This window comes from Cryptomeria japonica, chromosome 4, assembly GCF_030272615.1.
Source record: "Cryptomeria japonica chromosome 4, Sugi_1.0, whole genome shotgun sequence".
NCBI classification, from domain to species: domain Eukaryota; kingdom Viridiplantae; phylum Streptophyta; class Pinopsida; order Cupressales; family Cupressaceae; genus Cryptomeria; species Cryptomeria japonica.
Window position 1 is genome coordinate 362,327,594 of NC_081408.1, and position 72,089 is coordinate 362,399,682.

Here is a 72,089-nt window from a genome sequence, read left to right on the forward strand (position 1 = left end):
TAGGGGGCAATGTAGCTTCTTATTGTGTTAACAGTAGGAAGTATCAATATTCGTTTGTTCCAAGAAGGGCATCCATGATGTCGTGAATCTTAGGGTCTTGTAGGCCTTCATCAGTTTGCTCTTAGGTTAAATTTTCTTTGATGTTTTCTATAGATGTATCAAGAGGAGGTTCTAGTGGATGTTCAGGCATGGGACTCAGGTTCCTTCTCTGATGATAGTAATTGGTAGGGTTGATCATTGGATCATATTATGATGGGTGCATCTTGTTCTTCTTGCTTTGGGACCTAGTAACGACATGAATACAAGAGACTCTAAGACTTTAGAGATGAGATGCAATCTATACGAGATCTAAGGCTATGTTTTTGGATTTTGGAAATGTTATGATTGTTTTATTTTTTGGGGAAATTTTCAAATATTTTTGGTATTTTTTAGATTAAGAACATGCAAAAGAAAAAGAAACATAGGATTGTCAAAGGAATGTCTAGACCTTGGATAAAGAAACTTAATAATCATTTGATTAGTCAAACTTACACTAGATTGATGAGTGCAAGCTCAATAGATAGAAGAATAGACTAGACTGACCCAAGATGAAGGCCAAATCAATATGAGAAGGATTCTAGGTCTTGATAACAAATGATTAACCCAAGGTTTTTATTAAACCAAATTGATCTAAATGAAAGGAAATTGTGATTGATTCTAAAGGTGTGATCCTACTAGTCTCAACTAAGTCTGAATTTGAGGTCAATTATGATCAAAGTCTCAAAGTGTTTGAATTGAGTTGTTTCTAAAGCAAGAAAACACTTTACACACATAAGTTCTTTGACTTGAACTAAGATAACTCCTGGATCTAGAGTTTGCAAGAGGGGCATAAAGTAGCCCACAAATTCAATTGACTCTATTAGTATATCATACATCAAATTCAATAGACACTTATAAGAAAACTCTTTTCCTACTTAAGGTGACAAAGGATACTACTTGATAGAGCTCCCGTTGTAATAAAATACCTATCCACAACATATAGATAGAGGTTTAGTCACTAATACATTTGACCTAAAATTCTGACAGAGGTTTCTAACGGAGAAGGTATATTGTAAACAAATTTGAATTTTTTTTGAAAAATTGCCCACATTCTTTGGAATTCCGATGATAATTCAATATATGTTTTCGGCAGAGAAGGAATTGGCAACAACATTTGTGTTTTTTACAAAAAGTGCCCGCATTCGTAGAAATTCTGACGACAACGGGCATTACTTAAAAAAAAACACTAAAGACCAAGACATTTCAAATCGTTTTCGCGGCCTCTTCCCATTCTCACGTTGCTGCCCTAGCAGCGTATTCCCGCCTACAGTTCCACCTCTGTCAAACCCCAACAACTGTATCGAGGTTGTGTCTGCTTAATGCCATGACCGGTTTTTTCTAGGAGGATGGAGCCATAACCTTTCTCGACTGAGCCAAACAATCCAATGAAGTCGGCTACCTCGCATCCTGAAGTGAGTTTTATATCTCGAATTGTTGTTGGAGGATCTGCATACAGAGTGAACAGAGCGAGCTAAAGATAATCTAGTATTGTTGGTCTTGCCTGCTTGTACAGAAGAATTAGGTTATTAAGGGTCAAACCAATACGATTGGAGTTGCAGGATCATAGGCATGGGTCGTTATAAAGGCAACAAAGGTAGTGACACCAGCAAGAGTAGATTGTATTGCACTTCCACACCCGCTTATGAAGAGATACAAGCGAAACCCGGGCTTCTGTTTAGCTCTCTATTTCTCGAGCGAGATAATGAGCTACTCTATTCAGGGGTAGGGCGAAGAGGATTTCCATGGTGTTTTTTGATGAACTAAATTCTCTCCTTGTAAATCAATCACGAATCGAATATCTTCAAGGATGTGCACTGGCAAATGCAATTGGAAACCTTGGCATTACTGATGCATATGCTGCTGCTCCCAACAAGTTTGGTCATGACCTTGAGAATATAGTAGAGCAGGTATAGTTATCTGTTAGTTTTGCGATTTTAGTTTACTTGTATCAGAAAAACATATTATGCATAACTAGAGCATAACGACTTCAAAAGGTAATCATTTTGACATTAATTTGAAAGTGCAACACATATTGTTAACCAAGAATTAACTTTTTTGAGTTTATTGTATATTTTACACATAATTGTTTGTTAAATCTATAAATTCCTTTACCATGGACAAATATCAAACTTTAAATTCCTTCAATTTGAATGTAACTTGTAGATAGGATAGGTCCAATATGTATTTTGAGCAATTATGTAATCTTAAGGTGAATTATTCTTAAGGCTGTCAACACATGTAATCTGATCTCCAACATTTAGTGATCTCTCTCTCTCTCTTGTGCAAAATTTCTCCTCATCCATTGTGTGAAGGTTGGCTATTAGGTGATACTAAGGATAAATATTCAAAACGTATAATAATTTCACTAGTACATATATCACTCTCATGCCTTCCTTAATTTGATATAAGGTCCCTTTATCCCATTAATGCATGATAGCCTCGGTAAGATAAATGATTGAATGAGAGATAAATAAAGTCTCTCATTCAATCATCTATCCTATTGATAAACTATGATGAAGACTTCAAGCTATTGTTCCTTCATTTGATGATCATTCTTAAATTTGTATATATTTAACCATACTTGCAAAGTTCGATCAATGCTTAACTACCGATAATCATCGGTTGTAAATCTCATAGCACATAATACCGATTGGTATCGGTTTACATTAAAACCAATGCACTCCGATTAATATCAGTTAACATATTAACTATGAACAACAATTGTTATTAGGCTTAACCAATGCACTCCGATTAATATCAGTTAATATATTAACTGTGAACATTGATTGTTATCGGGCTTAACTAATACATACCGATTAGTATCAATTGTCTTGCATATGATAGACATGTCGACTAAGTATCGGGTGGTTTGTTAAGTGATATACACCAATTTAGGTTTCTATCCTCCTCCTTTGTTGACATCCCCTCCCCCATTGTCTAATATATCTATGACTTTTCCAACAACTTTTAATATCATAACAAGAGATAATTTTGTATGAGTTTCTTAAAGCCAACTTTCTTACCCTCCCCTTGAAAAATTGAAGAAAAAACCGTAAACAAAATTAGGACAATCCTTTTTTCAAGCATCATCGACTATTCCACTAATGAATGCCATTATTTGGAGATTAAAATTCAACAACTTATTGTAGTTCTAATAACATTTAAATAATAGGTGACAATGAGTTATACACTCATCATATCCCTTCTAAATGACATTTATAACCTATTACGTTTTTATCTTGCTATATGACATTGGTAGCTTAATTACCTATTAGGGGCTCATTGTCATTCATGGTACTACGATTTCATGTGCAATCATGCTTGGGAGGCAACGTAATATCCTAGTTCTTCTTGTCTCTACATTGTGGAGCAAGAATAATAGTTGTCAATTGTTCCTATTTTTTAAGGATCCACTTTACCTTTGTTGATTTTTATCTTTTATAACTTGATATCCTTTCTTGCATAGAATTGTCCTGAATCCAAATTCTCTCCTTGCTTGGACGTGTGTGTTCCTTTATTAGGACCTCTTTCATTGTTTTTTAGGCAAATAAACAAAGACATTGACCTCTCCTCTCCACTTATGCACAAAATGGCTAATTGAAACCACTTCATATACACAAAATGTCTCCTTGCACTGATCGAGCCTCAACACGTTGCCTATCATTCATGATGCCTATCATTCATGATGCCTATCATCATGAGCTCAAGGTGGTTGCTTTCATGCTCAATAAAAATATGATCAAAACTTTTTGTAGTTTCACCACCATCATAATATCATTTTGCTATTGTTAACATCATACATCCTCATGCTACGTTGGCAATTCATCGGGCTCTTCAATTTATTCACTCTTTATATGTTAGTGACTACCTTTAACATCTGAACCTTCAAATAAATCATCATAATGACCCCTTCACTATCTTGTGTTGAATGAAAATCCTTCAACTAGACTGTGTTGTATAAGAATTTGGTGTGGATCTTTCATTCTTTCCTTGATTTACCATTTTTTATTGTTCCACCCTACAATTTTGTATTTAAGGTATGTAAAATAGTTGCTCTATAGATTTTTTTTATCTCTACATTCTTTTGGTTTCCTTCATTTAAATTATGTAACGTTTCCATAATATCTCTTTTACAACTATCTCTTCCTTTCTTTTGCAATTAAGAGATCACTTGAATTGTAGGTAGACCCCTTCAAATGATAGGGTAGGCTTCCTTTTATACCTAATATATGTCTTGAAAGAATTTTAACCTGATGGCATTAAATTAAAGTACTTTCTCTTCTATCTGGTATTGGTGGAGCAGAGGTTGCATTGCATCGACCTAGGATACATATTTCCACAGATTACAACACAAGTTAAATGTATTCCAAGTCGATGCAAAACAACCTCTGCTCCACAGATCACTAGAAAATAGAGAAAGAATTTTAATTTAATGCCATCAGGATAAAAGGAATTCAAGACAGATAAATGGTATGCAACTGTATCTATTTGGAATGCATTACCCAAACAACGCAATCGATCAGTCGCCTTTGAACAGAAAGTGGTATGATGAAATCTTTGGGCATACAATAGATGAAATGCACTCCATACTACTGCTGCACAATATTTTGGTCAATGATATTTTTAAAATAGTAAAGGAAGGTGTATGGAACAACCAAATTCTTATCATTATAAACATTGAATATTTTAAGATCCTTTTATGATGTGTAAGTTGAGAATATTTTATGAAAGGTCCCTAAATGAATACACTTTAAACTGATTTTAGCAATGACTATTAGATGTAGACAAAATGAATGCTTTTTGGATTAGGATGGTACACATAATCTACTATCAAAAGGTTGTCAAAAATTCTTGGGACTAGGAGGTGTGAAATGGCCTACTCTTATGCTTTTCATGTCATCAAAATTTGAGTTTGATTGTCATCATTTACTTTGCCAAATTCTTCACATGTAACTCCTAAATCAATTTCCTACACACAAAATGATGAAAAATAGGTTTTTGATGGGGGATTTCCTAGGTCAAACCTCGGGTTGGGAATTAACCTTGAATTATAATGTTTTCCTTTTGAGGGAAAGGATAGATCTAATCTAAAAATGCTTAAAATTGAGCATGATACCTTGATGAATCTTTCTTGATTCCTCACACAAGGTTTTAGGATGCCATATAGACTGTACTTGATCATGAATGTTGTGATTTAACTTGTGATGCAGAGGAAGGGTGTGATAAATGAACCTTTAATATTTATAAGGGAAATACAAGGTCCAAACCCCTAGGCCTACTAGCACCCAAATGGCTCAAATAGGTCAAATGCAAACCAACACCTTTTCAAATGATTCCAAAGGTATGTAATGTTTGTACTACATCCAAATTAGTTGTTTTAATTGGTTTTGTGGTTATAAGAACTTGTTTAAGGGCAAAGCCCTATTTTTAGCCTTCTAGGCGTAGTTGCCCAATTAGCCCTCCAGTGAGGAAAATGAATTGTTTTCTCTCAAATTTCCCAAACAACTAAACAAAAAATTTGGATATTCAGACACCCATTTGTGTTCTCTTCAACATTAAAGAAGATTGCATATGGTTTCTTTGGAAAGTATATGCTGTCCTGTAACTATGCATTGTTTTTGGACTAAAAAATGACAATTTTACAAAGGAAGTATATAATGTTTTAACTCCCTGACTCCCAAACTCTCAAAAATAATCCAATATGATTCAAAACTAAGGAAAATGCAATTATTTACAAGTTTTAATCTTCTTAGATGCAAAATCCCTTATTTAGCCTCTCACAAACCCTTAAAAGTAGGGTTTCTCATATACCCCTCTTCCAAACACTATACCATCCAAATGATGATGGATTCACATTTCATTTGAAATGTATAAACACTTTCAATCATAAAATTTGCCCCTCCTTAAGGCGGATTTGCTACTACTGCTCCTTAGCAAGCAATTTCTCCACTCTTACATTCGATGTTTTGGTGATCACCCCGATTCTCCACCCAAACTGAACATCAACCTATTAGTAATTTATTTTATATGTTATAGGAGTTCCATCCCATGAATTATAGTCCTTTTAAATACATGGAATGACCATTCTCATTGTAAATCAACCAAATCAAATGCCAAATTGCACAAATCTGTTAGAACAGTCAATGCAACTAGTTTAAAGTCTGAGACAAATGGATTATCAGTGCATCTTCCCTGAAAATAAGATGTTCAAGGTCTCTTCAATGCATTATTAATTTGAATACACACTCAAGAAAAAGTTACCATAAGCCAAAACACCAAAAAAATTCAAGAAAACAAAAATTTATTGTTATTGCTTGTCCCAGTCCGTACACCAACATTATCTGTTGTACAAAGCATTACATCAACCATTTGATCAAAAAATCTTAATTGATGACACACAAGGTCATGAAATGATTTATTGAACTTGCCTAAACTCTTCTAGACTCCCTAAGCCATAAATTCTTATTACATCTTTTTGTTGGTCCTAAGGTCCTTATCAGGCCCTTTAGGACAAATTACAAACTTATTACAATTTTCATCATTAAAGGCAATAATGGACCTTAAGACATCATAATTTATTGGCTCTTCACTCCTCAGACCTTCAAATTTCTTTAATGGCTTCATTGAGTCCTTTGGTCTTCCAAATGCACTTGCACCAACTTGAATTCTCCTTCAATGCTTGATGAATGCTTGATTGCTTGTTCACTTGGAATTGAATTGATTTTATAATTAAGAGATCACTTGAATTGTAGGTAGACCCCTTCAAATGACAGGGTAGGATTCCTTTTATACCTAATATATGTCTTGAAAGCATTTTATCTTGATGACATTGAATTAAAGTACTTTCTCTTCTATCTGTTATTGGTGGAGCAGAGGTTGCATTGCATCGAACTATGATACATATTTCCGCAAATACAACATAATTTAAATGTATCCTAGGTCGATGCAAAGCAACCTCTGCTCCAGAGACCACTAGAAAATAGAGAAAGAACTTTAATTTAATGCCATCAGGATAAAAGGCTTTCAAGACAGATAAAATTTGAGTTTTATTGTCATCATTTACTTTGCCAAATTCTTCACACATAACTCTTGAATCAATTTCCTACACACAAAATGATGAAAATAGGTTTGTTGATGGGGGATTTCCTAGGTCAAATAGGTTTGAATATACCTTGAAGTGTGCAATATGGAAGGTTTGTATTCTTAATCTCTTGCCCATTTCTTAATTTAAAAGATGATATCTTTATTAAATATCTCCTCTATTTTTGGAGGTAGACATCTTTAGGAAAAGATCTCTTCCTCCCTCTTTAAAATGATCCCTTTAGATCTAATTTAAAAATGCTTAAAATTGAACATGATACCTTGATGAATCTTTCTTGAATCCTCACACAAGGTTTTAGGATGTCATGCAGATTGTTGATCATGAATGTTGTGCTTTACTTGAATTCTCCTTCAATGCTTGATTAATACTTGATTGCTTGTTCACTTGGAATTTAATTGATTTTATAATTAAGAGATCACTTGAATTGTAGGTAGACCCCTTCAAATGACAAGGTAGGCTTCCTTTTATACCTAATCATACATAAAGTGTTTGAATTTTTTCTCACACATGAGGCAAGAAATGAGGGGTCATATTTTGGGTCCCAATCACGAGTCTTGTCAATTTAAGATGTGACATGCTAAAGTGGGCATCAATGTCTCAAGATCAGATGGACCTTAAGTGATTGTCTCCCTTGCATATGATTTGTTTGGGTGATAAACTTCACCATTCACCGTTCTACTCACAAGAATTTTATTAAGTCTCAAATATAGGGAAACAAAAGGCTTCAAATAGAAAACTTGTACATGCAACTAAATCCATTGACTAATCAGAAGAACAAAATTAAGAAACGGTTCAATCATTTGAGAGATGTTGTAGACTTGCAGCTCACCAGCTACTTAGTTTTTGTGGGTAAGATTTTTTTTTGTTTTGGTTATGGTTGTGGTGTTTGTAGGGAGACATTTACAAATTTATATCTATTTTCACTATTTAATGGTTTATGGGTTTGTAATGGTAATTTAATGTTCTTTCATATTTTTGTATATATTCTTTATAATAATCTATTATATTGATTTATTCTATTATGGATAATGGTGTGGGTCAGACGGCTTTGCCATCGGTGCATGAAAGCATTGCATGAGTTCTACTTTTAAAAATTACATGAAACATTTTTAATTTATTTGATTCAGTGTTATTTGAAAAAAAGTTTATCAATGATGTTTCCTTTCTCCAAGAATTGGATCTAGGATCTTTCCATCAGATAATATGTAACATCCAATGACTAAATATTTTCTTTACAAATGCTTATTTTATTTAATTATCATCTAAGCGTGAATTAAAATTTATATCTGTATGGAAGCAGAACATACAAGCTGAAGACTCATGTACAAGTAAGTTTCATAAAAGAAAGCAAGCAGGCATTATCTTGAATGACATGGAAACAAGATCATCGATTGCCTAGAAGAGAGCAATTGGAGAAAAGCAGAGGAAAGTGTTAAAGGGTGATAAATACATAGAGAGTGTGCAATACAAACAAAAAATGTCTGGAGTGTGTGATGTGACATCTCTAATTTATGTCCGGAGGGACTAACTAGTTTTGGAGTTCCTGCAAAACCTATTGGGCCACGCTTGGAGGAAATAAATGTGTTCATGCAAGGAGAACCTTTTTTCTATTATGAGAATGATGCTTTTGTACCGAAGGATATTTGGAAGGCAATATCCAAAAATTTCTATAGTGTGGAACTAGAGTTTGCGGACTTGAAGTAATTTTTAGCTTTCAGAAGACCAAGAGGTTATGTACACAATCTCCCAATAGAAGGGTGATTTCAAGCATTACCTCTCCCCCCCGTGACTGTTCAGGAAGCACTTCCTCAGAAAAAGGACTATTGGCCTCCATGGGATCAAAGAAAAAAATTGAAGCATAGACTCTAGACAATGTGGTGGTGTCCTTCATGAAGAACTCTGCACTATAATTGAAAATTCACGAGAGAAACTGCAAGATAGTGAACATAAATACATTCTTGAAAAGTGCAAAGAATGGAACTTGGTTTGGGTGGGGCCAGGTCAGGTGGCTCCTCTAGAGGTTGACGAGATAGAAATCATATTAGGATTTGAAAAAGATCACACTCGTGGAACTTCGTGTGCGACTGATCGATTGCGTTGTTTGGGTAATGCATTTCAAATAGATACAGTTGCATACCATTTATCTGTCTTGATTAAAGCCTTTTATCCTAATGGCATTAAATTAAAATTCTTTTTTTCTATTTTTTGGTAATCTCTGGAGAAGAGGTTGCTTTGCATCGACCTGGGATACATTTAACTTGTGTTGTATCTGCGAAAATATGTATTTTAGGTCGATGCAATGCAACCTCTTCTCCACCAATGCCAGATAGAAGAGAAACTACTTTAATTTAATGTCATTAGGATAAAAGGCTTTAATCAAGACAGATAAATGGTATGCAACTGTATCTATTTGGAATGCATTACCCAAACAACGCAATCGATCAGTCGCACACGAAGTTCCACGAGTGTGATCTTTTTCAAATCCTAATATTATTTCTATCTCGTCAACCTCTAGAGGATCCACCTGACTTGGCCCCACCCAAACCAAGTTCCATTCTTCACACTTTTCAAGAATGTATTTTTGTTCAATATCTTGTAGTTTCCCTTGTGAATTTTCAATTATAGTGCAGAGTTCTTCATGAAGGACACCACCACATCGTCTAGAGTCTGTGCTTCAATTTTTTTCTTTGATCCCATGGAGGCCAATAGTCCTTTGTTTGAGGAAGTGCTTATTGAATATTCATGGGGGGGAGAGGTAATGCTTGAAATCACCCTTCTATTGGGAGATTGTGTACATAACCTCTTGGTCTTCTGAAAGTTGAAAATTACTTCGAGTCTGCCAACTCTGGTTCCACACTATAGAAATTTTCGGATATTGCCTTCCAAATATCGTTCGATGAAAAAGTATCATTCTCATAATAGAAAAAAGGTGCTCCTTGCATGAACACATTGATTTCCTCCAAGCGTGGCCCAGTTGGTTTCATAGGAACTCCAAAACCAGTTAGTCCCTCCGGACATAAATTAGAGACGTCACATCACACACTCTAGACATTGTATGTTTGTATTGCATACTCTCTATGTATTTATCACCCTTTAACACTTTCCTTTGCTTTTCTCCAGTTGCTCTCTTCTCAGCAGCTGATGAGCTTGTTTCCATGTCATTCAAGATAATGCCTGCTTGCTTTCTTTTACGAAATTTACTTGCACATGAGTCTTCAACTTGTATGTTCTGCTTCCGTACAAATATAAATTTTAATTCACGCTTAGATGATAATTAAATAAAATAAGCATTTGTAAATAAAATATTTAGTCATTAGATGTTACATATTATTTGACGGAAAGATTCTAGACAATTCTTGGAGAAAGGAAACATCATTGATAATCCTTTTTTGCAAATAACACTAAATCAAATAAATAATAAATGTTTTATGCAATTTTTAAAAGTAGAACTTGTTCAATGCTTTCATGCATCGACGACAAAGCCATCTGACCCACATCATCCAACACCGTCGGAATTCCGACGATAACTAAATAAATATCCGACAAGGATGCTGTATATCCGACGTCACTTCCATGTCGGACAATTGTCAAGGAGAAAACATAACATCAGTCAAAATTCTGATGGTAATCTGCCAAAATTTTTGGTAGAGGGAGCAAATATAGCCACATTCGGAAGAGTTCATAACGTCGTTGGACGTCCAACGCAAATGGCATCGTTGGGAAGATCGACGATGAGTTTTCGACGATTAAATTGGTTGGAAGTCCGATGTGGTTTCGTCGGACTTCCAAAAATTATTCGTCGGAAATTATGCCCAAATGTACTAGTGAGTGGCATGATCTTGGTAGCATACACTCAAAAAACACTAGCACACCTTTCCTCTTAACCCAAAGATTCAAATATCTTTTGAACCGAGCAATTTTTGTTTTACTGTAGGAGGTACATGGATAGTATCTAGTGGGTATGATCTGCACTCTCTAAAATATCAAGTATGGGATTTTGGCATATATTAACAAGGGTTATACGTTAATATTTGGGGATACCCACATTACATAAATTTGGTGGCAAGCCACTTAAGGCTTTAGTCAAACCCTATGTGGCTCTAAGTCTACCTCTAGATATGACACCTCCCAACATGATTCTAGGGTTTGGACTACAATTTTTGTTCTCACCCTTTTTGTATAGTGATCCAAACAAAATACCACTCGAGGTTAGGCCAAGGGGTGATGAAATCCCAAAGGAAGCCTCTCCTAAAAAAAAGTAGAGTCTTGTTACGCATTTCTTGTGCACCCCAGATCTATGAAGGTTAGGGGAGAGGATATGCACATAACAATGGGTCTACCCTAAACAAAAGCACAAGTATGCAAGACACGAAAGACAAGGTTCATTTTAGAGCACCAAATTTAGATGTTTTTTAATCTATGAAGCAATCAAAGATAATGTTAAATAATGTGAAACCTTGCAATACTATAGATTAGAAGTTTCAAGAAAGAACCTCTTTCCACACTTTGGCTATGCAACAATATTGTTAGTAGTTTCGAGAGGGGGTCTTCATCAAGTAGAATAAGAGTTGCACAAACTCATTAGCACCAAATTCATATAGAAAAGTGATTCAACATGAAACAACAGACAACCCAAGAGCAAAAATCTAGAATGCAAGTTTAAAATCACAAAATCAAGTATACCTTTAGATGAGCCACTGAATGCATCAATAATGCCACACTGAGCTTCAATAATGTCACTCTAGAGAAGATGTGCCACTCTACTAATCACATGTGCCAGACTGCAAAATATAGGCACATCTCATCAAATGCACAATTTTGTTCTTAGAGAGCCCAAAATCATTGTTTCATGGCCAGTGACCTGCAAACAAATTGAAAAATCACAAGATAGATCAAATCTGGGATGTGGAGTCCCACCTGGTATGCTAGAAATGTAGACTAAAAAATGGGAATGCTATGATCATCCTAGAATAACCACCATATTTTTGAATCATAGCTAATATCTAGTCTACCCTATGAAGAGCATGATACTGGAGCAAAGAACATAAAGCTTCAAATCCTCAAGCATACCATGATCAAAACAAATCAAATCCCAATATAATGATAATGACATCATAAAGCATAGTAAACAAGAGGAAATGAACATAGAAATCATAAAAAATGTGAATATAGAGCTTCAAATGCATAAACATAAATAAAAAACTCCCTCAAATATCTCCACAGCTCTCAAGTCTCCTTTGAAAATTTGATAATATTGCCCTAAAAGTATGCAAGCACAAGTATATGATAAAAATAAATCTCAAGCACAGTGGTTAACCTGACATGGGAGGCAAGAGATTCAAATACATAGACTTGGAGGGAATTTGATCAATGGTCAAGTTCAAATTGGACATAGAAGAGATTGAACGACTTAGATTGCGTACGAGAAACTTTGCCAAAGATAAGGAGAGAGTGGAGAATCTATTGAAAGGAATCGAGGACAAGTGGCGATGACTATCACAAAGTGGAGAGGGTGGAGAGGTGAGTGGAAATACAAAATAATTAAATAATTTAAGATTATTAAATTTCATGAGCAAGGGGTGATAGTAAACAAATGTTTTATCTCTTTACCAGATTGAAGAGAGAAAAGATGAATGGAGGGATAAATAGATTTATTTATTTCACCATAGAGGAATAATTAGATAATTAAATAATAAAAATGATTTAATTATAAAGGGACTTTAGAAGAAATATGACAAAGATAATTAATTAAATAAAATAAAATTACTTAATTAATAAAGGAAAAGGAAAGGTTAGTAGGTTGATTTAAATAATTTAAAAAATATTTAATTATGAAAGAAGATTGATGAATAGAGGAACATTATTTTTTGGTTTCTACAGAGGTTGTCAGTGAAAATGATATTTTGTGATGCTTATTCACAATTTCTTTTATATGGATCCTCAATTTGTTAATCATATCAATGTCAAGAGATTCACTGTGGTGTTTAATTTCTTATGTTGTTTGGAAATCACAAGGGCTTAATGGGGAATTAAAATGTGTCATGGGTGAAGGAGGTAGGGAGTAGTGGTGAGTGTTGTATTATTTTTAGCTTTTTCTTTTTTAAAATTTGTGTTTTCCTTTTAAATTCAGTAACTAGTTTGTGGTGGTCCTTCTCTCTTTGTTGGCGGTCTAGGGTGTTGGTAGGTAGTGGTTCTGTTAGTGTTTATAGAATATACATTTATTTTTTATACTTAGAAGTAATTTCTATTAGTTGATATAATATTTTTATTTTTGTTGGAGGATAGTTTGCATTGCAATATTTTCTATTTTATGGGTAGAGCTCCCTATAAGAGCCCCACTACTCTATCTAAAAATAATGCCAAAATGATTTAACTAAAATAGAATACTTTATCAACAATTGACAACACTTTTATTGTAGTCACTTATTTAATCTACGTAGATAGCTTGTACCATAATCTTGAATTGTGCCAAATGTATTCAATTATGCACAATGTATATACTCAAAATATACATGTCTAAAATATGCCAAATTTGATCTTATGCGTATTAGCATGTTTGTATATCTCCTTTATACTATAGCCATCATTTAATATTTTACAATGTTAGAAATTTATAGTTAACAACATCATGGTCATTACCTTCTCATAAATTAAACCTATATTATTGGTTGCTACATTCATGTCTAATCTAACAAGATATTTTCATTTGAGGGTGGGCCAATACATTATATAAGGATATAATATTAAAATATTAAATTATTAAAAATATAGGGCTTATGTCAAGCATATTAGTGCCTTAAAGTAAGCTCTTGCCAATTGTATGCTAAGTAAATTCATATGTGAGAAGAACAATCATGGGTGATTGCCTCATGCATATTGTGTTATCCCATCTCCCTCCAACCCACTTATTTCTATCATTGAGAAAAAATATTTTTTGAGCATATGTTTTGTTGTAATCCTTTATTTATTGTTCTGACAAAGGGAGCTAAGCAACATCCTTTGAACACAAATTTCTATGTTGATTTCCTTTTGTGATTCAATGAAAAATTCATTCACATTGATAATCCATGAATGTTATATATATTATGTACAAGGATCTTTGCTTAGTTGAGAAAGAAACAAAAACCTTATATTTCCTCCTCTTGTATGGCTAAAATAAATAATACTTGTTGAATTATTGTCATCTAAATATTTGAATATTATGATTTTTAACATTGATCACAATCTTTAGATGAAACATATCATAAGTAATGCACCTATTTAATAGTCTATACTTATATGGATGCCAAAAATATGTTTAACAAAATGTTATAACCTTGACTGCTCTTTGGAGCTCATGGCTCCTGGCTCCTGGCTCCCATCTATTGGAGTTATTTTCAAGAAGAAAAAGTTCTCAAATAATAATTGAAGTGAAAATTTCAATAAAAAAGGTTGAAATTCAAATTAAGTAAATTGTCATTTATTCTTATCATTCCATATTGTTTGGCATGGATTCAAGAGATAAAATTTGGAGCATAATATGCAATTCACTATCTCTAGTATAATGTGTGATAAATTAGTTGCTTTTTAAACCTTTTATCCTTTATTGTGAATATAATTGTATAAATAATTAAATACAAGATGTATGTCCTAGTACAATCATAATTCAAAAAAACTATAATTCAATTTCCTTACATTCTATTTACAAGGAGTTGAATTCATGATTCATCCATACATCTTAGCATATGGTACAAGATTTTTAGCATATGGTACAAGATTTTTTTTGTTCCTAGTGGAATATTGGTTTATATAAATCATTTAATTTCATTATATCCATCTTAATCAATTGTTATTTGAGCAAATGAACGTGTATATTAGTTTAAAATTTAAGTATAATAATTTTTTATTTTAAGTGAAATAAGTATACCACAAATCCTTGTTTACTATATGAAGAATGTCTTACACATTATTTTTATTTATGTAAATTTTAGTAGATTTTTGACATAATAACAACACTTAGAATAAGAGGAAGAATATAATTAAAATAGAAGAAAATATAACAATTGCAAATACAATGTGACAAAATGGACCCTAACATATCCCTCATAAGGAAATGATTTGGCTTCTAAAAGAACGACACCAAATGTATTGATCAACAAAAAAAATAATACTATACAATATCAAGGTGTATGTGCTTTAATGAGGTCTACACTCTAAATTTCGAGGAATTCTAATAGCTTCAACCTACATAAAACTAAACATAATATCTCCATTATATATGTGTGTATAAAATCCAAGGAGAACCAAGAAACTAAGAGTGGCTTTCTAAAACCATGGACCAAAATCAAATCTAAGTGGCCCATTCAAACCATGTTCACCACTCTAAAATCACACCATATTTAAAATGTAACTCCTATTTAATCCATTTGACCCTATGACCAAGGGACCCAAGTGCAACTCCCAAGTGCTCCAAAATAAGGCCAAAATTAAACCTATACACCTCCTACACAACTACAAATAAATTATTAAAGATGAGCCATAGTTCATTGATAACCCCCATTTTCAATGAATTCTTATGACTATCATAAGATCAATGACACATGGAAAAGGGTGCCAATTATGGAATCCCAAGATTTCATCCAGATGATGGCCTTCTATGTGTAAATGCATTTTTCAAAAAATTATTAAATATAAAATAATTATAGCTAGACCTAGGACTTGCAAGGTGTATAAGAACACCCAGGACCCTAGTATTAATAATATCCCATGTTTTGTGCATTAAAAGAATCATAAATGATAATCAACATAGTGAATCAAATGCTAGTGGCTAATTGCCATAGTCATCTTACACCTTATGAACTTCTATATGATTGCAAGCTTTATCAAAGCATTTGTAGCACTGACTAATTTTATCCACCTTTTATCATGTACCTATTATCTTCCACGCCTCCTATAAATGTGCTTTGTCAACACTTGGAATCTAAGTTTATTATCCAAGTTGATAGACTCTAATTATTGCATTAAGTTACCATTGTATCCAACTTCAACGTTATGTCTAAACATAATCTCTAAGACTAAATTGGATCATTACAAGCATGAGTGGATGTCATGTACTCTACCTTTGTAGTAAAAAGAAAACCCACCTGCTTTCATTTTCTCATACAAATGCATGCTCATTGGTAGACCTCCATATATCCACATCACAAACCCAATCAAAATTTGTGAATCCCTATATCTATTACCCTTGCAAAAGCATGTCCTCTCTAGTCGCGAATTGAATACTCTAATATGATTCTAAGATAAATGAACACCCTCTTTATTGCAATCTAATGTTTCTTGTCTAGATTGGCCACATACTTGTTTGGAATTCCCATTACATGAGCAATATTTGGTCTGACACAAATTGTAACATATATAAGACTGCTAACTATAATAACATAGGGGACATGTCTCACAACCTCTATCTCATTTAGTGTTGAAGGGAATTGATCAACACAAAACTTTGGTTCCACAAGAATGGTAAGACCATCTGGTTTGCAATCTAGCATCTTGAATTGTTGCAAGTTAGAGTTCACATACTTTTTTGGTTGATGATCTAAGGTTTTCTTTTTAGTATCTCTCTTCTAATATCTATCCCTAACATGACCTTAACTACCACTAAGTCCATACCAAATAGTGTTGAAAGCTAAGATTGGACAACCCTTGTCACATCCTTATGGTCACTAAAGAGCATGCCATCAACATATAAACAAACAATAGTAAAGTGATTGAATCATCCCATTTAAAGTAAACACAATGATTTAACTTAGCTCTAACATACCCTAACTTCAAGATATGTGTCAAACTTCTAATACTACAATTTTAAGGAAACCATTTAATATTCTAGAAATAATTCTTCAATTTGCAAAACACCTTTCACTTTAAAGTGCTCAAGCTATGTCATGTAGACATACTCCTCAATTCTTCAAAGCTAGAGTCGTTTTTACATCCATATGTTCGACCTCAAGGTCAAATTTAGTAGAAATATATAGCAAGATTCTAATACATGCCAACTTCACAACAAAAATATTAGTGTAACAAATCCCCTCAAGTTCAAAATAGTTCTTAGCCATAACCCTTGGTTTGTACTTCTTAACTTTGCCCCCTAAATTGTATTTCTTCTTGAAAACCTCAATGCAATCAACATATCTTTTATTTTGATTCCTTACGAAGCTTCACCAAGTCCCATGTATATTTCTCTTCCAAAACAATCACCTCCTTGAATTCATAACCTTCTTCTAGGAATTACTAATTGTAGACCTCATTATCTCCTTCACTATTATGGGTTCATTATCACTAGTAAACAAATGAAAAATGGATCTAAAATTAGGTGGTTTATACTTGTCAAGTTGCACTCATTGTATAATGGACTTCCTTAAGAGTAGGGCATGAAGTTTGTCTTCTTATGCCTCTAAACTCTTTGGACTATCCTCCTCATTAGGTCTATTCTAAATCTCCATGTTAGTATCAAGTACAGTGTCATCAATCTTGGCTTCATCTTCACCATTAATTTCTCATCTTTTGGTTGCAAAGGCTTATAAGAAGATGTACTCTACCTAAAAGATCAGATTTTGACTATGCATTGTCTTCTCAATCTCAACATGCCAAAGCTTGAAGGCCCAAAAGGTGCCTATGACACTAGCCTACTTAGATATCAAAATTTTAAACATAATTACAAAGATAACATGTAACCATACAATAACCAGAGCAATTGAAAAATACCATCACAAACATACATACTCCATTGCACGATATAAGATACTACCACCCACATTAATTTTCTAAAGTGACTAAAGCCAAAAGTTAGAGATCATATAGATTCTAGACTCTAATACAAACTTCAAATTTTATACCTATGTTATCTTCTTATTTTATATTTAAATTTTTTTTTTCTCTCTTTTTACTTTAAAATTCAAAGCATATCTATCATTTTCTTAATGTTAACTTATGTTGTTCAAATTCTAGATTGAAAAAATAAAGTAAAAGGGTAAACAAACAAAACTAATAATTTTCTTTCATTTATGTATTCTTCAAATAGTTTAAATGATAAATTATAGGAACCTTACATCCCATGCATAGCTAATATCCTTGTAGTGAAAGATGGTATTAAGAGGCTTCCCCCTGGAGTTTGCTGTGAATCCTTTTCAGGCAGCAGCAGCTGGCACCTCAAGGAATTCATTAGCCCTCAAAGGCAGGAGACTAATATGCCAATCCGCTTCAATTAGTAGGCAATTCCAAAGAGCAGAGAAGCGGCGCCTGAGATGCGGTAAGCATTATATAGATACGGAGAACAGCCCTGAGGCCTGCTCCTTCCACGGTCACATGAATGGTAGGCGCACCATACATTCGTTTCTCTTTTTTTGGGTATATTGTAAATTGAAGAGGAGTTTCAAGAAAATTTGTGTGAATTTAGTTTAGATTGATGTTTGGAGAGCAAATGATAGTAAGATTGCAGAAATAGTACTACTTTACAAGACATTTTCGGCAATCAGAAAATCTTGCTATTGTTTGCTTTCTTCTTGTTAAATGGATTATAGGTGCGTGACCCCAAATATCGATGTTAACTAAATTTACATAGGATTTTAAGAATCTCCTCATCAATCTGTCGACTGTGGAAACCTCATTTACATTCATTGTAACTGTAAATAAGCAAGTGTTGCTTCTTCTCAGGTGACAGAGGCTTGTTTTCATTGGCTCCTCCACATCAGGGAATTGATGGCGAATGGACAGATGAAAGTGGAGTGATTGTTTACAAATGGAACGACAAAAGAAACAGACCCAACACTGGTAAGAGCAACTGGAAGAAGAGATGGAGCTGCTGTGGAGAATATGATGAAAAGGCAACTCCCTGCCGACGCGGGCGCCATGTCTCATACGATGATGGCGGAACCCTTTTTTAGCTTTTTTTACTAGACTTGCATTTTTTACATCACAGTTGTGAAAATACATACAAGATTTAGTGATATTAGAGTTGCATATTGCAGTAGATAGGGTTGGTTTCTATTGATGGCACCATATATGCCTTCTCAATACGGTCAAGGGAATTAAAAAATACGTTTATGGTATTCCCAAGTAAAAATAGAAATAGAGAGAATCAAACTATTTTCTCACATACGGATTGGCATACTGAAATAATGGATACTCTTTAGGGATGTACTTGCAGATTTAGGTTGGAGGTCTTCTAGGATTTAGGTTTATTTACTCGCGGTTTGAGGTGATTAGCTCGAGTTAAACAGCTATGTTGATTTTGGGCTGCTTAAATGCTACCATTGCTTATAGGACACCTGATTTCAGAGCTGGATTGTAGGAAATTTCGTATTAAATGGTATATACAGGTCTACAAGACCCAGGCAATTGCAAAGTCACAGGAATTATGCTTAATTGCAGGAGGAACCATCCCAACCTTGCAAAATGTAAAATCCCAATAGATTTACCTCCGTATACCAGGCACAAGGGTTTTTACTACTTGATTGGGTGTTAGCTGACAGAGCACTGACCACTGTGTACATTTAGGTTTGTTAAAGAATATAGATTTGTAATAATGTACTGAAACATGAAATTTTGTAATAAGGCTTCAATTAACCATGCTTTAGAGTCATAGTTGTCGTTCTGGTATTACATCATTGCCGTGCTACCTACAAAGAGGCACAATTAGAGTCTTGCCAATTTTTGTTCCATAGACTGACATTCAGGAATCAGAATTGAGATATATAATTCTAGGGAATGGGGTTAAATATCCATTTTTGTTGGATTTCATTTTTAAAGGTACAACTAAATTCCTTTAATATTGCTTAGATCTTGCAGTTTAATGGCAGTATACTGAAATGGCTGGCTACATGTGTTCTTTCGTTATGTTTTGCAAAATTGTTGACTCTTGTTGCCACAGCATACCATACTTCTGATAAATGCAATAGAACTTTTGGAGGAAGTTTTTCCACCGTTGCGAACTATCAAACAGGCTCTGATGCATGTCTCTTTTGCACAAAGACCAGTTTACTTTCAATGTTTCTTGGATGGCTTCAGCTCTGACTTGCATCAAATTTTTTTCATGGCTGTATTAAAGTCTGCTCTAGGCTATATTGTGAAAAACAATAGATGCTTATTTAGTACAAGGGTGGGCAATCAATCGTAGCTGTTATTTCATCTTGAGATATTACATACTTTGTGTTGATAGCCTCAAAGATAACCCCTAGCTAATGTATTATACAAGAATCTAATCAGTTAAAAAGCTGCAATTAAGTCTCGTGTATTACTAAAATCAAGGACAGTATCCCCTAGCTCAATGTATTATATGGAAATTTAACCATTGCAAAGCTTGCAATTAAGTCTACCGTGTTACTAAAATACAGGGAAGTGTTGAACTTCAATTTCTTGTAGCAAGATATCCAGGGGGTACTAAAACATTGGGATTGAAAGTAGGAAAAGAAACTAGAAGTCACAACTGTAAGCTGGACCCAATATGATTGGACTTTTTATACATGAAGCACAGTCTCACCAAATCAGTCAGGAGAGGGAAATTTTCCAAACAGGAAATTCACAGCTGCAAGAAGAAAGACATGCATCAGCCACAACTATGTAATAAAGGACAATATTTTTGACAAATCATACTGCAAAGTTTACACGTCGTAAATATCCAGGACAAAAACAAGTAAAAACAATGAAACCCATCATAATGCATGATTCAAAAGTAGAAAGAAGTTACAAGATTCATAGTGAACTTCTACGTGATACTGAGTAGCTGGAAGACTTCTACAAGATTGCATTGCTTTTAAAGTTCATCCAATAGGGTGACTTATTTTAACAATTTGCAGTACAGAAAGAAAGTTTAATGTCAAAGTAAAAATTTGCCAGATTCCTAAAGATTTGAGGGGATCCCTTTCATACCATATGTAAAATATCTATCTGGATCTATGTTACGAGATTACTCTGGAAACATTTAAATCCCATTCTTTCTCTGTAATTGGCACTTGTAGTGATTAACTGATCAGCAGATCATTTCAGACTAAATCACACCTGGTGTTGGGCTTGAATTGAAAATAATTACGGTGCCCTGAAAACTTGGGATTGGGTTGAGTAGCTTAATGATATATAATGTCTGATCCTGGATTGTGCACTTTGAAAAGAGAAAAAATACCAACTAGAACACTGTTTCTCTATTCCACATAAGGTCTACAGGGTTTCTATTGCACAATTTTGTATTTTGGCAGCTAAGTTTGCTCAAATCTGTTGTTTAAAGATCTAAATTAGATTGACATCTATTGCTGCTTTTTAGAGATAAGTGTTTCATTTCTCTACGTTTCTAAACTGAGTTTGTATTTGAGTATGAACTGTGCATCTCTAAATTTTGAAGCATCATTAGAACTATAAGTTAAAACAACTATCTTGATGAGTAGGTCTTAACTTAAGGGAGAGGATTGGGTGGACTCTACCAAGGAACGAGGTTGAATGAGGAGGTTTATAGTAATGCTAGAGCTTGGTAGTGACTTTTTGGCTGTAGTTATGCATTTTTTCACCATAGATTAAGCTTACTTGAGTTATTTGTTTACTTAGGTTTATGTAGTAGTAGTCAAGGTGTAAGAACAATCTTGCACCACCCAAAAACAATTTCATTTATGTTTGTTCTATTTTGCAGGTATCTAGAAGTAATTTAGTCATTTTGTTCTTGCTGCAGAGTTCAATTCTTTCTACAGTCAATTTTTCAGCACATCAGTTTATCAGTATCCAGACACAATTCTTACTTTGCTCACAAAACCTCCAATCTGATGTGCTTAAATTTTGGCTGTAGAAAGAATTGAACTCAAACCATGTTCTCCCATAAGGATAGGCTAACTGGAATAATGTACATTCTTTAGGGTTGTACTTACAATTTTAGGTTCGAGGTATTCTATAGTGTGTAAAGAAGGTTCCTTTACTTTCCGTTTGAGGTGATTAGGTTGAATTAGAACTGACTATGTTGATTTTCAGCTGCTTAAGTGCTACCAATGCTTGTAAAACACCTGATGTTCAAGCGAAATTCTGGAAAATCTTGTATTGGCTGGTACATACAGGTCCCCAGGATCCAGGCATTTACAAACAATGCAAAGCCACTAGAATTATGCTTAATTGCAGGAGGATCATCCGAACCCTACAAATCTAAAATCCCAATACATTATCCTCTGCATACCAGGCATAAGGTTTGGCCCTACCTCATCGGTTGTTGGCTCATAGAGCACCAAACATTATATATATGTAGGTTTGTGAAGAATATAGGTTTCTAATAACGTGCTGAAACTTGACATTTTTCAATAAGGCTTGAATCAAAGAAGTCGATTATGCTTCAGTTATAGTTCATTTCTGGCTACATCATTGCCACGTTGCCCTATAAAGAGCCCAACTACTGCATCATTGTCGACTCCTGTTCCATAGACTAATATGCAGAATTGAGATGCATCATTCTAGGGATATGATTTGTTATCCTTTCTTATGAGACTTCATTTTTAAGAGGCACAAGTAAATTCCTTCAACATTGCTTAGGTGCTTGTAGTTTTAAATGGCAAGAGTGAAATGGTTGGCTACATGTGTTCTATAATTGTGCTTTGCATAATCATTTACACTTGTTGCATGGTACACCATACCTGATAAACATAATAGGACATTCAGAGGATTTTTTTCCACTTTTGGTAACTATCAAACAAAATATGTTGTATGTCTCTTTTGTACAAAAAACGGTTTACATACAAGCTTCCTTGGATGACTTCAGTTTTGATTTGCATCAATGCGCATTCTTGGCAAGAAAAACAATAGATGCTTATTTTACTACAGGGGTGATAAATCAATCATATCTGTTGTTTCATGAATTCAGAAGAATAGCCTGGAACACTGGGACTGTGAGGATATTACATGTCTTGTCTTGTTAGCCTCAAATTGTAATGTCCCTTTCTGAAATAGGATTTAATAATAAATAATAATAATAAGATTAAAATAAAAATAAAAATAATGATAATAAAATAAAATATAATATAATCACAAGTTAATTAAGTTTAATGGAAGGTCAAGAGGCATGCCATGAAGAGTTGTGTCTCTCTCAAATGTAAAGATATAAGATGGGCAGGAGGAGCAAAAGATTTAGATATAAACATATATGCATTACATACAGCAGTATCAGCAATTCTAACATATCTAATTTACATACAGGAGAATGAAAATAATTTCTCATACACTAATATGTATCTATAATCTAGGTATAAACAGCAGATCAGGTTGATATAAGGCAGATAGCTGACCTGTGCATTATACAAGAATTGATCAACCCCAATTATGGGACATTACAAATGTTATTAAAGCACCGTTCCTGCCAGCCTGAGGGAACATAACAAATCAGTCAAAGATAGCAACGATCATCATTATGAACAACGAATTAATGATAAATCAAAGATTTGCAGTGTTTCATGGAAACACGTTCCCCCCCTCAGGCCCAATTCTCTGAGACGGGGAGATGGGGATGTGGCGTCTCCCGCCATCGCCATTGGTGCTCCGCTGGAGACGCAGAGACGTCTCCGTGTCTCTCGAGGGGTGGGGAGACTTGCAGGAGTCTCTCGTTCGAACATGTCAAAAAACAATTGAATTTTTTTTTTATAAAATTTTGAGCGATTTTTGGGGTTGGGGGGTAACCCTAATTTGATGTGGGCCCCACCCCTTCCCCCAATGCAATACAAAACCACTAAAACTACTGATTTCATTCACATTTCTAATTCTGATTTTTTTTTACCAGCTAGCTGAAGAGAAAAAACTTATAAATCTTCGTATTTAGATTTAGTATTTCAAATTTTGCTATTTTATAATTTTAGCAATTTTCACAACTAGTTTTTCAAGTACTTTAACTATATCAGCATCACCACCCCACCCCCGTCCCCCGCTGTCCCCAACGGTGATGGAACATTGAAGTCTTGTATATTCATGGCAGCGTGAGGCAAACTCAATTTGGCCGGCTCCAAAATCATTGATGTCATAGAAATGTATGATCTAATTTTGATCTTGAAGGTGAACTCCGTATGCAGGTTAAGTATTTTACATTGCTTATATTAAACAACAAGATGACAGAGATCAGCAAACAGATTGTGACCAGGAAGTCTTAACTATTGCATCAATTTTGTGATGAATTTCAATTAGTTAATCAAACAGATTGTGATCGGGAACCGTTAATTATGCATCAGTTTGCAGCGAATCAGATGATGATTAGGTATGACATGTATTAAGTTCTGAAGACAATTTTCGGATTATGAATGGCAGCGATTATATTTGTTAAGGCAGCAACCTCATTTAAAATAACGGTTAAGACAATGAGAAATTAAAGACAACAAATGATTAATGAAGACAGCGATTGATAGTAAAAAGTTTTTAAGAAGAGGCCGACTTGTACCATGGAGCGATCTCTATTTAATAAGACAAAATGATCTTTTGAAGTGTGATTGAAGTCAAATCAGTTAAGAAGATACGATTTATAAAGAGGTGCGGTTTAGCGTAATCTCAAAAAGCTGCGATTTGTTAGTAATGCTTTTTTCAAGGGGTGTAATTATTGGAAATTTGGAATAATAAAATAATATAACCATTCAAAGAGACATCCTTTCATAGAGATACGAAGATATAAACAACCATTGTAGAAAGATTGGAAGAGTGTTTGTAGTGTGTTGTGTTTGAGAGAATATAAAGGGATACACACCAAGTGGAGGAACAGATTCAAGAGATCATAAACAACATATTGATAGCAGATTGAGAGGAGTTTGTAGCAGATTTTAAAAGGATTAGGTGGTGGCTGTTTTGTGATCATTATTATAGCAGAATTTTTTTGGGAAGTTGGTGCTGATTTTTTTTTGAAGAGTTTATAGGAGACTTATAAGGAGTTTGTGATCTGATTTGTGGTAGATATAAAGGTGGAGTTAGGCCCACTTTTTTGGCTTCAAATGGCTTATGAGCAGCATGATGGGGATGAGCATCAAGATGGGGTTAGGTCCACTTTTTGGCTCTAAATGGATTATAGGCAGAAGGATGGGGTTAGGCCCATTTTTGGTTCAAAATTGATTATGGGCAGAAGGATAGGGTTAGGCCCCACTTTCTGGCGCAAAATGGATCATGGGCATACGGATGGGGTTAGGCCTACTTTTTGGCTCAAAATAGATTATGAGCAACAAGATTGGGGTTAGGCCTACTTTTTGGCTCAAAATAGATTATGAGCAACAAGATTGGAGTTAGGCCTACTTTCTAGCTCTAAAAAAAGAAGGGATCTAATAACACATGTAATGTATACTTTGTGTTGCATATATTAATGTGTATACTTCAAGTATTTATGCGTATGCTTCGTGTCTGCATATTCATGTGTATACTTCATATCAGCATATATTCATATGTATACTTCGTGTTTTTATGTGTTTGCTTTGTGTTTGGTTCATATACTTGATATGTTTTAGATATGAGAATAACTAGAGTAAACGAAAAAGAGATGAATTGCATTTGAGGTCATAGATGTGTTTCATGCTTCTAATTCTTATCTTAGTATATGTTAAGATCACCCTTGCTTTAACGCAGAGAGATATCCAACATATTGTGCAAATGCTGGGTTAACCAAATTTAATGAGTATGAATCTTCAAGGGCTGGTTTGGGAATCTTCATGATTCAATTCATAAGAACTGACATTGCTTGAGGTCAAGCAATCTTGGGTGGGGTGGACTGTAATGTCTCTTTTATGAAATATGATTTAATAATAAATAATAATAATAAGATTAAAATAAAAATAATAATAATGAAATAAAATATAATATATATAATCACAAGTTAATTAAGTTTAATGGAAGTTCAAGAGGCATGCCGTGAAGAGTTGTCTCCCTCAAATGTAAAGATATAAGAGGAAAGAACAAATCATTTGTGGGGAAGAGCAGATCACCTTGTCAAATCTTCATGAATAGCCTACTTTGGAGAGTGATAATTTGAAGGTAGTTGATAGTCATGAAGTACCACTCGGTGGTCATTCTCATGTCACATATGTAAGGACACTTGCTTTGTTTTACATCCCCAGGATTAGATCTGATAAGATTTCTATGCCCTAAGTCGGCGAGGTTTGATAAGATTTTAGTCTTTGCACTTTGTTGAATATGCCTGAATGCTCATGTTTGACCAGTAGTATATTGTAATCTATTGAGTGTAATGAGATGCCCCATGGCATCCATACTCAGGTGATATACAGATTGTTTCTACTCAGTTTCATAATCTCAGGACTTGATTTGATAAGTTTTCAATGCCCAAATCTGTCAAAGTTTAGAGAGATTTGATATCTGCATTTTGTTGTATCTACCTTGGAGCCCACCTTTAAATATTAAAATCTTGCAACTTAGGAAGTGTTACGCAAAGCTGCTTGGCAGTCATACTTTTGTGTCATATGTTAGCATGCCTATTCAATTTCATGGCCTCGCAATCAAGTTTGATAAGTTTTGTAATGCAATTCCAAGTGCAATGTAGCCAGATTTTGCCTTCAGAAAAAGGTGTTAAAAATCAAAATCTGATGGTGACTCACTTCATGTTTTGGCCTTGGATGCATACAGTGTCAGTTTGGTGATGATTTCGAGGTCAAGTTCAAAAATGATTTTTTTTTAAAGTCGGGTCTACAACATACATCATAATATTATGTGATAAGTTTAAGTTTGATTTGTATTTAAATCATGTTGTTATTTAAATTTTCTCGAGGTGGAACAAAACAATATTTTTGACAAATGATGGCGAAGAAATAATTATGTAAGTAATTTTAAATAATGATTTAAATATACCATTGCAATGGTCAGTAATTGCATTTATAAAATATTAAAGTTAATATGAAGCTCTATTTACACATTAAATTTTTTGAAGGCTCGGTATAAAGCGAGAAAAGGAAATTAAAATGCCAATATTAAAATATTTAGCCGATGGGCTCTAAGTGGGAGCTTTTGCCCCCGAAAAGGTCATATTTTTGTCGGAAAGATGTCATCCTGTGCGCTTGTGTGCTTCTGTCGACGGAACATGCAGGTAGAAACATAGGAGCTTTCCTGGCACAAGAAATACATTGCCATGTTTGGTGTGGGTGTGGGTGGGTTTAGGGCAAAAGAATCAGATTAATTGGCGACTCTCTTTAGTCTGTTTGTTTGCTACATAACGCATCAAGGATCTGGAAAACGATGCCTTGTTTATCACCCGACAAAACCCATCTGCCTTCAATCCCAATCTCAATCTGGTTATGGCCAATGGAGGCACCCTTGCCCCGAATTCCCAAACTGGGTTGCCTTGTGACAAGGCACCTGAGATGAAATCGTGGAGCTCCTCTGCATTCAATGCCACGAAGAACAAGACCAATGAATTAGAGACCAAACTTAAGGAGGATCAAACTTGGGGCGATGCTGAAAAAAGGTGAAACTCTTATTTACACTGTTCTTTCCAAGGGACCTGTAGTGCCTTCAAGGCCGAGCAAAAGGGGAAATGTAATGATCAATGGCCAAGGCCTGCCCAAATACAGGCTCCCCCAACAGTCTATTAGAAGGCAGGGTCTCTGACAAGTATTGACTGATACGTTGTTTATAATAGATTAAACAATTGTTCTATCATAATCATAGATTGAATTGTTTATGTATGGAATCTGATCCTATGTAAACAACCCAATACTTTTAAGCCATCCATCCCAAAAGAGAATTGTATGGTTTTCCGATCCGGAACAGGGAAGATTCTTTCCTCACTGAGTTGGAGTTAGTCGGTGGATGTATGTGTATAATTGTACTGTAGAAAATAGAGTTTTAGGTTATATGGCTCAACCTGTTTGCTTGATGACATCGAAAATTAGTTGCCACAATTGAAAATAGAGCCTTTTTTAATCTCGTATAGTGCTTTTCTTGTCTTCATTTCTGTCCCAAGTTTAACAAAATAGTCGTTTGCAGGACATAAGTCCTCTTTTAGCTGTTAAAGCTCAATGCTTAATATCCTTCATTTACATTTTGCAAATACAATCATTGACACTAAAGCATTATTCAAGTTTTTCCCTAAGTAAATTTGGAAACAACTCCGAGCCAAGTTATTCAACTTACAAAATAGGCCTATTTCAAGGTTCAACCTCCAAATGAAATCTGCTTTAAATTCTTGAATCTACAAATAAATTGCATCTATTCCAATATATTATTGATGTTAATCAAATATGCAAACAATTTGAAGTCTAGCTTTACAACTTAAAAAGTAGGCCTATAAGTCTTCATCAACCTACAAATGAATTAGACCCTTAACAATATGTTGTAGATGGCAAAACCACTGGCTTTGTTACCAAAAAATAAAAACACCTCTATGCCCAGTTTCTTCAAACTACAAATGAATTCTATTACAAGTTGTTCAACCGAGGACCTGTTGTGACCTTTTCACACATCGCCCATTGCAAACATGGACCCCCTCTTTCCTACTTTTTGTGTCCTGTTAGTTTAGGGTTTTGGGACTAGATGGCAATTTTTGAGTTTTCAGTGTTTGAGTCTCAAGTTTTGAAGTGCGATCACACCTAAGTACTATTAGGGTTTTCAAGTTTTGAATAGGATCAAGCATGTAAATGTTAAATGTCTAGGTGATCCTAAATTTTGAGCGTGATTGAGTTTAAATGTGTTCAAGTCGGTGATATTGTTGTGCTTGAGCATCAAGAGGTTCTTTAGGGGTTATTTTCTTGCTCGTAAGAGGTAATTCAAGTCAAATTTGCACTTTATCCTGATGAAATCCCTATTTTCTCACTCAAATTTTGATAAATTTGGCTAGGTCTCGATGCGTAATTATGAAATTTAACATGTCTAGGTGTTTTTGAGTGTGGAAAATTATTAAATTCCTGATGAAAATCCATTAAATTGAAGCCTAAGGGTCAAAAATCCTGATGAGGGGCGTTTTGAGCAAATTTCCGTTGACCCATGATTTTCCCTCACTCAAAATCCTGATGGAGGGCGATTTACCTACAATTGTCATGACATTTGTCCTGATGGACCACGTTTTTCCACCAAGGGGCCCAAATTTTGTCTAAGTGTTGGAAATCATCCAGATGACCCACGTTTTTCCTTGGACTGAAGTATGAACTTTAATGCAGATGAAATTGCCTATCTAGATGGAGGTCGATTTTCACCCAGGTCACTTTGTGAGCAAGTTTGATGAATTTTAGTGTGGATAATTATCTTGATGAGTGGCAAATTACCCCAAGTGTGCCTTATGATGATTTTTTGATCTAGATAATCATCCAGATGGGGATTGATTTTCCCCAAAAGGTGAATTTTGGGCTTAATGAGCAAAATAAAGGGATTTTGACATAATTTTTTATCCCGATAAGGTGTGTTTTCTCCCAGTATAGATTTTTGGGCGAAATGAAGTAATTTTTATTCATGAATTTTATCTTGATGGGGGTTGATTTTCCTCGAGTGCATTTTGTAATGAGTTATTGGGAATTTAAATGTGGATTTTTATCCATACATGGGGCGTTTTTCCCCAATTGGCCCAAATTTGATGAAGTTGAATAAATTTAATGCAAATGTGATGAAATTTAATAGTTTTTGCTTTGGTGGTAATTATTTAATTATTATTTAATGCCTGGAAACATTTATTTAATGTCAAAATCTTTATTCCAAGGCAAATCGATTTTCCCAGGCAAGTATAAAGAGGCAATGTTTTATCCCACATTGCTTGTGTGGTGAAAAGTTGAGGTTAAAACTAGTTTAAAAGGGTCTGATCAACAATATAATACTATTTTATTTGTTGATGTGATTGATTGAGGACATCATTTGGAAGCTGATTGGTGTTCCCAGCTAGGCAATTTTTGCTCAAGTGTCAAGTTGACACCATTGTTGGAGTTGAAGTTGCAGATTTGAAGAGTTAGTTTGCCCAATCAGACATGGGCACTGCCATTAGAGGGAGCTACAAGAAGCTTTGGTGACTGATTGAGCCACATTTGGTGAATTTGGGAGGTGGTGCCACCATTGGAGGGGCCACGATTTTGGTAGTTGATGAAAACTTCAGACCTTGGGGGCGATTTCTCGTGATATATGTTGAGCTTCGTTGATGCTAAAGGGCTGCCATTATATTTCAATCAGAGCTGGGCATCATTGTTGGAAGTTGTCTTGACTCCATTGTTGGCTGGAAACTTCATTTCTAGGCCCAATTTTTCACTTCCAGCCATTCCATACTTCGGTGATTTTGTTGGGAGGCCATTTTGGAGTGGTTTGAAAACATTTTTTGAGTTATACCATTGCTGGTGTAGGTCTGAGACACTTGTTGCAAGTTGTCTTCAGACTATTTTTCACTTCCAGCTATCCCCATACTTGGGTGATTTCACTTGTGCATCAATTTTAGTGAGTTTAAGGGGCATTTGGGGAAGGTTCCATTGCTGGTGAGTCTAAAACTCCATTTTCAGACTTGTCTTCAGACTTATTAATTTTATAAGCCACTTGTTTTTGCCCGAATTTGGCCATTTTCACCTTGGGAAGATAAAATTTCATTGAATGTGAATGTTTTACATGGTTGCAACCTCTCCATGACTGATTTTTACAAGTTGCAGGTTGTCTTCAGACTTTGGGCAGCCATTGTTGACCTTGGAAGGGTGTCTTCAAACATTGAAAATTGAAAAATCAGACCTTTCATACCCTTTTCCAAGCAATTCTAGATTTGTGGTATACTTCTAGACACTAATTTTGACATTTTTCTAAGTGCATCACATTTGTCTTCAAATTTTGTGTTGAAATCAGATTTTATGCAAGTCTGGAACTAAGGTTTTAGGAGGGTTTTAGATCCCAATTTTGTCACATTTTCATTCTATGTTTAGAATCCTTAATAAATAATGCTAAAATTTATGATTTTCATCACTAAATTTGTCTAGATTATGAAAAATTAGAACTTATACAATTCTGAAAATATTTTATTCGGATAATTTTTCATGATACTGACTTCGAGTTTCACACAGGTACAATGTCTAAGTCCGGAATCGGTGCAAGGAAGGATCAATTGAAGATAGTTCAAGAGGAATTCTATTTGAATTCCCAATTGTCCTCTTGATGGAAGAGAATCACATATACGAAAATGGAATTCCTGAATATGGAGTAGATGCGACAGAGAATGTTTGGAATGAAGAACCAGATTCCTTCTCCCCTTTTCGCCAATATCATGAAGAGTGGCATATACCACGCCGTTGGGTTTCCTCAATCCATACAATGCAGTGAGCTTGTTTTCGAGTGTGCAAGACATTATGATCCAATTTATAGGATGATCCGATCTCCCAAAGGGATAACTATTGCCTACCTCATTGAAGAAGCAATTACAAAAGTACTTGGAATTCCCCAGAGTGCAAATATGAAAGAATAAACAAAGGATTAGTATGAAGCAAAATATATTTGAAGGTGGATGTGTGCAAGACAATTGTGAACAAGGAATGGATGATTGAACCAAGGCCTCATCATTCCAAGGCACCTAAAAGACTTATGTGTACAAATTTCAAGGATGAGTACAATGACTTGATATTCCTACTCAATCAAGTGATGGGGATGCCACAGGGTGCCTTGTTCAAGGGATGGATGTTCTATTTTATCCAAGATTGTACAAGAGGAACAATGATCAATTGGGCTAAGATTATTAGCTACAATCTGGATTTTTAATTGAGGAATGTGGAGAAGACTAAGTCATTCAGCATGACTTCCTATCTTGTATACATACGTGCAAGATTTGTTACATACAAGGATTAATATGCAAAGGTGAAGTTGGGAATGGACCAGTACAATACAAAAGTTATGAATGTTATCCATAACTTCATATGCCTAGAATTGAAAACTACAAAAGGGTGAATGATGATTACAAGAATGTTGCAAGGCGGGATCCACAAAAGATTTTCCAAGGTGGCAATAGAATTGATAGAGAAATATGGATCATGGAACTTACAGTTTCCCACCTTCACATACCTACGGTTTCAGAGATTCAAATCTGCACCTTACAAACTTCCTAGGTATCCTACAAACAGAATGATCTTACTTGAGGTGGTGAGACAACTTATAGAATTTGATTTCATCCAGGAGAAGCACGAAACATGGATAACTTTCCCTATTGCAATAGGATAGACTTTGGAGGTGTGCCACATTGCCGCTACAGCTAGTACGGTGATCGATGAGATTGCATTTTATCGCTTTGGAACTTACAAGAGTAGAGATAGATTTTATCCGCATAAGAGTGTTGAAAGGATCAAAGGAGAAAGATTCATACTTAAGGTTGACATTGAGGATTACTGGGCTAATCTCATGGATGAACAAGCAGTAAGAAACATGATGTGGTCCACAATGTCAGTTGCTTTTATGAGGATATGTGAACTTTTTCTCATTCTGGATCAGATAGTGGATGATAGTGATCATACTCATCCGCAATATGAGATTGAAGTGAATAAACCCATCCTTTTGCCTAATTGGTCATGACTAGAAGTAGTGGATTTGAATGTGCTTATGATAGAAGTTATTGATTTCTCCAGAGAATGGTGTTGTCCTCATTTTTGTTTAAAAAAATGAAGGACCATTACATAATTTTTTTTGTGAAAAAATAAAATTTTTACTCTATGGCTCGCTTCTCGAGGTAGAATTTTGACTAATCCTTGGACCGACGTAATCTTCAGTCCATCCTTGAACTACATTTCAAATTTCGTCGCATTCTGGATTCGTTTGCTATGCCTTTCCTTCAATTTCGGGTTTTTTTTCTCCTTGATTGCAGGTGGAGAATTTTCCTTGAACTGCAAGTTTTAATGATTTCCATTGTTTAGGTCTTTGTAGGGAAATTTATGGCTAATTACAGGTGCACTTTATTGAAAAATAAAAACTTGTAATTTGCTTTTTATTTCCCCTTTGATGCTTTTTGGCTTTTTCAGTTAAAATAGGGATTTTTTGGTTAAGTTACAAGTAAACTTGTAATTCTTTTCTAAAACCCTTACTTTAATGGTTTTTGCTTGTAATAGGGATTTTAAACCCCTATTACATGTGTGCAAGTGAATTATAACTTGTTGTAGGGATTTTATTTTCCCTTTACAAGTGATTTTAAAACTTGCACATCTCTCTCTAAAACCTGATTTTGCCTACGAATGAGAAAAGTGACATTTAAAACTTGCTATTTGTTCCAAAAAACCCGATTTTGCCTATAAAGTGCATTTTTGAGGATTTTAAACATGTAATTGCATTTTAAAAACACATTTTTTGCCTTATTGATGAAAAAGTGCAATTTTAAATTTGTCATGTTGCCCAAAAAACCCGATTTTGCCTAGGAATGAGATAAAGTGCATTTTAAACTTGTTATTTACTCCAAAAAACTTGATTTTCAACAATACATGCAAATTCGAACTTGCTATTTCCTTCAAAAAATTGGACCAGCAAGGAGAAACGTTTTTGTTAAAGATTTCAAGCAAATTTTTGTGGAGATTTTCTAGGAAGGAGAGGCGTTTGGGATTCTTCCCTATTCTTGTGCATTTGCAAACATCTTTCATGCCATTCTAGGGTTTTGGGAGTTCGATTTATCGCTGGTTTCTTGGTGTCAAAAATGCAAACACGTTTTTACCAAAAACCACATTTTTCTCCTTCAAGGATGCCACGAATCAACAATCTCCTAAATCGTTTTGGCTTGGTATGCTAAGGCATTGAGGTTAGAAAGAGTTTTGCCACTTTCCACACCATTTCCCTTGGATTTGCTGCCACATTTTTATGCAAATGACGTTTTTGTAAAAATGTGGCAAGGGTTTGGGTTGTGGATTGTCTTTATTTATTGGATTGTCTTCTTCATTCCAAGATTGTTGCATCTTTTGGAGAGGCATTTTCAGTTTGAAACAAGGTATGATTTCTTTTCTTTTCTTGTTTCATTTTCTTATTTTTTTGTTTTCTTTGTTTTCCTTTCTAGTTGTAAATTTGTAAATATGTTGTTCTTGCCCCCAAAATCGGTTTTGTGAGAGATTTTCCTCCTTGATATGCAATTTTTGAATTGCATTGATCTTCCCCATTTTCCCTCTTTACCTGTATTCGGGATTTTTAATCTCGATTACAAGTTGGCTGGAAATCTTTGTTCTTCCCTTACAGTTAAAGAATTTAACCATTTTTGGTTAAAATTCCAAGTTGAAAAGATGTGAAATACCCTTCGTTTCAAAATTGGGTTTTAAGAACCGGATTACATGTTGAAAAGTTTTTCCCATTTTCATGAAAATGACATTCTCGGATTTTCCCATTTTCATCCATTCATGTCACCCATATCCATACATTCCATTTTCGTCATTTTCCGCAAGTTTAATTCTCATTTTCTATCCATTTCTCCATTTGCAAATTTACAAGTGTATTTGCATTTGGGTTTTAAAAATCCGATTGCATGTATGCCCTTTCCAACTTGTATACTTGCAAAAAATTCCCCAAGATCCGAAATTGGTCAAAGTCAAGATTCCCCCATTTCCATTTATTTCCCCTCTTTCTCTCACAAAGCCGTGAAGTGCAAGAGTCAAAGTTTTTCCCATTTGAAGAAAGAAAAATGTTATTTGTAGTTGAATATGATGTTGCCTTAATGCTTTTAAGTCTTCATCATAGTAATCGAGGTTGTCCATCAATGTCAGATTTGTCGTCATCACCAATTCCAAAAAAGATAAAGTACAAATATGACAAGTACTAAAACAAAGTTGCGCCTTCCCAAGTTTCCTCTCCTTTGGATCGTATCAGAGATACAAAGATAGGGCATGTAGACATGTTAGAATTTGTCAAGAGGGTTGAGGATCCACAAGATAGCAATATGCAGCGACTGTTGGACAGCCATATCCATCATGCATCTTCTTTCTCGGTGGCTGCCCTAGAACCTGAATTTGTTCTCGCTTGTGCCCATCACTTTGACAAGGAGACAAGAATCATTAAAAATAATGATGGCGAAGCAATAATCCGCCTTGATGCAGACATAATTGAGAAAGTCTTCAAAATACCTCCCTCACCTGTTTACATGGAAATCTCCAAAGAGAGTGCAGCTGAGTATTATGTGAAAAGGGAAAAAGATTGTAAATGACATATCAACAGGTGGATCCATGAGCCACAAGCTGCCTTCTCAAGGTGGGCTAAGTTGTACTGCTGTGATTTCAAATGAGAAATAGGAGACATCGTAACCCTCCTCAGCAAGATAATGGGCCTTGAACATTCTAATGTTTTTGAGCCCTGGATGTACCAGTTCATCATGTTCATAAGGCAGTCCCATTATATATCATGGGGAGAAGTCATCAGCGATGCCTTGTGTGAACAACTTTCAACAGTCTCTTCCACCATGACTTTCTACATGAACTCATATTTGGTGTACTTGGCAGCATCACTTAGGCATTTTCCAGGTCTTTCTACCAAGGGTGATTGCTCGCTTATACCAGTATGGGAATATTATGATCAATTGCCTTTGAGACCCAACAAATTGCATTTCGGGAGAGTCCAAGATGCATTCTTCGGTTACTTCATGTGTCAGTTTGACAGAACTCTGAAGAACAAAAGGGTATCAAATGAGCATGGGAAAGGGTGAGTGAGTATGGATGCTTGTTTCTACAGTTCCCGACCTTCACCTATATGAGAATCAGATGCTATAGTGGGCAACCATATATGCTCTTTGGATACCCAACTGATAAGATCATTCTTATGGAGTTGGGAAGACAAATCATGGCTGTCCACACTCATCAGTCTGCCAGACATAAGGTTGGAATGGGGATCTCTACAACAAACCCATTAAAAATTGGCCGGTATTCTCTTGTCACATCCGTTAAAGCCAAGGCCATGCAGACTGAAATATAGGAAATTAAACTCAAAAGGTTTAAGTCCAGAGCTGATTTGATTATCGGGGTATGAAGGAGAAGATCAAGAAATCCTTCGTGCACGTGCATCGCATTGAGGATATCTGGGTAGATCTTTGTACAAAGGTCGAGGTTCTGAAGATGGATTACTGCAGGCTCACTGTTGAGCAAGTTGTTGATTTGAACTTGCTGGATATTCCACAAGGGATGATTGACGATGGGCACGTACTTGATCCTGAATATATTTCACGAAGGGTTGAGGAAGCTCCACTTCTTTTAATCCAATGGCCACACAAAGAGTGCATATCCATTCTTGAGAGATTTCAGTCTATCTTGGCTAACACCAACGCTTGGCTGAAAAGTAATGCTGTTAGACTCATACAAATCAAAATTGGAAAAGAAGATGATTCTACGGGGCCTCTTGGATGTAAGTTTGAGATTCAAGTTGACAAGGAAGGCGCATCATCTTCGAGCACAAGGATCAAATTGCGAGTTAGTCGGGCAGTAGTGCTTCCTCATGAGGAGGCGACAATTCGTGAGAAGGAAAAATCACAGTTTCATGTTCAGGTGATCGATCTGGACAATCCAGAAGAAGGGCAACAATCTGATGATGCTCCCAAGTCTCCAGCATCGGACTCGCCTCGTGAGATTATTCCCCCAGTTTCCATTGAGACGCCCTTTTGTCCTCCTGACTTTCTTGTGGATGAATCTCCTCAGAATGCCATTCCTATTTCGGCATACGAGCCACCTCCTAATCATCAACAAGAGAATGTGCAAGAAGTTCTTGAAGATACTCCTGCTTGTATCCAGTTGTCAGAAATTGATACCTCCACTTCTGGTTTTGAAGAATTCATGAGGCAATCTTCATGGCCATTGGTTACTGAGAAAACCGTGGTCACCATCCAAACAAATATTCCTCCCAGGATGAACATGGTTATTCAAACAGAAACTACTTCTCCTTTGCCTACAACTGCTACTGAAGGAGAGTTGATGGCTTTACCTCCATGGCTTAGTCATTTTACTCCAAAAAGGAAGAAGCAAGAAATCTCACCTGATGCCTTTGATTATCAGCAACTAAAACAATCTAGATCCACGGTTGCTAAAAAGGCCAAGATTATCTCCAGAGTAACTGTTGATAGTAACAAGATGAAGGTAGCTGAAATTGTTGAACCTATTGCAGATAAGCCACTTGAAGAAATGTCAGCGGCTGATTACAAAGTTACAAGGATAGAATTGGGTAAGCAAACGCATGAGGTGATTAAACATGATGCTTAGTTTTTTGTAGCTTCATTAGTACAACGGTGTGATGAACTTCTAGCAAAGAAAAACAAGCTAGAAGAGGAAAATCGACAACTTATGGCAGTTGTTCATAAAATCACAAAACTTGCTGCTAAAGGGAGTAACTCCATAGGTTCTTCCGGTTCCCAAGAATCAATTCGTGGAGTGGAAAGGGCTGCTCAGAAGGTACAAGCATTGGATTCCTGGGTTGATCAGCTTCATGATCTATGTGCACAAGTGATGAAAGACATTTTTCAGACGATGTCTAAGTTGGAAACCGTTGAAGAGAAACTGGGTCAAACTTCCGATACTTTCAAAAAGAATCTGGAAAGTGTTGAAGATAGTTTGACAATCTGGCGTACCATGCCCCAACAACAATTGAGTGTTCTACAGGAGCATGCCATCATCTGTTCCAGGGTCATGTACTTGGAATTTGAAGAGCTTCTGGAAAATAAGGCCCTTGTTCTTAAATCCCTCATTGAGGAGATTGGTGATACAATGAGATTACGGGGTGAAGTTTTCTGAGATATTGTCTCTCATTGTGAAAAGGCCTCTTGTAACATATTAAGTCAGGATGGAGAGTTGATTCCAGAAGAAGAAGTTCTTGCTGATTTACAGATGAGGATTCATAATGAATGGAGGAGCAAACAATTCTCGGCCGCTTCAATTCAAATACTGATGAAACACCAAATCTTTTTGCATGAAATCCAGTCCATCCTGGATAAAAACAGCTCCACACTCCTCCAATGTCATGATACTATCGTGAAGACCATGGTTGTTGCCAAGAGCACCCATGAACCAGATCTCGAGGAACTACAAATGATCATCCAGAAGTTTGAAGGATTTGTGTCTTCACGTGCTACAACTTAAGTGTTTTTCAACACTTAGTTGTATTTTTCCACATTTGTAATCTTTAGTTGTAGTTTTTCTTTTGACAAGTTACATGTAAAAGTCTTTTTGTAAAATGCAAGTTAACTCATTACTTGCACTTTTGTAATTACATGTAAAACAACTACAAGTTGTGTTCAATTAGGACTGTAGTTGGAATAAGTCTTAGTTAGTTATTGAATAAGTCTTGGTGGTTGAGAGAATCTCTCAAGTTAGTTAGGATCCTCCCACCTTTTTCTCAAGGCTCTTCTTCTATAAATACTTGAGGGGTCTATTGTAATTTTTATCTTTTGGAAAGCAAGCAAAAACTCTGGGAAATTTACAGCAAAGAAGTCTTTGAGCTTTCATGTGTGAATTCAATAATTGAAAGGAATAGAAGGAAATTGCTCAAGCTTTGAGTCTTTGTGCTACATACTTGAGTTTGTGTTCTATATTATCTTTCTTGCAAGTGTTTCTTAAAGAGCTTAATCACATCTGATTTGCAGTCTTTGTGCTGCAAGTAGTTGAAGTTAATATAGATTAAAATAAATATTTTGTTGAGAGAAGTTGTAAGTCTTTGTGCTTTCACTTGTTCTTAGGAAAATTTAGGAATAAATTTTGTGAGAAATAGCTGAGAGTCTTTGAGCTTATACTACTTCCCATTGTTTTAAGTAGAAAAGAATAAGATATTCCAGTCTTTGATCTATTATAATTTGTTCTTTATAGCATTAGTATAGAAAAAGGTAGATAGGACTTCACATGATCAAGTCTTTGAGCTTGATATTGCTGTCCCGTCCCGAAGGAAGTGACGGAAGTCTTTGCGCTTTCAGGAAACTTCATTTCCTTTCTCTCATTTCATTTTGAAAGTGGTTAGTATTGTTTATATCAAATCGCTATCCTTTTCTGTGAAGAGAAAAGGATATTGTCTTTTTTGAAAGAAGAAGAAAGATTGTTGTGCCATCTTATTTTGTTTTCAAAGTTGTAGTTTGATAGGGGGAGCCTTCCCTTAATTAGGAGAGTTTTACTCACATGATGTGGTTGAAACGACAATTTTGTATATTTCCCCAAGTGTACAAAATTTTCAACCAACAAATGGGTAGACAAGTATATGAACAAATTAATAGACATCGGTGTTGCCTTCACTTATGAGAAAATGAAACAAGAGGAGTCATCTCTTGAAGATGATCAAAGAGCAATCAATGTTGTGAGGATTCATGGAGATGAGGAGAGTCATGCTCCTAAATGAAGGAAAAGTATGCCTGGAGAATCCAAGATGAAGGGGAAGGAGACAGTCAACAGTTGAAGAAGAAGAAGCAAAAACCTAGCACTCCTTTGTCTCCCCTTAGTTCCTCATCAATGAAGGAGGTAGATGTGCCATAGAAGAGCAAATAATTTGAACAATGCTCCAACAAAGTGATTTTGCTAAAGAATATTCAGGAGTTACATGCTACGACAACATCAACACCACGACATGAAGATAAAGAGCAACCAAGATCTCCCACTATCTAGTTGAAGGTTAGTTTGGGCATTAATGTTTATGATTTGACCAAGGACAAGGAGGAGGATGATGATGTTATCTCAACATTGAGAGGACTTGATCAAGAGATGTGTCTTGATGATGGGATGAAAATTTTCACTGTTTCCGATTAGTTGTTGCGGAGCATAGAGAAAAGGAAGAATATGATAGAGGCCCAACCCAATGATGACATTGATGACTACTTAGCCTAGAATGATAAGGAGAAAGAACCAAAGAAGGCTAAGATATTTTCAAATATAGCTAGAGATGAAACAGGTGTGCAGATTGCACAGGAGGCTATCCTGATGGGTGATATAACTAGAGATGTGACTACTCCCATGGATTATCAAATCACTTCGATTGCCCTTAGACAGACTACAAAGACATAGGAGTTCCAGGAACTCGATGATACAATCTGAGCAATCAATGCAAGGTTGGATAGGGAGATAGAGAAGAAAAACATGTATAAGGAAGAGAATATCAATCTTAAGGAATATATTGCGGGGATGAGACCTGAAGATTCCACTTTTGTCTCGCCTATCACAGTTTACCGTGGATTTCACTTTGATCATGAGGCAGAAAAGAATACATATGCACAATTTGGTAAGTGGATTGAAGATGTGACAAAGAAAGTAGATGATTTCCTAACTCAGTTTGTCTAGGCATTTGATAGGACGATGATGCTTGCATATAGGATACAAGATTTGGAGGGAGTTTGGGATGAGTTCCACTCGATACATGAGAAGACCATTCCCCGCCTCAGAGTGTTGAAGAGAATTCCTATGTCCATGTTGATCCATGAGGGAGTAGTGCATGAGGGAGATATCTATGATTTGCAGGTTTGGTATTGTTCATTGGCCATGCAGAAATCTACTTATGAGCATGCACAAAGGGATTGTGCAGAGATGGAAGGATCAATTCAGGAGATTCAATCAAAGATCCTTACATCCATTGAAGAATGGTTAGGGGTAGATGTCAGTGTTTCTAGCTATCTACACTTTAGAGAATTGAGAGATAAGATGAAGTTCATGTACTTCAGCTAGTTGGATTCTTTGAAGAAGAATCAAATTGATGGTTTGGTTTCCCTGTTGATCTAAGTCCATAGTTGACAAAAGCTTATGTTGGATTGGGAGAATGTTTTGGTTGCTTCTTTTGATGCGTTGGATGTGATTGATGCACAACACAAGGCTTTTCCCAGCATTACCATGGAGGAGTTAGATTCAATTTTGGTTGGATTTCTGGAATATGCTGCTAGAGAGAGGAATGCAGGCTGAAATTTTCTAGAAGATTCCCTACTTGATAATTAGGCGTCATTCCATTGGATCACATGTTGGTGATTCCTTTTTTGATGTAAACCCTAATTAGGACAACTTTAGGGCTGTGTTGGCATGATCTTGGCCCTTGATTCTAAATGAATCTTGGCCATTCATTTCTTTTGAGACTCAATATATATCCCATTGCCTCTCATTTGTAAGAGAAATATTTTTGAGAATTTGTTTTAGATTATAATTTAAGATTTAAGATTTGTTTTAGATTATAATTAAAGATTTAAAATTTGTTTTCAAGTATTTTATATTGAATGAAAGAGTTGTTGAATGTATTTTTGTGGAATTCATCTAATCCATACCACTAGCTTTTTGCTGATTGTAAGCTAGCCTTGCGTGGTCAATTGGAATCTTATGTGAACTTAACTTCAATTGTTGCACATCCATTGTTATGCATTGCTTTGATGGTATCAATGTCTGATGGCAATGATTTGAACATCTATGAAATATACCTTAGATGATTGCACTAAGCTTTTGTCAAATTGTTCATTTGATGATGAGACCTTGCCTAGTAGGATTTCCTTAAATCGTTCACTATTTCTTGCATTCTAGGTTTTAAAATAGAAATTTTTGAACCCTATTCCTTTTGTCATTTTTTTCAGAAATCTTTGTTAGAATAAATTGAGCTCAAAGTGCAAAATCTTAAGTCATTGATATATCTTATTCCAAATCCATGGTATAATAAGCTCATCAAACTTGAACAATTACGTAAGTTCCCAAGTAAAAACAACATATCACATCAAGCCATTGAGTTACCCACATGTCAAGAACTGATCGTAGAAACTTTGGAATAGTCTTAGTTGATCAGATATTTAGCATCTGAGGTGATTTTGTTCAAGAGAGGGTAAAATACTTTGGCATTTTATTTTGTGTTTGTATGTGCATAAAACACACATCAACAAGAACCAAAACTCTCGATTATCTCCCAAGAGGGTTCATGGATGCTTATCTTCGTAAGGGGTTCCTTACTGTGATGCGAGCAAAGCCCACTAAAACTAGAGGATGAAAACAATCCTTAGGCAATAAGGTTAAGTATATATTGATGCAGATCATATGTAAATTGCCTAGAGATATATGAAATGCATAAGCTGTAATGTTCTAAAAGGCTTCAAAATCAAACTCAAATTATATAGGAGCCAAATCAAGATATATCAATATAAAAAAGAAATCAAGCAATTAGCTTCGAGTTACTTCAAGATAGCTTCAAAGACGGCGCACTTATTAGTCCATATAAGCAATGCCTTGTATTTGGACTAAATTGAGGAAGATTTCTTTACAACCAATACAAACCATAGCACCATATAGGTTGAACCAAGCTTGAAAAACTCAGATTTTGCAATAACTCGGCAAGGCCAAAAAATTTTAAAAACTCGAGACTCGCCAAAACTCGGCGAAAAACTCGACAAAACTCGACAACTTTATCGAACATTTGAAAATACATTTTTTTTTTAATATATAATTCAAAAACACACATTTACACCAAATTTGTATAGCATATATGATTTCCATGATATATAAATCAATTTTTTTTGGTAATACATAGCAACAAATGCAAGTATCATAGCATAAACCAAAAACCAAGTGCAACATATGAATAAGAGTTCAATACATATCAACGTATCATAGTGACATAGAATCATAGAGTCATAGACCACAAAACAAGAACCTCTGAAATTCTGATTACATATCAAGTTCAAAGTTTGGTATCAATGAAAATAAATAATCATAAATTGCGTCTACGACTAAAGTTCAAAACAGATTGTGGCCGCTGGGTGGGTGGTGCTGAAGTAGTGGCAACATCCTCAACACTAACAGGTGCCTCTGCTGCATGATCAACCTCCTGCTCCTCCTCCTCACATGCTGCCACTTCCGCATCCCATTCCTCTCCTGCCCTCTCCAACTCACTCAGCTGCTCATCAGTATGGAATGGATCCAAATCATTATCAACATCATCAGGAGAAACAACTCATTCTGCTGCATATGGATCAATGTCATCCAAGTCAAGTGCTTCATGTGAATCTTGCCCTAGCACCTTCTTCTCATGTAATCGAATGTTGTACCGCACATAGACAAGATCATTCAAGCATTGTTGAGTCAACCTATTGCGCTTTTTTGTATGGATGTTCTAAAAAACACTCCAGTTGCGCTCACAACCAGAAGCACTACAAGACTGTGATAATATGCGGATGGCAAGCTTTTGAAGATTAGGCATTGTGGCACCATAATCTTCCCACCACAAATCTATAAGGATACAAAATGTCATTTATAACTTGTAAAGGTTTCAATAATCTTAAAGAGAGAAATAAATGGTAAAAATTAAACATATGTTTTTTTTTACTTGGTCATAAGGTGGCTCTCCTACGTTTGCAATCAGGTGAAGAAAACAATTCCCCTAAGGCCTTCTTATAGCTCTGCAACCCATCAAGTATCAGGTCTCGAAGGATCTCATCATCAACTAATCTCCGAATGCATGTGTCAAGGCCAATTCTAACCTCTGCATCTGCTCTGAAACTCAGAGAGTAAAAAAACTTGGGATTCAAGAAGTAGGCAGCAACATGAATATGTTGGCAGAGTTGATGGTTCCACCTCCGATCAATTATGTGCCATATGGGTTCATACTTGGTCTTGTTTGACCCATACAAGTGTTGAATCACCTCTTTGGCCTTATCCATGGCCTCGTATAGATACCCCATGGAGTTATGATCCCCATCCACCATTCGTAGCACCCTCACCAACGGTTCTGACACCTAGATATAAAAAATCTAACAAAATCAGCAGATTGAAATATTAGAAAATTAAATAATAAACCATCAATTAAAGTTTCAAAACTTACATTGATGATCTCCTCCACTATCTTGGCAAAATTAGTATAAAAAATGGCAATCACAACCTTCTCTGCTTCAGGCTTTGTCGCATAAGGACTCCCCAACCATCTTTCACTCACAAACATCCGCTTTAGGTTGGGCAATGTAGCAAGTATGTTTTGTAAAGTGAGGAAATTGGTAGCAAAGCGTGTGACCCCCGATCGCACAAGATCCTTACCTTCAGTGTGCTCTCTCATAAGATTCAGGACCCATGTGTGATTGTAGATATATTTGGTGATATTCCTTCCATCTTCAACCACTTTCTTTACCCAACTTAGTTTCCCTATGTCCTCAAGGAGCAAGTCAAGACAATGGGCAGCACAAGGGCTCCAAAATAATGTCGGATGTCTAGCCGTTAGAAGTCTGTCGACTGCCACATATGCAGCTGCATTAACAGTCACAACTTGGATGACATTCTGCACTCCCACATCCATCACCACCTCATCCAACATGTTGCACAAGGTCTCCGCATTCTTCACTTCATTGGAGGCATCAATTGATTTTAAAAATACTAACTGTCCCCTTGAAGCAGCTAGAAAGTTGATGAGTTTCCTATTCCTACCATCTGTCCGTCCATCATAAAGAATGGTGCAGCCATTCTTTTCCCAAATAGTCCTTTGCTCTTCCACTAATGCATGAGTGTTTTAGACCTCATCTTGCAATAACGGTCCACTTACCTCGTAACGGCTTGGGGACTTGAACCCCTTACCTGCCACAGTCAACGCGTTGACCAATTGGTCCCAAGATGGACTAGAAATAGCATTGAACAAAATATCGTTGTAGATAAAAAATCTAGCACACACCACCTTGGCTTGTTGGTGAGCCTCTTTATTTCATGCAGTGCCGAGCAATCCAGGTTGTGCACCAAGAGTGTTACATGGAATAAAGAAGTTTTCCATGTTGCTGTCCAAAGTTCCCTTTGCTCGTATCCGTGGCCCAAGGGAAGAACTAGATGTCCCCACATTTGTATGTGACCCTATGGAACTCAAATCTGCCCTTGGAGCTGCCATTGCCTCTGCTATTCTCTTTTTTGTTGCCTTCTTTTGATCATATGCTTCAAGCGTTGCTATTGCATCTCTCATAGCCTCTTTAGTACATTCCGTACAGCTTGTGGTATCTCGGCATTGAATTTTTGCAAAGTGATATTTGAACCTATTAATGACACCTTTTACAATTTTTTTGCAATGGTTGCAAAAAACATCTCCTCGTTTTGGACCTGGTCTCCCATGTTTCCAACAAGGGTCTCTCTTTTTGCCACCAACTTTAACTGTAGAATCTGAATCCATTTTCTTTCAAAAAGATGTGGAAAAGAACCTAGCAAAAGAGAGACAACATTTAGAGATCAATAACATTGTTAACAAAAAAAATCACGAACATCCAAAAATTACAATGATTGTATAACTGTATTTTATTTACATCATCTATTAATAGATGACTATCTAAAATTAAAAATTTTAATTGGTTGTGTATTTTTTTAAGTTGTTAACTTCAAATTTAAATTTAAATGAAATAATTTAATACACATTGACATTACACAGTTGACAGTCATTTCAAATGACTATGTATTACACAGTCATTTCACAATTGACTGTGTAATACACAGTCATTAATTACAATGTACATTAATACATAGTCACCAGTCATTTGAAATGACTGTGTATTACATAGTCATTTTAAATTGACTATGTATTCACAGTCATTTAAAATTTTAAAACATAGTCATTTTAATTGATTGTGAATACATAGTCGATTAAAATTTAAAATGACTGTGAATTCAAAATAAAACAATACAATCAATTAAAATTAATAGTAAGTGTAATACTGCAATACAAAAATGAAAAGACAAGTACAAAATCACAATAGTTTTTTACAAAATGTAAATCATACAAAAATTAAAAAACAAATACAACTTCGAATCTTGCTGCAAATGCAAAAAGATCTAAGAAAAATCACGAATAAAAACCTGGTCACGCATGCAAATGCAAACCCTACTGGAAATCGCGTGGTGTTTTTTGCCTTCCGGAGTTGCGCGAAATGGAATAAAGACTTAGGTTTTTTTTTTGCTTGTGACTTAAGTCGCATTTTCTCGCGTTTTGTGCCACGTTTTCGGGCGGGTTTTGGCGATTAATGGCGAGTATTTGCCAATAAAATCATGGCGATTATATGAAAAAATCGTGCCAAGTTTTTCCACGAGTAACACTCGTGCCATTAGGGCTCGCGATTACTGGTGAGTTTTCTAATGGCTCGCTGAGTTTTGCATCTTTGGGTTGAACATAAACACATGAATGAATTAATGACCCCAATTTCAATCAAAGACAACATTTTATCCTATAAGAAGTGGTCATATAATGACAGCCATTGAAAAAAACAGAAATCGTGACTTTGTATTTTTCCATCGAGAGTCATAGTTTAGTCTTTAGATGTATGCAGTGTTGAAGAGCAATAGATAGTGTTGCCATAAATTCTATTTCAGGAAGTCTATTAGAATATATATTGTTAGTAAACAAAGTTTGAATTGATTTCATAGTTGTTGTTATTTATTGTAGTCTTAAGTTATTTATGCACACAAAGAGATGGCAATGGTATTAATTGAACTATTCTTTTGTGTTGAATAACTTTTATAAAGAAATTGTTAACTTCCTGTTTTTAACATTTTAATTTGATCTTGTTTTAATTGTCCCTTTCCTAATGCACATTTCATTCGAGTTCAACATTAAATTTGCATATTAACAAAACTTGTCTTCTTTATCTAAATACAACTGAAAAACTGAAATCTATAGGTGCTGAGATGGAAAATAGCCTACAGTTGATGATATAAGATGAAAAAGGAAACTTTCAGATACAGTTTTCAAACTTGTGCAAGGGTCTTTATCTGTAGTGACCAAATTAACAGTTTCAACTTAAGCAAAGGTTGTTATTAACTGTTTGATTGGACTGCGTGGTTATCTTCCATTCAGGCTTAACACTTTCTACAACAAACAAGCTTTAAAGTTCCTTCTATTCTCTATGTTCTAAACTAAATGCCACGTCCTTAGCAACTCTATTAGATGAAAAAGTTCCTACGAATGAAAACACCATGCACATAAACCAACTTACAATTACCTTCGGCACGAAGTTCTGTCAGCTCACCTTTGCATGGAAAAAGCATGCAACTGCTAGTTTATAAAGTTAAGGCATTAGCCCGCACACCCGCAAGCAGCAAGGGAAAGCACCCAAATTGGGTGCGGGAGTGCAGGGAAGGCAAATTTCTAGGGCTTGCAGTTGTTATTCATCGGTTCCTATGTTTCTCCCTATCATCGATTCATTGTTTGCAGTTCAATGCCCCATGACTGGTGGCAACATCCATTCTTTTCTTTGCATCGTTCTAATGTTGTAAGTGATCTCACTGAGGCATTATGTGGAGTGACTTTGGTGAAGATTGTGGAATTGAATAATGTTTGTAATTTAATTCTATGAGGATGCTACAGTTAGAATGGCTGTGATAGGTCACATGCCAAAGCTACCATGATCGTTAGTCCAAGATCTTTATATGAGATGCCATTGTTCTCTCTACATAGGCCACAAGGAAATTGAACATAAATTTCTTCCACTCCTTCGCAATTTTTAATGGAATTTGCATATTAAATGAAGGGCCGACAATTTTGTACACTAATTCTTTTCCTGCTCAACAATTTTTTGTGCAACTATTGTTGGCTGAGTAAAAAAAATGCAACTAACTCCCCTTTGGAATCTTGGATCGAGTGTGTGTAAGTTGTGCTCCTAGTTCGCAGATGTTTGGAGTTGCTTGTGGTAGAATTTTTTATGCTTTGAAGATGATGTATTATGGACACCCGTGTTGAATTTGCTAGTGATGAATGTCGTATGATGCGATACAAATGACATGAGTACCTGCAGTGATGTTATGTTATGGTTTGATTAGGCTTTATTGTTGTTTTGAGCATCATTTAAATATGATGTGTTTTAAGCAGAAGGCTACATCGTATTTCCTAGTGTTGTAATGTGTGTTGGAGTTTCTTTTAATTTTCTCTCAACCATGTGAGCTACTGTGGAGGGTGCACAACTTCTGATTGAGAGCAACGTTCATATTTGCAAGTGCAGATAATCTTTAATTGTTATACGATGGGCAATGTGTTCTCAAGGAAAGTGATTGAATGATGATTTCAGTGGAGTAGGTAAATAGAATAGTTGGAAAACCTCCCCTAAGGATAAGAGATGTTAGATTCATTTGAAGCTGAAATTGGGTGCAAATTAATTGAAAATATGAATGTCATTCTTACGCAATGGCAATGATTGGGAGAAATCGGGTGGATCCTCTCATGGTTGTGGGTGATTTGGGGATTCTTGCAAGTTTTGGATTAGTTCCCTTTTTTCTTTCTTTTGACATCGACCCATTATCATTATGGTATTTTGAGTTAAGTATTGTCTTAGCAATAAAGTTCATAATATAGTATTGAGTGTTGGATCAATGACCACTCTAGTATATACAAAGTTGATCTAGTTCCAATTTGAAATTTATGTGATACCTCAAGTTGGTGCTTTCTATTTCTTTCCAATGGTATTTGGAACATGTGAATCAAAGGGACACCGTGACGGAGCCATCCAAGTTTTAAAGGTCAATAATAAATGACCCATGCATTAGTGTGAAGCATAGTTACAAGCCTCAGACTCGCCTTGGACTCGGCAAGCTGATTTTTGACTTGGACTCTGCGCCCAAGCTCGGTCGAGACTTGACAAATTGAAAAACCCAAGAAATTCAAATATTTTTAACGATTTTAAACTTCTTTCATGGAATTTTTAATAAATAAACATTAAAGACACAATAATCTCATCAAATAGAAGCACATACACAAGTTTACATTGATCACATAAGTATAAATGCAAATTTTAGGCTTGCGCTAAAGGAAATAAGCTAAACTAAATAACACATTGGAAATATAGATAGTGTCAAATGTCTACAAAATTCATGGAATATGAAATCTATGTTATCAAAAGTTCAAAACATATATCAAGTTCAACATAAAAGCTAGAGCCTAGAACTCTAAGGCTCAAAGGAGCCAATATCAGTCGACCCCACAACTGTCCTACCTGTGTGCCTAAGATAGGTCCTGGAATGTTCTATATCCATGATCTCTTCTTGTGTTTGAGGCTTAGGCTCAGGCTTGGTGACATCCATATCTTCATCCTTGAGGAACAAACATATTAACCCTTTTTTTCATTTAAAATAATGTCATTTTTTTTTACACTTATTATTTTCTTCTTGCGCTACAAAGTCTAATCCACAAAACTCGACGAGTCTGCCGAGTTTGATAAACTCAGCGAGTCTGCCAAAACTTGGCCAGACTCGGTCAGGTCCGAGTCCAAAGGCCATGGGCCTCGGCAAGGGCAACCCGCCTTTGGACTTTGCGAGTCTTGCCAAGACTTGCAGAGTCTTGTAACACTGGTGTGAAGTGCATCCCAAAATTGATATATAGGAATCATTTTATCAAAGGTTTTAAGCAGAAAGTCATCCATGTGAAGTAGAGGGATCTCATCACTAAAGTGGGTTACGATCATAATAAAATCAGAAGAGCTAGAGTATGGTGCTGGAAAGATTTTTGTTGTTGAAAATATATATGCAAGCTGATGCTATTTGTATGAACAAAGAGGCATAATGCAATGGTAAAAATTATTCATTAATAGGCAAAGTGTTTTTATGTTCAAAAGAGCCAATTGCAGCTATAAAATATTTTATTTTCACTTAAGTGAAAATATTTTAGCAAGTATGCAATAGTGGAATATATGTTTTACCAACAAGGGAATTGTTTTACCGAAAATGGTAAAGGTACAACACCAGGTATTTATTTTCACTTAGGGGTGAAAATGCTTTCACAAAGAATGTAGGCAAGTGGGAAAGGTAAAAAACTCTAGTCAAGTGTAAAGACCAAAAGGGGTGAATGTTTTTTGTAAATTAGGGGACAAAGTTGAGCAAAAATAATAAGCATCAACACCAAGGACAAAATAAGATGTTGGACTCAAATATTCAATCAGGAGTAAATCATTTTTACAAAGGATGTTGAATAGGTGTAAAAACTAAAAGAAAATTAGCTGCAATAAAATGTACATGGGAAATTATTTTTACAGGGAAATCATTTTATTATGTAAATAAGTGCTGAAATAAAATGTATTTATCATCAAATAGATTTTTTTTCACGAGAATCACTAATGCCAGGTAGAGGAAAACAACATATTTCAATTGCAAGTAAAAATAAAAGGCAAATAAAGGATAGAGGTAAAAGTTGGAGCTGTCTCAAACTGCCAAGTGTCAAAGGTGAGAATAAGGCAAAATTTGCATGCAAAATGAAGAGTGTAGATTGGAGGCAAATTTGAAAAGGAACATGCAAACATTTTTGTAGATCAAATAAAGGGAAGGGGATAGGTGTCAACAACAGATGTAATTTGGAGTTTTCTTCTCTTCTACCAAATTCCTCTCTTCTATATCTTCTTCTTTGTTCTCATTGATATAGATTCTAGAAACTTTGTAAATGGTTGATGGAATAGAATAGTTAATAGTTAATGTCATGGACACAATGTGCAGAATGTAGTAGCTAATTTTATGAGTAAATATCATAATTATCTCCATATTGCACACTATAGTTGTATGAATTCAACATATCAAGTATATTTGAATTTGTCATTTTAGTTTCCCTTGTTATTGTGCTATTTTCTTATTGCTCTCCTTCAAGTAAAGGTTAAATTGCTTTGATCATATAAGTGTAAGTGTGAAAGGAAAGTTTGGATCTATAAGCACAAAATATGTGGTAACCAAGTAGGCATGTTAATGCAATGCATTTACAATTGTTAACCCTGTTGTTTGAACTTAATTTGTTGGTAGGATCTCTCTTATAGTCTCATATTTGACTCCATGCCCTTGAATAGGCATTGCTTTGTTGCCTAGTCCAATGCATTTTTAGAAACAACTTAACAATCTAAAATCTATTTTAATTTCTTGTTTATTAGAGTTAGGTTTAGTGTAGGTTCTGCTCCTAATCATTGAATAAATGGTGGATTACCAGGAATAAAGCCAAATTTATGGATTATCACACATTCTTTGGTGTATATTCATTAGGAGATATGTGCTTATATTACAATATTAGAAATAATAAGTCTTAGGATATTTTATGGTCCACCCACCTTGGTCTAGCAAAGCCAACAATGTAATATATTTTAGTTTTATGATTGAATCTCGTTTATCGTCCACTGACCCAGAGATCCGTGGATTAAGAATTGGCTATCTTAGAGGAATTTCTGGACAATCAATTGGGGAACCAACATTGGGTACCCTTGTCGTGGATTTTTCTCTCAAAATTATAGTGATGATATCTATTTAAAAAAATTCAATCCCCCTATACCTTTTTGATTGTCATAAAATTCTAGATTTGTACAACATAAAGAGATGGATTATAGTTGTGGTTATATAGAAGGTTGCCCTAGTCAAGCCCCCATTTTGGCATTTGTATCTCCATGAATAGACAAATTGGATCTAAAAAAAAGCGTGACTAAGATTGTGGCAAGAAATAACATGCATAACATAAAAGATACAATACTCAAGTGGTTTAGTGTAGAGCCCTAGATGAATTGATCAAAAGGTGGAGTACAAATCAACTCAAGAGTACATAAAGATGTGAAAAACAAACTTGGTAAATGATAAATATTAGATGCGAAGATTAAAACTTAGAAATGTGAGAACAACATAATATTGTTCCAAACCCTTGAGGCAAGATGCAAGATAATCACGAGTTAGTAGTTCTTTATCATCCTCCAACATTCCTTGAAGCTTCAATCATCTTTGCAATAACGATGAATGAAAAATGTTGAAAACTTGATGTTGCAAATTATACTTCAGATTTGTAGACCTATATGATCTGTTTCAAATATCTTCACTATCATCAAGATTGTATATCAAAATGAGAAAATGTACTATCTTTTATCTAAGTCACAAGGTTGATTTTTTTATGAAAAATTAACTTAAAATGATCATAAACAAAAATCAAGACAAGATTCCATAATGTCAAGAACAAAACTCAAAATATTTCATTAGGACACGTGTGTTGGGCACCCAAGGCCTACCAAAATAGTCTCTCTAAAAAGGGAGATGTGACAATCTAGGTTTCTGATGTTACATCTGGTCCAAATTTTGGTTTTTTTATGATAATTAAATGCAAAATAAGATTATTAAGATTTAAAATAGGATAGGACACATCTTCTTAAGTTGAGGAGGTAAATTCAAGGCTATAAATGATCTTAAAATGATCTAGGTGAATGGAAAATAAAACAAGTGCTCCGAAGGGTGTTAAATTGGGCTCACAATTAACGAGTACAATTTATGACACTACACAATGAATACTCTGAGATGTTAAAACTTTATAAGGTACCACTTCAGGTATTATTGCAAATAAAATTCTTAGACAGGAGTGTTGTCATGTCATGTCAAAACTTGTGCAAAATGTTACATAAAATCTCATAAGATGTCAAGAGGCTATATAAGAAGGTAATAATTGTCCTTAATTTTCTTTATTGCTTGAGATCCATGAATTTGTTACCATAGCTTAAATGAATTCCTCACCTCAATATTAACCTAATTTAGTTGAGCTTTGATCTATATTCAAAATTAGTAGCCTACTTTTGGTGATAGAGTTTGTAATTTAAAAAATTGAATATAAGTATTGCACTTCCAAAGAAATTGTATCTTAGAAATTCTCTAAGCTAGTGGCCTTGTATGAGGGGTTTTTGAATCATACATAATATTTCTCATAAATGTATAGTATGTGGACTCTTTACTTCAAGTTAAATTACACAAATATATCTAATCTATCTTATGCATGAGATATCGATCAAACTACTAAATACTTTAAATATGAGCTAATTTGAGAAAGAAACAAGTTTATTAAAATTAAGCCTTCATTCCCTTAGGTTTGGGAAATTTCTATTCAATATTAAACGATATTTGATTCTGGCTTGAAATGATATCATCTAACAAAGGTGCAAGTAAAAAGAAAAAAATCTTAGGTGAGAAGTGTCCCCAATGGATTTGTTCATTTTTAAAAATCCTTTCCCGCTTCTTCCTCTTGTCTCATCTATATCTCTTGTTGTAGTTGTGAGGACTTCTAGTGCCAGCTCCCCTGTTGCTAGGTTGAGTGTGGGGGTTGACCTTGGTGTGTGTGCTACTCTTGAGGCTAGCATTCCTACAACTCGTGGTTATAGGGCATGCACTGCTGCTAAGAAATATGGCTATGCCCGCCTCCAGCACACGTTTCGTCCCCTTTTGTGTGCCAAATATTCTCCCATCATTGTCTGTGGTGAGGATGTTGTTAAGAATGGAGCTTTCTTCTAGAGATGCGGTTTATTGTGTCGTTTCCCCTCACTCTAGCCCTCTCTTCTTGACCTTCACAATTGGGTTATGACCTCTTGGAAGCCCTTGGTCTTAGGTAAGATCAAACTATTTTTCCTGTTAAAAAGGTTTTTTCATTTCTATGTTCGATTCATTCGCAGATCAAAATCTTATGTTGGGTCGGTCTTGGGCCTAGAGAGAGCATATGCTTTTTGTCAAACCCTAGACTCCCTCTTTTAACCCCCTTGTAGAGCCTGCTTCGGTGTGTTCAGTTTGGGTCAAGATGCCTTACCTCCCTCTCCAATTTTAGGATGAATCCTATTCTCAGGATATTGCAAACACTATTGGCTATTTTTTGTAGGTTGATGATGTCACATCCCGCATGGGTCACCCAACCTATGCTCTCATTCTCATTGATGTTGACATCTCCAAACCACTTCATGGGGAAGTAGTTTTGATGGTTGGGGACAAGCCTTGGTCACAACTACTGGATTATGAAGGCCTCACCTTTCGTTGTTGTCATTGCTTTGCTATTGGCTTTAGATTTCTCTTTGAAAAGTTATAAAGGTTCTACTTCTTGGTGGAAGGATGCTAAGGAAGATCACTTGACTGTTGACACTCCCTCTGAGGTGGTCCTCGACCATTTTTCTTCTGAGCATAATGTTGAGGGTGTTTCGTGCCTTGACATTCCTATTGTGCTTCTTGGTGTCTCTTTGGAGCTTCCTTTCGTCCCTCCCAGCTACTGTCTTCTTTGGTGTCCATTGATTTGCATTGTTCTCGTGCATCCCCCCTCTGGTTGTTGTTGATCTTCTTGCTGAGTTTTCTCCTCTTGATTCACTTGCTTCTAATAGGTTGGATGATAGTATTTCCTAGACAATAGTTTGTCAAATGAGGAAAGGTCCTTCTCCTTCTCCCCTTACTCTTTTAGGGTAGGTGAAAGAGATTTCTATTATTCAAGGTCGAGACCCTTATCTCCCATCAGTTTCTAGCTCCGGTCAAAAGCTCCCTCTCCCTTCTTCTCTCCTTTTGTGAGTTCTCGCAGGTTGGATGCTCCTGTCAAAAGCCTCTTTTCAAAAAGGGTTTGTCCTTTTTTGGGTTTTGTTTTCTCTGTGGTCTTACTGCTTGTGAGTTCCTCCTTGTTGTGTGCCTTCATGGTGGTTATGTAAAGGTTTGAGCCTATCCCGCTTTAATTAATCAGAACAAAGGTTCAAGTAGAAATGGAAAATAAAAAATAACAAAGAAGAAATGTTCGAAGCAAGTTGAAAAACTATTGTTTAATGTGTATGTAATTCTATAATTTCACTTGCTATAGAACTACCAATAAATAATACTAAAATCTTCATAAATAAAAAAGAATTATAAAAATTATAAATCCATATAAACATGATGTCCAAGTATGTATTAATATCCAAGATACATCTACAAAATCAAAACAATTTCACTTTAAATGTTGACAATGTTCTAGCATGAGCTATATAGTGGTGAAAAGTGATATGTGGCCACTATCTCATACCGCCAATACCAAAATCTTGGTATCATAAAAAAAAGTAACGCTTATTATAAAAAAAAGTACGCCTCATTTGTAGTGCAGTTAGGTACCTCCCGCAAGGAGTACAAGGTAGTCCCATATTGCGCTAACCCTTTTGTAGACCCATATACAGATTCTTGGCATCGTGGACTATAAAATATCCTTTCCTTTCCTTATAGCATTAATGGATGAGTCTCCAAAAAGAAAACATAAAAATAAAGGTAAATTGATTAATAACTCGTTGAAAAATCATATGGTAAAATATAGCTTTCCATATTAGAGGATGCTACTAATATGGTCCTTGTCCATAATAACAATATTGTAAACTTATTCCTCTATTGCTTAAGAATGGGAAAATGCTTTGAATGAATTCTAAATTAATTGTAATTTATATCATATTTTCTACCTCCTTCATTAATGTATATAATAACTAATGCCATGATTCTGAAGAATATAGAACATAAATTATTTGTTTAGTTTAATGTTTTGGATTCAAGGACACCCATTGAGAGTGTTAAAGACACATAAAATATACAAAATAATTGAAATTTTGTTATTCTTGGTTTTGGTTGTTACAAAAACAGGATAGCCCCTACAAATTTTTTGTTCAAAATTATAATTTACCACTCTAAGTTCATTTTTCAAGGTGAATTTTCACTTCTTTGGTCTTACTAGGATTTTTCGTGGTAGTCCCCTCGATCCTAGTTTAAGTTGTCAATTTGCAAAAAATAATTTAAAGTTTCTCTTTTAAGAGTTTTTATCAAAAACTGGTGTCAAATTGGACTTTAAGTCTGATCCTACACTTGTTTTTGTTTTTCTAATGTAAATTAGACTTATAAGTCTAATTTACACCTTTGCATAAGTAATGCCCCAAAAGGGTGTATTTCGGGGTTGCAAACCCAGAATACACATCTTGGTGCATTTTGGGTTTACAACCCCAAAATACACCATTTAATTCACATGATGTCATTTATTGGCTTAGTTTTTGAAATCTATTAAGTTTCCTCTTATTTTTTATCTTGTTTTTATTTTTCTTTTGGATCATTCTGCATTCCGTATTTCTTTGTGCTTATGCTTTGGTTGATTTGTGGAAATTTTGGAGCTGAAGCCAATTTGGAAGCTTCACCCTTTTTTAGTATGCCATTTTATTTTCTTTCTCTCTTGTTTTAAAGTTTTCTTGCTTTAGGGTTTTGTGGTCAGCTTTTCCCATACACGACGATTGTTCGAGCTTTTTCTTTCTCGTTGTGTCTTTTTGTTTCATGCTGTGCGGACTCACGAGTTCGAGCAATGCTTTTGAGAGTTATTGTTCGAGCTTGTGATCTCAAACACCATTTTGTTTTCTAGTTATCCTTTTATGTGGATGTTGGGGTTATAACCCTGCCATACACTGAATACCACCTTCATGGTGTATGGTGGTACTATGCCCCCGATATACACCGAAGATCTAAGCCATTCCTATTTTGATGTAAGACAGGGCTACAACCCTGACTTATACTAGATTCTTCCCCTTCGCTATAAATTGGGGTTGTAATCTTGCCTTACACTAATATCATATGAATGCTTCTTTGTGGTGTATCGCAAGGCTGTAACCTCAACATACACTATAGTTTGAACATGCCTTAGATAATGTTTTCTATGTTTGGTGTAGATCGAGTCCATAAGCTCGAACTACACCACCTTTTGCATTCTCAAGTGCAGTTCTTGATTATAAACTTGACCTGCACCAAATTTATATGATGTCTTTCCCATATGCAAATCAAGCTTACAAGTCCGAACTACACTTCATGAATCACACTTATGTTAAGTGTAAGTTGGGTTTGTAAACCTGATTTGCAATTAGTGTACACACATTAAATCGGGGTTACAAACCTAATTTGCACCAAAGGTAATCTTGTACTACCAATGAATTAGGGTTTTTGGAACCCTAATGAAGCAAATCTGGTAAGCAAAACATGGCGATGATCTCTTTTTCAAGTGTCGTAGTTACAGTCATAGTCATATACAAAGCCGTCTTCGAGTAAAAGAACCATGGAGTTTAAGAAGCAGGATCCTCATTTGGGCTTCCCCCCTTCTTCAATGCCCTCTAATATTGAAAACATTAGAGACACACAAATTGGTCATGTGGTTCTTGAAGAGTTTCTTAAGAGAGTTGAAGAGCCACCTGAATATTACAAGATGGAGGCAACTATTAACAGTGGTATTCACTTAGTTGTAGCTTTTCCAATGTCAGCACAAAATGCTAAATTTGTGTTAGCATTAGCTAACATATTTGATCCAGTAAGCGGGTTTGTCAAGGATGCATAAGGAAAGAAAACTCTCATTAAATTGGATGAGGACTTCTTTGATAATTTTCAAATGTCCAAACATTGATCAATATACCAATATTGACATGCAATCAGCTTAGACATATTATGACAATAATTTAGACAAGTGTAGACAGAATATGAATGTTAATTGGCTAAAGTCTCCTAGGCCCACCATTGCAAGATGACCTAAGACCATTCTTCGAAGTGACTTCATTAAGGAGGTAAATGATTTGATTACCCTTCTTAGTCGGGTGAAAGGGCTCCCTATTTTAGATACACATCATGAACGGACGTATCAATATATCCATATCATCCAATAAAACAAGAAAATGATATATCGGGGTAAGCAAATAAGTGATGCTTTTTTGTGAACAACTTACCAAGGTCCCAACTAGTTTTAAGTTTTGTATGACTTAATATCTAGTGTATGCAGCAGCCTCAATGAGGCACTTCCAAGATTGTCTACAATAGGGGATAGGAGTTAGATTCCAGTATATCAATACTATTCTTAGTTAACTCTAAATAATAGTTCACATCATTTCAAGAGAGCAAATGATGCCTTCTATCATTACATGTGCATGTTTGATAAGGATCTCCAGAAGAAGAGGGTGTTAGATGAAGCTTGGAATATAGTGAATAAGTATGGGTACATGTTCCTACAATTACCCACTTTCACCTACCTTACAGTAGGATGTTATGATGATGAGCCTTTCATGCTCCCTAGGTACCCATTAGACAAAATTGTGCTCATGGAGTTGGCCTGTCAAATGGTAGCAGTACATGAATGCCAATCAGGTTCACACCAGCCTATATTTAATTTTTCTCTCACCATTGGTAATTCATTCAATTCCATTTATAAGGCCAAAGCCATGGATGAGGAAATGAGAAGGGTTACAATGAAGCTCTTCAAGGCTAGGAAATGTTTTGACTACAGGGGCATGAAGAATAAGTTAATGAAAATATACACTCATATTCACCATGTAGAAGATGTCTGGATAGAGTGTAGAACAAAAGAGGATATCATAAATCTTGATTATTGTCATCTTATTGTGGAGCAAATTGAGAACCTAAATCTTGCCGATATTCTCGAGGACCTTGAAGATGATGGAAACATTTTGGATCTAGTGTATGAAAAGAATAAGATTGCGAATTCACCTCTTTCTCTCATCCAGTGATAGAAGGAGATGACTTCAATAAGGGCCAGGTTCCAGAATATTCTTGCCAATACTAATATTTGGTTAACATGAAGGAATTCAATTGAAGCCATTTTAGACAAGAGCAGAAGATGACACTACAAGACCAGTAGGAAAGACTTCTGAGCTAAGGACTAAGAATAGGCAAGATTTAGTGACCCAAAAGGCTCCTAAATTCAAATTTACTATTGGAAAAGGGAAAGATAGTAGTCAAGGGGAATTGTCAACTCAAGATACTTAGACAAAAGAAGAAGCTTAGGAAGAATTTCTCGAGGAGGAGATGCAACAACAAGAAGAAGAATCAAGGAAAGAACAAGAGGAGTATGATGAGGAAGGATTACCTGAAGTTCCTAGTACCTCCCAATCTAAAAGGGCACAAGAATCCATTCCTCACACATCTCATGATGCTCTAGGTATAACTCCTCCACTGGTTTTTGTTTCTAATCATATCCCTTTTGGTTCCACTATTTCCTATGCATTTGATGCTCCTAATGTAGTAATCCATACTATTCCTTCCACAACAACTAGTGAGTTAGCCTTAGACACTCGACAAGATAATATTGAAAATGTGTTTCTCCCAAATTTGTCTGAAGTGTCTTCTTCCATGTTGGCAAATATCAATAAGTTCATGTCAGAGACTAAAATTTCACCCAAAGTTTTAGTCATAGAGAACCCACCTGCAATTGTGACTTCTACTCCTCCCATTGTGACTACAAATGTACAAAATCAAGAACTTTCATCTCAATTATTGGCCACAGGAGTTGAAGATGACAAACCTTTACCACCCTAGTTAATCTCCAATACTCCCAATAGGAAGAAGTAGGCCATCTCCCCAGATGACTTTGACTTCAGCCAGCTGATTCCTGTCAAGCTCAAGGTTACAAAGAAGGCTAAGACTTTGTCCAGAGTTAAAGTGGATAAATCAAAGAACAAGTATGTTGAACTTGCAGTGCTTCCTTCAGACACAGATATTGACAAGATTTAACCTACATATTATGTTATCAACAAAATTGAATTGGGCAAGTAATCTCATGAAGGAACTATGGAGGATGCTCAGACATCTTTTGATAATCTTGTGGCAAGATATAATGAAGAGGTCAAAAAGAATAAACTTAAGAAACAAGTGGAACAACTCACCACTATGTTGATTAAGATAACAAAGTCTCCAGAGGTAATTGGGCCAGTTACTTCGTCAGTTGATGAACAAGTCATCAAATAGACTAAGTAGGTCACTTCATGAGGGAGATCAATGTGTGAATGAATGGACAAAATGTTAAGGAACACATCTCCTATTATTTGCAATTACATTGATTAACAATTTAGAGGGTGTTAAGTTTGAGGTAGATAAAATATTGGATCTACTTTCATAGGAATTGGAGACACAATAGAAAGACTTTGACTCATGGTCAAAGTTAGAAGATTTGCAATTGGATGTTTTGGTTGATAATGGAGTTCTCCCTTCAAGAGACATGCATATTGAACAAAGAGAAGCATTAGAACGTCAGATGCATACTTTAGAAATTCTTATCAAGGATATGCAAAAGGGACAAAAATAATGTAATGATAAAGGAAAGGAAATCATTGAAAAAGTATCAGAACTGTTGTGCACATACCTTGATGAGAATCAAAACCCTCTTCATGAATATGTTATCATAAAATAATTTAGCTTTCTTATTGGAGAAGAGGTTGATAAAGAATTTTTCTTAATATCTTCAATTGATAAATTGATAGATATTCAAGTTAATCTGGAAAAAAATTCTTCCCTTCTAAAGAAGCACAAAAGATGTTATGCTGGCCTTGGAGATTCTATCACTCAGGTAAAAGCTGTCACGATTCATAATCAAGGACTTGATGAAGAACAAATGAAGATTTCCTTGTAGAAGTTTGAGGAATTCATTAAACAGGATCATAATGGAGTGTCTGGTGACGCTTAGTAGTTTTGCATTCTTTGAAGATGTAGGTGCATTTTGGTAGTTTTAAATTTTCTGAAGATGTTTAGGAAGTTCTCAAGAGGTTTCCATATGGGATAATTATCATGTTGCATTGTCTATTTAATTTAAAAATAGGAGAGCATGTAGAGTTGAGAGTAGATTCAACCTTGTTTTGTCTTAATCCCTCATTGGAGATGGGGGTCAAGATACAAGAAAAAGTAGTAGAACTCCGCCTAGTTTGAGGCTTCATAAAAAAGAAAAAAAGAAAAAAAGAAAAAAGGGAGGGTTAGAGAAGCCTCCAAAAGTAGGATACAAGAAGGAACAAGATAAAATAAAATTGATGGGTGAGAATTTGGTGGAGTCGGAATTAGTTAAGCCAATTAATTCCCATTTCTCCAATGTTAAAAAATGATTGTCCTCTCATGGAATACAAGGGGTTTGAATAGAATCCCTATACAAATAGTTATTGATGACTTGATTAAGGTAAATTCTCCTAAAATTTTGTTTACCCAGGAGTCAAAATTGTCTATTGAAGGTGTATTTAACATTGTTCCCAAATTTTGGTGGAGAGGTGAATGTTAATGCTTTGGTGTACAAGAAAGTATTGTTGGTTTGGATTGTTTGTGGAACTTCTAGAAGATTGGTCTTATCTAGTGGATCTATAGTAGACATTTTATGATTATTGTGACTTCTAGTTTTGTTTCTAGAGAATATCGTCTTTGTTGGTTAACAGATTTGTCCTTTGATAAAATTAATTTAACACCACTCTATTGCCCCTTAAAGAATAAAACATTAACCAAACAGTTGGGTAAACTTGTGAAAGTTTCCCTCTAAATTTTTCTGAGGTACAACTCCCTCTTTAGATTTGCAATGAATGGAAACTAGAAAATAAATTATGTATATAATTTTAACCAGAAAGTACGAAAGGCATTTTCACATCTACACATCACTATGTTGTAAAAGCAATTTTTAATCAATTTCTAAAATGACAAAGTTCACAGACTTTGTTATATTACGGACTTCTCATTCAAATAAACTTTCAGACTTAATTTCTTCTTGGTGCATAACATTTCATAAGAAATAAAAGACTATTTTGACAAAAAAGAACTCCAACAGAAATTCAATTCTTTCATGAAATGCACAAATTTTAGACTTCCAAAATAATCACTTCCATTCATTCACAGATAAATGAGTATTTCTTTTGAAATATTAGATAACTGCAAGATAAAATGTATCAAGTCTGAAAGCTAACAAAAACTCGGACCTTCACATAGTCTTTTAAAAACATATAAATAGCCACACATCGACTAACTGCAGTTTAGGGAAACACAGAGTTACATAACTCTTCCCCTGAGTCAAGATTCAGTTCTAAAAACATAACTAGAAAAACTAACTTTTAAAACTGCCCTATAATTCATCACAAAACAATTTCAAATGCCTACACGACCGAGATTGCAGCTACGAGGCGGGATCTTCAAGCTGGTTCTGCACTATGCTGGAGACACGTTTCCACTCCAAATGAGAAGCTGAGAAGATCTGTATAACAAAAAAGTTTGGGATTCCGATGTGTGCAATCCTCTGGCACCACATTTCTTTATCTCACCGAACTTGGGCCAAGATATCCGCATGAATTCCCAAGTGTTCTATGCAATAGAAAATGAGGGATTCAATCTTCGCCATCATTGAGAAGTCATTTTTTGTTAGAGCCTTTGCTTCCCTGACATAGTTAATTTTCCCTTCAAAATATTGAGTAATGACTTCCAAACTTTCTATGGTTTTCCCATCCTCTTTCAGGCATTTAATCCCTATGCACTTCAAATCATTTGCATAGATAGAACGAGTTGAGCTAACTCATCTCACAATTTAGTAGATTCTCCACACCCCTGTTCTACTACAAAATTTCATCATTCAATGTTTTTCCTGCACACATAGAGGATATTATCATCCAAGCCCTGTACCGATTTTTTTGACAGAAATTTCATGATGCCATACTTTTGTACATAAACCATTTGAGCTACCACAACTCTCCACTTGGTTTCTTCTTTCTTCCAATTGGCAATTTCTGTCTCTAACTCTTTCATTACAGTTATGACATTCTCGTGCAACTTGCTCAGATTTTTGAAGTATTATGTGTCGGGTTGAGTGATCCCCTCCAACCATTCTAGGAAAATCTCAGTCACCAATTTACTCTTGTGAATTTGGCAAAGAATTTATTGATTAACATGTGATTTAGGATCGAATGACATAGGCAGCTGTGAAATTAGCTGAGCATTAGGATTATGAATGGCATCTATGGACTCTGCCATATTCCTCAACGTTTCCTTAAGATCTTGCTTATCCTTCTCATAGAACCATTTCCTGTTAATTATTCTTATGGTGGAGGCCTCTAAATAGTGTACGTCTGCCACATGCAATCCAACACCTAAATTAACATTTTCAACACTGAAATCTTTTGCCGATGGATTCTCTACTTCTTTATCCGAAATAGGGTGATCTATCTTAGCCGTCCAATTACCTGTATCCTGATCAAAATCAATCTTCAAAACCGTCATTAGTCTTTTAGATTTTGAAATTTTGCCCAAGCATTTTGCTAACCATATCTTCAATAGGATCCAAGACAGGAACCACATTTCTCTTCTTGCTACTAAGAGCGGTATCTAACCAATGAGGAGTACTGGAACCTGCATCTTTCTTTGCTTGGGGTTGCTCGACGCTTACAGTGGCGAAGATCAATGAACCTTCAGTGCCTTCTTCTTCTTTTTCAGGTTCTTCAACATCTCCAACTTCCAAGTTGGGTATCTCGATATTTTGTTCTACCATTCTATTCTCAGCTTCAGGAGACCCTTCCAAATCAACCACCATTGAACTTTCTGGCAACTTTTTGCCCTTGTTCTTGGTTCTTGACCTGGTAACACGAGTTGTAAGTTGGGCAACAAGGGTCTTCTTTGAACCTTTGACAATATCCTAATCTGCTTCAAGCTTAACCTTGGCACCACCTGCATCACAAGTTTTAACAGACTTATTAGACAAAACTTTTTGAATAGGAGAATCTTTGATTACAAGTTTTCCCAATCTCTATTTTCGTAGCCACTGCTCAGTTTTACGGATAACAGGGAATGTTCTCATCTGAATTTGATCTTCTTCCTTCTTGTCCCACTCTATCTCAGGGATTGGGGAGCCCTGTACTTTCTCTACATATTGTGGGTCAATCAAATCTTCACCATCATCCACAATGTTAGACTGTTCAAATAACCAGAAGACAACGGGGGGGGGGGGGGGGGCGGGGTGACTCAGTTGTCATAGATTACCAAAACCATTAATAATTTAAACTTTAATACTGATACCCAAAACATTAATATCAGAATAGAAGATAAACCAATTAAGCATAAACAATAATCATTGAATAAATACCATCCACATAACACCAAGATTTGTACGTGGAAAACTCGGTAAAGGGAAAAACCACGGTGGGAAGCCTACCCACAGTCAGATAATACTTATGCAGTAAGTATGCGAATTACAATTGAGGGGCCTGCACTTGCAAGAAGGCCAACAACCTATAGCACACTGCTCATCACAAAAAGGAGCCTCACTGAGTACATAGAAATCTAGACTACAATCCGAAGAAGTGTTGAACTACAAAAGATAGCATCTCCTATGCCTGAGTACAGTTCCGGTTAAGCTCAATACCGGAGGACTAAATCCTCTTATACAAACCCAATTCGATCTCCAATGATCGACCAACTCTTCTTCCTGAATGATATTACATTATTCGCACATTACATTCTTTGACCATGACCTCTAACAATAACCATGATGATCTACAATGAGATCTTACATCTATATATACAAACTCTCGACCATAAACAATCAGGTCGGCCACTAGATAATAAACCAATTACATAATTACAAACCATGTCAGCCTTAGACCAAACAAATAATATCAACACATAAGACATCCCAGAAATACATTAATAGATCCTATCCACACGTTACATTAAAGTTAGCCCATAACCTAGATCAACTGGGACCCAGTATAGGTCCATACGCTTCAGCAATGATCTCCATCCACCAAGTCTCGAACATGATCAACAACAACATCCTGAAACTCTACCAGAAGCTTCACCAACACCACTTATGCAATTCATCAAAGATCTCCACCAAAAGCTCTGTCGGTGAAACCCTCGTCGGCACCAGAAACTAATCTTCTAAGCAAGAAGGATATCAACCGATTACCAGACCAAAACCAAATGACCAAATATGAGTATAAGTATCATGAACAAGCTGATCCCATCACCAGACTATACCATAGCTTACCGGATCATGCCAGATCCAAGTTAACCAAAAAACACTCATCCTACCGGGACTAGAAGGGTGTCGGTAAAGCATCCAAACAACTAGTGTTGGCATCAAGGACAAAACATCAATGCAACACATAATCAATTCCACCAAATGACCAACACACAATTCCTGTTACATTCATTTCTGAGCTAAAAGGAAATAATCTGGTCTACTGTGAACCTGGAAAATATTCTCCGACTCACTTCAAATTCATCTCTGCAATCCTCCCAAAAATCTTCGAATTGTGAAACATGAGAGAAACTCTCCTTAAGAGTTAAGAGTTAAGTGTGCCTGAGCATAACCTTTGCTGTCAAAATTTGGTCAAGCAACACAGTGTTGAAGGTTAAGCTTTTTGAAATCAACCTCCAGGTTCAAGACATCAAAAACAAAGTGACAAATATAATAACCTAGCTCAACTGGGAAAGAGATGGCCGAATCTTGTCTGGCCAGAGTCTTCTTGACAATATGAGAAAGCTGCCTGCATAGTTCAATTAGCACAAAGCGATCAAGGGCAAACCCACAATTTAAATGGTTCTCCTTCGAACACTCCAACCCTGATATAGGTGAACTAAGGATACTAAATGAAAAAGATTTCGTATGTACTCACTAGCTGCATAGACTCATCAGGTAACAACTTGTTCACATTTCCTTGCAATTCATAAATTAGTCTCCCTACAAACACATCATGAACTCTTTTGAAATCCTCATGACATTTATGTAGCTGAAGGTGCGGGTGGTAATCATAAATTTTCATCCCATCCACCCATTCTGCATGATGCAGACCTGGACAAGGTTTAACACACACCAAACAATAAAACAAGTATGAGGACATGTACAAATTCTTGTTTTCGAGGAAATTGCTTAGCCCTTCATGCAATCTCTTAGCAATTAATTCTGCCCAATCTATATATCTCTTCTCATCTATTATGACCTGGATGTAAAAGTACATTCAGTCTTCCCAATAAAACACCTGTTGGCTTCCTTTTACCTTATTAAAAAAAATGACAATGTCCCTCACTTCTTTAATCAAATGCTCTCTAGTCAAGGGCTTGGGTAACCTAGAACCACCCTTCTAGAATTTTAGGAGCCAATTTCTGGCTATAACACTTATGTACTGGGTTTTCTTTTCTAAGAAAAACCCATACGAGGTGGTTATTGTCCAATCTTCATATGGCTCTTTAGCGGGAATTTTAAAGACAACCATAATGGTTTCCCTATTCATATTCAACAGGATGCCCCCATTTGCATTTCTGATACATCTATGTTCAGTGTCATACTTTTTCATGCACTCAAGTACTAACTCAGGGCACTGTATAGTAGAAGGGAAAACTGAAGCTTCTATTAACCAACTATCTACAATTCTTCCCATCATGGGTTAACCAGAGGGATTTCTATCTCTTTCTAAAAATTCATCTGAATCTACATGAGCTAGGGACGTATCCCCAAATTCTGGAAGAGAACAACTAAGACCAGATTTTGGCCTTGATTTTGGTGGGACAGGTCTCATTTTCAAAAACCAAAACAAGTAGCAATAACACCCACTATGACTACTACAACAAAAATTAACAGTTTCTTCCTCGAAGCAAGGAAATGATAGAGATGGCGAAGATTTTCAACTCACCTTTCATGCAACTGTGTGTCTGCTAATTCTAAGAAAATTACCTCTAGCGTCGAACCTCCGCCTTTCTTAATTTAGCGTTTTCATGAAGATACAAATCTTTTTTGTACAAAACCGATATAAATGGCTAAAAATCCGGTTTCATGATTACCACAACTCATTCATTTGTGTTGAGTGACGATGGAGATGACACTTCTGACACCTTCTTTTATTACATAACACTTCGCACGATCTCTTATCAGAAAAATGATTAGCACCTTGTGAAAAATCTTTTCAAATAAATCCCCGAGATTCCTGGAATATTCCCTACATGACTGTCATTTCTCTTTCTTAGCTTCCACTTTTGCAAAGATCCTATTTTAAATGTAGAATCGCTGAACCATTGAACCAATGAAGTCTAGAACCAAGAAAGGTTCAATGGTTCGAGTTCATTTCCCGCTTGAGCCTTCTGCACAAGTTAGATTTGGCACCACGAAGACATAATATATATAAATACTCAATGAACCAATGAACTATTGAACTAGACCTCAGGCTCAAACAAAAGGTTCAAGGACACGAACCTTTTAGACATAGAGACACATTGGCCAAGGCAAACTGATTATGCCAAAATTGACACACACATTATCTCAACATGAATATTTCAATATAGGGTATAACCAATAAATGCAAAAATAGGGGGTAACGATTAGCTCTAACTAGGGACCGAGACTATAAAGGACTAGGAAATGAACTTAGAATCTATGGTTACACATTAGCTTTCAAACATGGAAAGAAGGACCAAGACAAACCAAAACTCACACAACCAACACACCTGAACAAAGAAACTAAACTAAGACTATGTACAGAAATAGGTGACTCCTGCTTTACGATTGATAAAGTTTCAGATCCTACCCATCATAAGAAAGAGGCAAGATCATTCCATCTAGATACTCTAACTTGAAAGAGTTAGGACCCAATACCTGGTGGATTCTAAATGGTTCTTTCCAAAGAGAGTCAAATTTTCCATGAGCTCCTTTAGGTTCTCTTCTTTTATCCCACAATAGAACTTGGTCTCCTTTCTTGAATTTCCTGGGTCTGGTCTTTTGATCAAATATATTCTTAACTTGAGCCTGATGATTTGTGATATGGTCGACCAGCTCGTTCCTTTCCTCCTTTGTTTTGGTCAGGTACATTACTCTTTTCTCTAAAGAATTCTGAAAATATTGATCTTCAATCATTATTTGCAATTTAGCTGTTGCTAGCTCCAATGGAGGTGATAACTAAGCCCCCATTCTATATACTAATTCAAAAGGTGCCATACCTATTGCCCGCTTATGTGAAGTTCAGTCGGCCCACAATGCTTCATACAACTTTTTATGCCAATCTTTGGTGTTGTCACTCACTAGCTTTCTCATAATAGCAATCAAGTTTTTATGGCTGGACTTTGCCTGTCCATTCCCCTGCAGGTAATAATATGATGATTGAGAAAGTGAGATACTATGATCATAGTAGAACGTAGCCAATTCTGTTGAGGAAAAATTGGGAGCGTTATCAGTCACAATCTTCTGAGGAACACCAAAGCATACCAATATGTTTTCCTTCAAAAAATTACACACAACCTCAGAAGTAGTTTTCTTAACCGGGATGGCCTCTACCCACTTGGTCAGATAGTCAGTAGTAGTTAGGATATGAGTATGCCCTACACTTGAAGGAGGTGAAAGGGGACCAATGAAGTCTAAACCCCATTTCTTAAAGGGCTCCTCTCTAACAACAGGTCTCAGTGGAAGTGCTACTAATTGTGGTCTTCTAGAAAACAATTTACACTTCTCACAATTGGCTACCCACTTGTATGCATCTTTGAACATTCTGGGCCAATAATAACAATTCCTAAGAATTTTGAAAGTTGTGACAGTAGATGAGAAGTGACCCCCACATGCCTCATCATGAAAAGCCTTTAAAAGCTTTTCTTGCTGATCACTATCTACACACCTTAAAAATGTTCCATCTAATCCTTTTTTGTACAAAACATCATAAAAAATCATATACTTTGCCACCTTCAACCTCATATTTCTTCTCTCCCTAGGGGACACGTGTTATGGAGATTCTCCATATGTCAAATAATGAGCCACATCAACAAACCACGGTTCTCAAAGACCAACAAATAAGACTTTGGGAAGTTCGTCTTCTTTGTTCTCCTTATTTTCAGCAATCAAATGACACAAGCCTTGTCCTTGGACAAGCTTTGTTGGCTTGATATCCAGATCAAACTCTTGTATTTTTGAGACCCAAGTAGCATGGTTATTCAAACCAACCTCCTATTCAGTTAGGATACTCTTCATTGCAAAATGAGGTACAAACACAGTAGAATGAGAATGCATGATATAATACCCGAAGTGCTTAACAACTTTAACTACCGCAAATTCCTGCTTCTTGATCAAGGAGTATTTGAGTTCATGCTTTTTAAGTGGTACACTCATAAAGGCTATAGGAACTTCATAATTCTATTCTTTCTTTTGTAGAAGAATACCAAACATGGTATGTTCAAAGGCCTAACAGTAAATGATGAACTCTTTTTGAAAATCCGGATTAACCAAGGTAGGTGCTTGAGAAATAGCCTCCTTTACCTTTTTGAAGGCTTTCTTTGCTTCTTCGTTCCACTTGAACATTTGTTTTTCACCCATGATTTCCACAATATGTTTAGTGATCTCTGCAAAAGCCAGTACAAATCTCCTGAGAAAATTAACCTGCCCAAAGAAGGATTTAAGGCCACTTCTATTAGATGGAAGGGCCAACTATTGGATGACTCTAACTCTATCTGGACCAACTTTGATACCTTCCTTTGAGACAATATGTCCTAACAAATTTCCTTCTGTAACACAAAAGACAAACTTTTTCGGGTTCAAAAAGACACCCTGATCTCTGCACCTCTGCAGAATAGTCCATAAATCCCTGAAGTGGTTTTTCCTTGTCCTAGAAAAGACAGTTAGATCATTCAAATAAATAACAATTATCTTATCAAGTAAGTGGCCAAAAGAGAGGTTCATTGCCCTTTGGAAGGTTGCTCCAACATTTATCAAGCCGAAGGGCATGCAGTTGTATGCGAAGGTTCCCCATGGAGTAGTGAAGGTAGTTTTGTGTTAGTCTACCTCAACAACACTTATCTAGTTATAACCAGAGAACCCATTAAATATTGACATCATTTCTGATCTAGTGAAAGTTTGAAGGATATGATCCATGATGGGCAAGGGATAATTATCCTTGAGGCTAGCCTGATTTTAAATTTTTTAAGTCTTCACAAATTCTTATTTCCCCATTTTTCTTGCGCACTGGGACAATATTTGCCACCCAAGTTGAATGACGAATTGGATATATGATCCTGGCTTTCAACATCTTAGATCCACTTCTCTGAAAATAGCATCAACAACTTTGGGATCATAGTTCCTCAACTTCTGTCTGAAAGGTGTTGCTCCTAGTTTCAAAGGAATATGATGCTAAAACTGACCCTCCCCGAAATCCTTCAAATCATCATATGGCCAAGAAAAAACATCTTTATAGTTTAGCAAGAGATTAAAAAACCTATGCTTTTCCTCAGGCGTGCAACACTTTCCCAAATTAATAAACTTTGGGTTAGCCTCATCTCCTATATTCGGCTTTTCATAATCTCCTGATTGATTAGAACTGGGTACATTTTTGTTTCCTATATACCCATCATGTCTATCAAACAATTTTTCAAGAGACACTAACCCCTTAGGAATTTTGTTTCCTTTCAGCTAAATTATATTTTCATCTAAATTATCTCCTAGATCAGGACATAATTCCTTACATTCAAAGCCAAAACCTTCAAAGAATGTTGTCATGAACATACTTGCACTCTGCAGAAAATTATCAATTTGATTCACTCTCAAACACCTGCCATGATTCAGAATTATCAAGCACGTTAGGATGATAAACTACTTCAATTCTATATATTTCCTCCTTAAAATCAGGATGAGGGAGCATAAGAGAAGCTGATACAACAAGAAAATCAGCCCGAGTATTCTAATCTCTAGGAATTGCTTCAATTGAAAATGCATCAAAGCTTTCAATTTGATCCCAGACCCTATTTTTGTAATATTTTAACCTTTCATTATTAACCTGCTTAACAATCAGCTCAACATTCCCTTTAGCTCGAAGCATCTTTATTCCTTTCATTTTAGCCTCCTCTAACCCCAATAGTAAAGCTTCATATTTTGCTATATTATTAGTGTTCTTGAAGTCCAATTTAAAAGAAAAAGGAAATTTCTCATTATTAGGAGAGATCAAAACAACTCCTACACCCGAACTAGCTATAGAACAACTACCATCAAATTCCATTATCCAAATATTATCAGAGCATTTAGGTTCAAGCATTTGGTTTTCATCCTGACTATCAGAGAAAATCATATAATTACCAAAGTCACATTCTTGATACAATATCTGGGACTTAGGATCATCAGAAGGAAACACAGTAAATTTCACTTTAGTTTTAGGTTGTAACACTACTTTTTGTTTTCCTACTGGAATAGTTGTTTGTGACCAATCCATTTTAATTTCCCCACCCAAATCTTTCCAAAAAGTTTTGCTTAACATCATGTCATAACTGGCAGGTATAGCAGCCACCATAATAGTCTATTTCACCCTTTTACTAGGATGGGCCACTAGAGCTACCTGCGCGTCTTTAATTTGCCCAAGCAATTTAATTTGTTTTGAATGCATGGAATAGCATTTGCCAAATGTCTTTGTGAGGGATAGGCCTAAAGCTTTAGCTACCACATAAGGCATGATATTATCTGATGCGCCAAAGTCTAGAATACAATTACTAAGCTTGTGACCATGATAAACAAAGACACATAGAAAGGATCAGGATTTGTGTCAAATGAAGGAGAAGAATTATTGGGTTCATTTGTAATCAAATCAAAGGTAGGCTCAACCGATTCAAACAAAGAAACATGAATTTCAACATTAGAAGACTCGACGTTAATGGAATATTGACTACCAAGCTCATATTGAGGATCTTCACCTTTGACATATTTTATTAACTTTTCTAGTTCCTTGGGGTTCAATCTAAGATATTCAGTAGGATAAATTTGAAGTTTTGAAGATTTACAAAATTCCACAATATCAAATGAAGCTTCAGGATTAGGTCTCTTCAACAATTGAACATCTTGAACCTTTGAACTACTAGCAGGGGTACAAGTTTGAAGTTCTTTACCCTTGGTTGATATTTTTGAAGAGGCTACTTCATTCGTGGATCTGAGATTGCGCCGATTCCTAGTTAGCACACCACATGAAGGATCTTCTAGAGTAACCAATATATTAACTCCTCTTTCTAAATATGATTCCTATTCTAGGAAGTGGATTCTAGAGTTGCCATCTTCCACCATCTACAATTTCTTCCATAGTTTCTCTCATATTATCCATTTGCATATAACGCACCATCTCTGGACAAGAATATCCATCATGGTCATTTGTCAAATGAAAGATACACATATTGCCTTTTCCAAGAGGAGCTTCAATAGCTAGCCTTTGTTGCGAAGGTGGGAGTCATAATGTCTTATTACCAGCATTTGCTGGCTGATTATAATTTGTTCTGGGAATATCTTGGTAAGGCTGCCGAAAAGAGGTATTAGCTTTTGGCAGCTATCTCTTAATGCAGTAACATCATTGACCAACCTGTGTATCATTGGGTCAAAAGAAGTTGAATGCTGAGCATTTGGCATTTGAACCTCTTTCTTTCATTTACCAGTTGTGATTTAATCATCCTCTAACTCAATAGCTAATGTTTGGGCTGCTGCCAGATCAGCTACCCTCTGTCTCTTGATGTGAAAGCCTATATTAGGGGGCATTAAGTTAAGAAATAAACACTTTTGATTATCAACAAATTGGCTTGTTCATGATACTCATGCTCATATTTGGTCAGTTGGTTTTGATTTGGTGATCGGATGCTATCCTGTTTGC

General features: G+C 35.7%; 1 protein-coding gene across 1 annotated transcript; it reads left to right on the top strand.

The window, feature by feature from the left end:
• Nucleotides 1-18,248: 18,248 nt before the first annotated feature.
• On the top strand, nucleotides 18,249-19,796 carry LOC131040998 (uncharacterized). The gene is made up of 2 exons (XM_057973975.2): nucleotides 18,249-18,527; nucleotides 18,869-19,796. Exons 1-2 carry the CDS (start codon nucleotides 18,299-18,301, stop codon nucleotides 19,096-19,098), a joined length of 459 nt encoding a protein of 152 aa, XP_057829958.2. The 5' UTR covers nucleotides 18,249-18,298; the 3' UTR covers nucleotides 19,099-19,796.
• Nucleotides 19,797-72,089: the final 52,293 nt, after the last annotated feature.

Bases quoted from the DNA above. Each gene is read 5' to 3' on its own strand.
- LOC131040998 (XM_057973975.2), top strand. From the start codon at position 18,299: ATGGTATTAAGAGGCTTCCCCCTGGAGTTTGCTGTGAATCCTTTTCAG. The intron at 18,528-18,868 runs GTAGGCGCACCA...GCTTCTTCTCAG, and splicing joins CTTCCACGGTCACATGAATG to GTGACAGAGGCTTGTTTTCA.